The sequence below is a fragment of the Leptinotarsa decemlineata genome, unplaced genomic scaffold, assembly GCF_025532065.1.
Source record: "Leptinotarsa decemlineata unplaced genomic scaffold, Ldec_3_MD MMD2_P_RNA_scaffold_14, whole genome shotgun sequence".
Classification (NCBI taxonomy): domain Eukaryota; kingdom Metazoa; phylum Arthropoda; class Insecta; order Coleoptera; family Chrysomelidae; genus Leptinotarsa; species Leptinotarsa decemlineata.
The window spans coordinates 5565888-5637976 of NW_027412528.1; the positions used below are offsets into that span (position 1 = coordinate 5565888).

Here is a 72089-nt window from a genome sequence, read left to right on the forward strand (position 1 = left end):
GATAAAAAGGTAAAGTTGCCTTAGGTTCATCATTTTCACTACAAACTTGAATGTACATGTTGTACATTCGGTTAACGTTCAGACTCTGATCCAGGTAAAGGCGCTTGGTGGTTGCACGACAGTAATGAGACGGCATGACAGGAAAACTTTCGATGTGTGCTTTTACATTTTGAACAATGTCTGGTGGAGTTTGCTTCTTGATGTGTCTTCCTCTCTTATCTTCTTGGTTAGTATTTTCGGTGGTTCGCTTTTTCATCGCTATGTCTACAACACCTTTTTTAATGCCCAAGGTATTGAGGAACATTGTCTTGCACACTTTAACTTTTTTTCCCTGGCTGGGAAGATAAAATGTGACAGTAAAATTCCGTTTTGAATTATCGGCTGTTTTGCGCTTTTTAGTCAATTTTTCAGTATTGGCATGAATAAAATCCCTCTGCCTGCTATATTCACCTAATGCATAATAGGCTGAAAAAATCCTATTTCGCTCCTCTTCCGAAATTTTTGAGTTGCATTGGCTCCTGCAATTTTGGCACGGGGGTTTCATTTGGATCGCAGGTATAACTTTCTTCCGTGAAGAGACATACGATTCGCCCCTAGCCCTCTTTTCCTTGCTTAAAGTCCTTGCCCATTTGCTTGGATATCTAAACCGTTTTCGTGGTTCCACCGTCGGCTCTGGAAACACCTCCATTCCGTCGAGACGTCCAGTGCTGTTCTTCTTTTTTCGGATCCGATGTGTATGGATGTAGTCAGTGTCACTTTCAGAGGTTTCGTCTGCAGACATTTCCTCTGGGCAAAATTCGGAGTGTTCTGATGAGAACAAAGGCTCTTCATCAACTTCCTCATCTGTATCATAATTGAAGTTAAGAGTGTCGAGTTTCTCACCTGGTCTCCTAGTGTTGGTTTCAGCAGAATGACTGGGCCCAGGGATGGAATCGCTGTTGTAGGATGTACAATTTAAATTCCCCACTTCTTCTGGTTGTGCCGCTAGTAACGAGAAATATAAAATTAGAATAGTTGATTGTAAGCCACTCCATAAGTAAAGTGTTTGATGAATGGTTACTCACAAGTCTCTCCAGTAAAGTCATTTGCTCTGTGAGCTTCAGGTATAGCGTGATGTCGAGAGGATGGACTACATGGTCTAGCTTCTGATTTCAATCTGCAGTCGTTACCTACATCAATATAAATGAATGTAAATTATGAAATTATGATATATTTTCCTAATGTAATTTTAAACCGGTACGGGGACCCTTGCAAAAGTTACATGAATATACTATCGAACAGAACTATTAGAAACATTAGAAAAAAAAAAATGTTAAATTCTTGCATGACGAAAACTCGAATGAAAAAATGTATAGAACGTAAATTGAAGGAAAAAAAAATTAAACTGTGAATCGAATCCGATTTGAAATCAAATATAAAACAAAATACTTAGAGGTACTTCAACCCGGCACCTGCCTCACGCATTTTCTGATATAACTAAGCGAGCGGTGATCAGATATCAACCAAAGTCAAAAGGTCTCAACTGAAAATCAAACTTTTCTAAGGTGTGGGAAGAAAACAAAAGTTTCAATTACATTATTGAATTGTAACAACATTACAATTAAATTTTAATACGGCGTCCTTGATTGCTTTCCGTGCTTACTGTGCCGCCAAAGATCACATCAAAGGAATTGCCGCCATTAACCCGGTAGAATTCATTGCTCGGCATAACCTACTGGCCGCGCTGTATGACTATTCCGATAATTTTAATGTCGGCATTCTATTTCATTGCTCTGTAAGTTCTAGTTTAAAAATACTTTTTGATATTGACAAAAGGAGTTGGTATCCTCAATTACCTAAGTAAGTTATTTAGCCGGTAACGGTATTTTAATGAATTGATTAATAAAATTATACTTACTAATGTTGATGTCGCATAATTGCAATATACGTCTTGTTCTTGAATACATCTTGGAGTTTTAGAAGAATAAAGCACTCAATATCACACACTGTTTACATCCAACCTTACCAAGACAACTAGAGCCACCTGTTGATTTTAAACATGAAGCCCCAGACTTGTAGTGCTACAACTAGACATGTTGAGTTGCCTAATTGTTGCTTCAATCTTGCAGTTCTGCTAAGTTGAACAACTAGATAAGTGAACTTATCTAGTTGTAGATTGAACTTTTTTTCTGATCATCAACTTATCTAGTTTTGAAAACTCTAAATAACTCCTGTAAAATGTCTACAACAGATATCTAGTTGTAGTATGGTGTGGGCCTCACCTAATGGAATTTATATGTGCACTTATCCAGATTTCGCCAAATTTGTAGTTACCTAGTTGTAGTTCTCACCCCACGATATAATATTTGAACTCCAGTAAGATTTTATTCGTGGAAACTTCACCAAGCCCATCCAGATGATAACACCAAAAATTTTTTCCATTTCTGCAGAGCTAACAGGTATCCATTTTTTTCTATGACTTCGTTTATTCGAAGAATTAGAATCGGCACTAACAACTTGTTCTACATAAAGGTTTGTCTGATCAAACATAAACTGTTTTATAACGGGTGATTTTTTAAGAGCTTGAGAACTTTAAAAAAAAAAAACGCATAAAATTTGCAAAATCTTATCGGTTCTTTATTTGAAACGTTAGATTGGTCCATGACATTTACTTTTTGAAGATAATTTCATTTAAATGTTGACCGCGGCTGCGTCTTAGGTGGTCCATTCGGAAAGTCCAATTTTGGGCAACTTTTTCGAGCATTTCGGCCGGAATAGCCCGAATTTCTTCGGAAATGTTGTCTTCCAAAGCTGGAATAGTTGCTGGCTCATTTCTGTAGACTTTATACTTGACGTAGCCCCACAAAAAATAGTCTAAAGGCGTCAAATCGCATGATCTTGGTGGCCAACTTACCGGTCCATTTCTTGAGATGAATTGTTCTCCGAAGTTTTCCCTCAAAATGGCCATAGAATCGCGAGCTGTGTGGCATGTAGCGCCATCTTGTTGAAACCACATGTCAACCAAGTTCAGTTCTTCCATTTTTGGCAACAAAAAGTTTGTTAGCATCGAACGATAGCGATCGCCATTCACCGTAACGTTGCGTCCAACAGCATCTTTGAAAAAATACGGTCCAATGATTCCACCAGCGTACAAACCACACCAAACAGTGCATTTTTCGGGATGCATGGGCAGTTCTTGAACGGCTTCTGGTTGCTCTTCACTCCAAATGCGGCAATTTTGCTTATTTACGTAGCCATTCAACCAGAAATGAGCCTCATCGCTGAACAAAATTTGTCGATAAAAAAGCGGATTTTCTGCCAACTTTTCTAGGGCCCATTCACTGAAAATTCGACGTTGTGGCAGATCATTCGGCTTCAGTTCTTGCAGGAGCTGTATTTTATACGGTTTTACACCAAGATCTTTGCGTAAAATCTTCCATGTGGTCGAATAACACAAACCCAATTGCTGCGAACGGCGACGAATCGACATTTCACGGTCTTCAGCAACACTCTCAGAAACAGACGCAATATTCTCTTCTGTACGGACTGTACGCATTCGTGTGGTTGGTTTAATGTCCAATAAAGTAAACTGAGTGCGAAACTTGGTCACAATCGCTTTAATTGTTTGCTCACTTGGTCGATTATGTAGACCATAAATCGGGCGGAAAGCGCGAAACACATTTCGAACCGAACACTGATTTTGGTAATAAAATTCAATGATTTGCAAGCGTTGCTCGTTAGTAAGTCTATTCATGATGAAATGTCAAAGCATACTGAGCATCTTTCTCTTTGCACCATGTCTGAAATCCCGCGTGATCTGTCAAATACTAATGCATGAAAATCCTAACCTCAAAAAAATCACCCATTATCATCTGTGATGAAAATCTTGAAACAGTCATATGGATTTTTATTGATGTATTCCTCATAATAAATTGGTTTCATTCCAACATCCTGCACTGTGAAATCAAATTTTTTGAGCGATGAGCCATCAACATCCCTCCATTTTATTTCATTCAAATATATGATGTCATCAACTTCAGGGATTTGAAACTCATCAATGACACGTTGGATTGTTTGGTCTATTGTGTCGATTTCATTATCTGAATTTTGCTGACCTGACCCTGTTGCTTCTGTTTCGTCAGACTACAATGAATGATTATTTATTATTTGAAACATAGACAATTTACTATAAGCTCACCACTACGAACGCCGTCGGTGCATCCCATTTCGCTTAGCACGTTTTACAGGAACTGGAGCTTCTTCATCAGAAGATTCTTCTCCACCCTGTTGCTTCTGTTTCGTCAGACTACAATGAATGATTATTTATTATTTGAAACATAGACAATTTACTATAAGCTCACCACTACGAACGCCGTCGGTGCATCCCATTTCGCTTAGCACGTTTTACAGGAACTGGAGCTTCTTCATCAGAAGATTCTTCTCCAGTATCAGAGCTAGGTTTATACTCGTCTGATAAGTATCACCAAACTCACTTGTATCATCCTCATCAGACAAAAGCTCGTCCCATAACTTTTCCATATACCGTTGGTTTTTCTCGTAATCACCCATATTCAACAAATGATGCTACTCTTCACTCGAGTTGCTTTAACTGATCTTTACATCGGTTCTCGTCAGAAAAAAAATCGTCACGTTGTGCGTAGCAGCAATACGTGACTTTTCTAGCAAATCAGACGACCACAACGCCTACTACATCATGCGGCATTACATTGATACCATGCCGGCTCAATAATGCAATTTAGGGTCTCTTCTCACGGGTCGGTACAGCAGCGGTCTGGTAACGACGCAATTTACCTTTCTCATGAAGCTGCATACATTTGTCAGTTGTAAAGCATGTCGTCGTCTAGTGAGGAAGAGGATATTGTTTTATATGTGTATTTTAAAAGGTTACAAAAGCAAAAAAGAAAAAAATATTGGGTACACCCATACATTGAACGGAATAGGAACTGTAGGCTATTTGTCGCCGCTCAAGAATTAAGTATGAATGATGCAAAATTTCGGTCAATGTACAGAATGGCAAAAACTTCATTTCAAGAACTTGAGCAACTTCTTGGTCCAACTATTACCCGACAAAACACGAATATGAGAGAGTGTGTAAGCGCTGGAGAAAGGATTTTAATAACGTTACGGTAAGTGCACATAGAGAAAAGAAAACATTAGTCATTATTTGTATTAAAAGTCTTGAAATATGAATAAACAGTTTGTGCTACATCTGCTTCTGTCTCTGGTGATGTCGGCAGTATAGTGTACTGAGTGTCGGAAAACTGACTTGATGGATCAGGAGAAACTAAATGAGTTAGTACTGACTGAATCGTGGATGACCTTTGTGATGGAACATGTGTATACTGATGAGATTGAGGATGATTGGACTTTACTGCATCAATGAGGATCATAATTCTCAGTTTTATATTTCTTTGCTGTTCCTCTGGCATACTTTCTAAATCGGGTAACAAGCTGAGTAGAAAGTGGTGCATATGACTGGTTTTTGGTTTACTGTCGGAATTTGCCCCATCTTGAACCTTTCTGGTTTTAGCTTTCAAATAATCCACAAATGTTTTCTCGCCTTCTGTCACCTGACGTTTTCGATAACGACAGGTTTGGAAAGCAGTAGATGCTGGCGTCACTGGTAACTGGTGTACTGGTTTTTGTTGCTGGGTCATTACAGGTTCAGACTGATTTGTTTCATCTTCTGAATTATAGGACGCAGTTTGCGAATTTTCATTATGATTATTATTTAAAACTGAATCACTTGCTACATTTGCCGAACTATTATCTTCATTAGAAATCTCTGGAGGCGGTTCTGGAACATTCCCAGTGTTTTCAACGTTATTCACTGGTTTTACATAGGGCAATATAAACTGTAGGTAATCTTTAAGATAATAGGGTTTTTTTGATTTGGATCCACTTGCAGGAGCTTTCATACTTCGAAGAAACGAAGATCTTATATTTCTCCATTTTTCTTTACATTCTTGAACTGTAACAAAAAATGTCATATTCATATTTTTGTAGAAAAAAAAATATATATGATAATATCTCATTGTTTTTAATTATTTCAGTTATCTTGCCACAGGATGCAGCTATTCTTCTTTGTCCCTATATTTTGCAAGAGGACTTACTACTATATCTAATATAGTAAATGAAACAACATCAGTTATTTGGAATATACTTCATCATTCATATATGAAAATACCCTCCAATGAAAAGTGGAAAGAAATAGCGAATCGTTTTTACGAATTATGGAACTTACCAAACTGCCTAGGAGCAATTGACGGCAAGCACATACGAATTCAAAAACTTCCTAACACTGGATCAACTAATTACAACTACAAACAGTACCATTCAATTGTTCTACTCGCGGTTTGTGATGCAGATGGATTATTCAAAATGATAGAAACTGGGTATGCAGGCAGAAATAACGATGGGGGAATATTTCGTGCCTCAAGTTCAGCTCAGTGGTTAGAGAGAGGTGGACTACATCTACCAGTTCATACTTCTTTACCTCATGATGACAGCCAGGAAAAAGTGCCCTATTTTTTTGTGGGAGATAATGCGTTTCCTCTAAAACGATACTTAATGAGACCATACCCAGTACAAACACTAAACAATAAAAATCGTATATTCAATTACAGGCTGAGCAGGGCAAGAAAAACAATCGAATGTAGTTTTGGCATGATGACTCAAAAATTTCAGGTACTGCTCACACCTATTCGGAGTACAAAATTATCCACTATAAAAATATAATAAAATGTGTTTGTGTTTTACACAATTTCATTCGAAGTAAAGAGGGAATTCAGTATTCGATACCAACATACGAACCTCCGCAAAATATCATACTACAAAACTACAATTTCCAAGAAGAGATAATTCACTTAAATCCAGCATCATCTGTTGCGACTGTTCGTAATTACTTAGCGAATTACTTTATTAAGCCAAATGCTAGCATACCATGGCAATATAATTATTGTTTATAAAATTAATAAATCCTAATCTATTTCTACCTGATAGTTGTGTTTTTGTAGCGACTGCTCCCCATGCTTTATCAGTTACATCTTTACGGGAATATTCTGCTATTTTGTAGTTATAAAGACATTCATATTTTTCAATTTCTTGCACTACCTTCAATTCGTTCGCCATCACCAACAACGTAAACATGAACAGTAAAAACCGTTTACCGCCTAAAAATGTGCCGATACGCAGTATGCAGAAAGCAAATCAAGCCTCAGTCGTGTTGTGTCGACCCGTGTGTAGTCCGCCATTTGAAAATATGAGTGCGACATTCAATCAGCATACAGAGCGTCTACCGCATGGCAGCTGTACCGATGTCGTACCGACCCGTGAAAAAGCCGCCTTAGACGGCATGAGATCAACGTGATGCCGCATATTAAATTCTTAAAAAAATCAATGATATTAAGAACTCATACTATGTATGAATATAGTAAGTCACATTTGAATGAAACTAACCCTACACTACTATTCATATAGATTGGGCATATCAACCATAAGTACAATTGTTGATGAAGTTTGTACTGTTATCTGGAAACAACTGAAAAACGAGTTTATGGGAATGCCATCTGAAGAAAAATGGGATGAGGTGTCTATGGAGTTTGAAATACGTGCCAATTTTCCCAATTGCGTTGGAGCCGTTGATGGGTAAAAATAATCAAGCAAATAAAAAGTGGGTCGCTGTGTTTCAATTACAAACACTTTTTTTCTATTCTTTTGTTGGCAATTTGTGATGCAAACTATTGTTTTACTTTTATTGATGTTGGGGCATATGGCAAATTTTCGGATTCGACAGTATTCAAAAGTGGATCTTTCATGAAAAAATCTAACCATAATTCTTTAAATATTCCTAGTGAAAAATCATTACCCGGTTCTGACGACACTAAATTGCCATACATTATAGTAGGTGATGAAGCCTGTCCGTTAATAAAACAATTATTACGTCCATATGTAAGAAAGAATCTTAATTATAAAAAAAAGATATTCAATTATGGATTAACCCGTGCTAGAAGGTATATCGAATGCTCATTTGGAATACTTCACAGGCAACTAAAGGTTAAAGTTTCTCTTGCGGTGAAAATAGTAAAGGCTTGTTGTATTTTACACAATCTGGTTCGATTAAGAGACGGTTTTAAATTTAAAGATACTGTCCCTGATGCTGATCTCTTCGCTTCCGAAATACTCTGTATTTCGGACAGCCCTTCTACGTTTAACGACCGCCGGCGATTCCTCTCTGAAGAGTCCCACGTTGCACTCGAAACGTCCTACGTCTCGAGTGGCTGCTCCTGCACGAACTCTTTGATGAGGTTGACAATAGTCTTGTTTGTTCAGCATTCGTAAGTGGTACAGGATGACTGTACACCCTGCACATGTTTACTCTTGGTGTTTCCACATAAGTGGCTAACACCTCTCGTTGTCTAAAAATATTTAAATTTTCAGACAGAATTGTCCTTGGAGGGATTCCCATCTGTCATCTCTCCCTTCGCAACCGATCTCGGTATAGCGGTTTTCTTTGCGGCTTTCATCATAGCGCGGAGCCCTAACTGGGGCGCGCTCTGGGTTTCCAAAGTTTTTCCCTTATTGGAAAACTTCTCGGGTAACATCTCCTGATGTTCTCTGGCGAAAGTTTCGTTGTCCATCTTCCTTGTGTTTGGGGTATTTAATGCCCTAAAACGGTTTAGTACAACTTGACTGCACGATATTTTATCGCGGTTTGAGGACTGAGTCCTTTGAGAAATTTCGCTTTCACTAACTTACACGTCTTGCAGTGGAGCCGAAAGTGCCAAGGTTTTGTCGCTCTGCGACCACGGAAAAGGTACTAGTGTCCTCGTTGACAGAAGGGTTTCGGATAGCATGAGACATCCTCGGACTAGATGTCTCAGCTGGAGTTCTGGGAATACTGTGTCCTGTGAACACAGATTCCATTGGGATTCCTCGCTGTTCTGTAGAAGTCGCACAAGGTCGACTAAAATTGTCTGAATTAGGATTGAGTTGGTCGAAGCGTTTGACCACGCGATTTTGCACTGTCGTATCCTTTGCAAGTTGCGCTCGCGCTTGTCTGGTCCTAGTCTGCATTTTCGTATTGAAAAGTCCCTACAATGACTCTGACTTGGAGATAGGCAGAGGGGAGGATTCACGGAAAGCTAAGACTTGAGTTCACTCTTGGATCGCGAAATTAATTCCTTAACCAAGACCTACAGAGTGAACTGAGCTAATAGTAAAGGATCACGGAACCTAACTGTTGAACCGCACCCTAGGATGAGGGCCGTCCGCAGGAAGTGTGGATAAAAGTAGTTGTTTACAGCTGATTCTTGGCCTCCCCCCACCACTATGACGTATTAATTGCTTTTTTTATTGGTTGTTGTTTGGTGAAGTCAAGGTGATGTGACCTTGAAGGGTGTGGTGTATGGATCGTTCAGAATTTTTTTCCCGGTTCTAATCCTCCCCCCACCAATATGATGTGTTATTTGCTTTTTTTGTTGTGCAGTGAAGTCAAGGCGTTGTGACCTTGAAGTGTCTGGTGCATGGATCGTTCAGATTTTTTTTTTCATATGAGATTTTGTGTGTTTATGTGTGTGTGTGTGTGTGTAGGAGAATGCACGGTACAGGGTTTCATCATGTGCTTGTTTGTCTATGTACAAACATACGTCTGCATACTTCGAAGATCCTCCAAGTAATAAATGCTCCATCGGTGTTAGGGCACCAAGTTAGTAGTGGAGTGACGTCACAGCAATAACCGTTCAACGGCTAGAGAGCGACATGTTCACTCCACGACGTGTGGCAGAGTAATGCGTATTCATCGGTCTGCCCTCACCTCTCCCGAAGCGATGAAGGTTGTGATGTAACGCATTGCTCTAGCCCCGCTATCGATGGTGACACAACGGCAGCCGAGGACCGTCTGCCTAGCGTCTACCCTCTCCGAGACCGCAACGACCATTGCTTGCTCGTACCGGCAACTGTTATCGCATCAAGTTGGGAGATGGGCTTGGCTGTGACGTCAGGCATCTCTAGTGGATAGCAACTAGCAATGTGAATCTTTCACGGTTTCATGGTGGGGGTGACTCACACTGTTTAATATAAAAGAAATGCCTGGCACACTATGAAATCAGTAGACGAATATATCTGCAGCAGTTAGCAATTGGTAGAGTGTTATTCAGTTCGTAATAGAAGGAAGACGGTGAGTGTATTTGTCTGTTGGAAATTGTTTATATTTTCATATATATATTCATCATGTCCGTTTCAAAAGTAGACTTGAATAAAATTAATAATTTGATTGTACAGGAGGTTGAAATACTAGAGCAAAAGGCCTTATCATCATTGCCAATTGATGAAGTGTACATAATTAAAAATATGTCAACTTATTCTACACGATTTGGTAAATCAATTTTATTAACTTTGCAAGATGTGAGCAATGATAAATTATTTAAAACATGGCTACCAAAACGTATTTCGTTGCAATTCAGTGATGACGATATATCTTGTATCAACTCATCAGGTGGTAAATATACGATGATGTATTTAGGACACAGCCAACAAAGTTTTGCTGGCATGAAAACGTGATCTCTAGTCAAATTCAATATGATTGAATAATAGTAATAATTTATAGTGAATTTCTTTAGGTCATAGCTTACAAAGTTTTTTTGGTGTGAAAACGATAACTCTAGTCAAATTCAATATGATTGAATAATAATAGTAATTATAATGAATTTCTTATTGTTTTATTAATATTCATATATTAGATGATAATTATATGGAAATATAAACATTACTAACTTAGTTGAATACACTCACTTTGTAACTACAAGTAAAATGGGAATGTGAGTATTATATCACTGAAAAATTGGAGGTTGCTTATTGTTTTTTTTATTCGATTTCAGTTCCACCATTTAAAGATGTGGATGCAGTACGCAAGTCAAGATTGGGTCGATATTGTAGATCTCAAATCATCGGTTCAACATTTGTCGTCTAAATTGAAGGTGTTGGGTGATGGAGCCGAACATGCAAGCGTTTATGATATGAGTGTATGCTATGATGAAAAACAAATCGAATTATGCCTTCGTGATGCTGAGAACTATTGGAGTGGTGCAGAAGTTTGCAACAAATTTTTGGATAATGAATTGGAATTGTGGCAACTTTGTGAGGTTATGATTGAACTGAACCTAAGAAGATTCCTGTATAGCCTCCAACCATACTTGCCAGAATGGATTATTCATCACTTTGAATTGAATGATGAAATAAAAAACTTTGTATTATTTTCATGTTTTATTTATTTAAATCTGATGAAATACAATAGAAAATGATTACAAAACAATAAATATGATATAAAATACAATACATGATATAAGTCAGTTACAAATAAAAAAAAAGATCATAAAACAGTACATGATAGAGTGAAAAAAAAGTGTCAATATCTGCTATGAACTGAACCATCCAATGCATTGTATGTTAAAACTGTATCATGCAAAATTAATGCATATACTTTAGTGTTGTCTGGAAACTTGGTCTTCCTCGTCTCAAACTCAATCTTTATATCAATAGTTGATGATTTTGTTGCATTCGGTTAATGGGAACAATCGATGACGAATAGTGGATTCTCTCTAAATTGTCTAATGTCCATCAGAGGTTCACTCATATCTTTATCATAATAACTTCGCTGGAAACTCTCAAAAGCATAATAAGCAGGAGCATCAAGTTTTTTATCGAAATTCAAATTCCAACACTCATATGGATAAACTTCAGAATTCAAGTATACTCGAATACTATTGATATCAGCAGTTGTAAATTTTGTAATATCCTGTGTTCTATCTTCAGATGTGGTAGTACTTTGGAATGCGATGATGACAAAACGAGGAGTTTCCAACGCTTTAGTTGTTTTGATGGCCCATATGTCTGAAGAAGTCCCAAGTAATGATGGTAGTTCATAGAGGTCCCACATACGATACGCCACCTTGATTTTGGCATTCAGACTGCTTTTGTTTATTCTATTCAAAAGTTTGAGCTTGTGTTTATCATCTGGTACAATATGTCTTATTTTCCATTCGATTTTATTTATTTCCAAATCAGCATCAACCTCACCTATATATGAGTTTTTGAATGATCGAGCGATAATCAAAATCATTTCCTGTTTGGCATTCAAGATACTTTTGTTGTAATCTTCAGCAAAACCCATCAAATATTTCAGTGGTAGTTTTCCACTAAAAACATGACTGTTTGTATCCAAGATATCTTGCTTCAATTGTGAAAGTCCCCAACCAGATGTCAATAATGTGTTAGCATGAGATTGTCCAAATGATATCATGGTTTTCATTGTAGATGTTATCCCAGGTTTTCTAACAACAGCCACTTGTTCACCACCCATTTCATAACGAATTTCGTCAAAGAGAAATGCAATTGCATTATTCGAGAGATAGCATGTTTTCGCTACATCTTTGGGGGTGAATTTACCTTCTATGTAAATGAAGCTCTCGGCAATATCTAGTATAACATCTTGATTATTGATTGCAATTCTGATTTCTTCCGAATTCCTGAATAGCGGTGATCCATAGGGCTTATATGTGTGCTCATGTAAACTTATGAGAGAATGATCGAGCACTGGTTCATTGAATATATTCAACTTTTCATTGTTTGTTTCGAGCACCATTGTTATTTTCTCACTTTCAATCCAATCGATTTCAAAAATTTAAGATCACTCACAGACAGAGCGTTATGTGCTAACTGTTTAGCATACACTTGTGGAATGAGCTTCTTTTTATGCACACCTTTCTTTTTGATAGTGCAACTCGTTTGGGATTGTTCAATGCGATTTTGTCTATTATAAATGAAACCCATAACAACAGTTATTCGATTTTCTTCAATTCCAAAATAATGAAAATCTCTTCTTCACTTCCAAAATCGATAAGGTTATTTTTTTCATCCAAAATACGCACTGTAATGTTGTGAATCAATTGACGACCTTCTGGACTGACAGGCATATATATAATACTGTGTGGTTCTTTAGTGAGATTGTAGCCAGGTCCAACATCAATATCGAATGAGAAAAGAATGTGGGATTCTTCACCATTTATATATGAACCAGATATTATATTGCAATCTAAGCGGATAAGTCTCACAGTTGTAATGTTTATTGGTAATGATGATTCATGTATCTGATTTGGTGGAAATATTTCATGAGCGAACTCCATCATTTCTGCTATTGAATTTGGATGTGTCAGATCAATTTCATATTTGGATCGCATTTCACATTTGAATGTATTATTATTGGCGTGTAGATAGAAAATATCATCTGCAACGACATCATTTGGTTTTTTATCATGAAACAATCTGAACATGATATGTTTCTGTATGACGGCATTGATCTCTTCTATTTCATAAGCACCACATGGAATTTCAATTGTCAACTTTTGCGGTATCGATGAGTTGTCATTACTAAGTTATTAGCTTCAGTTATATTATTGATTGTATTGCACCCATAGAATCCCAAAAGTCCTAATCCATAACGACTGTTCCTATCCAATTCAATTGGTGGAAAAAAATCCGCACTCAAGACACTTGTCCCGACAGCTTGTAGCTCGAACTTTCGTGACATGACTGATGAATATTTTGAAACACATTTCAATTTATTATTGTACACAGCAACAGCACATTTGAGACAATTTACACTTTTTGGAAGGTGTTGTATTGTAATAAGTATCATTTTTATTGATACCAATATTCACATCCTCTATATTACAAATACAACACATAGATTTCCGAGGTATAGGACCGTCATTAACATCCGATTCTGAATTTTGATCGTGGTGGTGGTGCTCATAACAATATCTATGTTTCATTATATCGATGTCATCTTGCAGATGCTTAGGCAACTTTTCCCAAACATATGCAATCTCATGTGCAACACATGCAAGTATCACTTCCTTAGGCATATTTGCAAGCATCACTTTATCCATTTTTTTCAAGGTACCATATTTTGAAAACATTCTAAGTGAAAACCCCATTCCCTTGATAGCCTCCCGATCCAGTTTTGGTGTTGAATCCATTTTTATTTGGAAAATTATTTAGAGAGAAACTGCAAGCACAAGTGACCACAGAGAACTGTATTAAATTTCTGTTGTCGATCATAGTTATATTTGATTTTTACATTCGAACATTTTCGAAAGAATCGAGTCAATTCCAATGGTGGGGGTAGATCTCCAAAACTATCGAAATATGTGACTTCTTTCCCACATTTTTTATATGCCACCCAATGTGTTCCTGGTCCACTTATTCCATCTAAATTAACAATAGCTGTCTCGTTTTGTTTTGGACCTGAAGATGGTAATCTATCACGCATAGAAACACCACGAAAATGTGGAATTTTCATTTTTTGTGCATAATAACTGAGATCGAGATCAGTAAGAGGCCTCTGAGGTAGGGGTTCAATTAGTTTTTTGTTTTGTTTGTGGCTTTGTATGGTTTTAAATATAGTCCTAAACCTTTACGGTATGGTTTGAGATATATTCCACTTCCGCGTTTGCCTAATGCTACAGCCTCCATGGTTTTATTGTGACGATTGGCTTCCATTAAAGCCGCTCTGCTGGCTTTTGCCGAATTCACGGCCTTGGTAATACCAGCAGCGGCTCCCGCCAAACTTCCTAGTGCGGATAGTCCAGCAAAAATTGGTATCAATGGTAAAAGTCCACCGATCTTGGGAACAGGAATTATGCGTGGTGTGCGGATTTTCTTCTTTCCACCGGCAGCTTAAAGGTATTTACGTGCCGCCTGCAATGCCACAGTGATAGCTTTTTTGCTATTATTCGTCACAAATTGATTCCCACCAGCTTTCTTCAATACATTTCGCACTTTATGGACTATCCCAGCACCAAATGCAACTTTTTTAATTTTATTTTTCTTCGTTTGTTTCCTCTTACATTTTTTCTTATTGGTACTACAACCCATGCCCATATGTCTTTTCGCTTTCATAATGTTGGTGACAAGTAATGCAGCTGCTCTTTCCCCAATACTCGCGTCCTTCGATTTAACCCTATCCCAAGCGCTGTATTCAAGTTCTTTGTCGGCTAAATGTCTTGCTGCAAGATCGGATGGATGCTTAGAATATTGAATATCGTGTTTTTTGCATTCAATATCTAATTTATTGATTCCAGGGTCGTTACGAGCTAAACGTTGTTTCAATTTTGTACCCGGTCCACAGTATTGATAACCTCCGGGTAGATGTAATTCGAAAGGAAGTTTGTTTATTAAATCATTAACAAAACCACAACCTCTTTTAATTTTACGATCACTTTCAATACGTCCGTATCGTTTGATGGTACACATTGAAATGAATAAGCTAATAACATTTATATAGTCTCCAACCACGGCACGATGCGCATTGTAAAACAGAAAGAAAAGTTTGCTGTAGATAATCTAGATGAGAAATTTGGGTGTGGATTGAATGGACAAAGGGTATTCAGACATGGTCCACTACTTCCATCATCAGTTCGAGGACTCATTATAGGACCTTCAAATTGTGGAAAGACGAATGCAATGATATCACTATTAACACATCCACAAGGACTGAGATTTAGAAATGTGTATCTCTATTCGAAATCACTCAATCAACCTAAATATCAGTACTTGCGAAGTGTTTTGGAACCTATAAAAGGATTAGGTTTTTATACATTCAGCAATAATGCAGAAATAGTGGAACCCTCCGACGCTAAGCCTAATTCTGTTTTCATTTTCGATGATGTGATATGTGAAAAGCAAGATATTATTAGATCATATTTCTGTATGGGACGTCATAAGGATGTTGATTGTTTTTATCTAGCACAGACATATTCACGGGTACCCAAACAGTTAGTGCGTGACAATACCAATTTCATTATAATGTTCAAACAAGATGAGACGAATTTACATCACATTTATTCAGATCATGTTTCACCCGATGTAACATTCAAACAATTCCAATTGATGTGTGTTAAATGCTGGGAGGACCAATATGGATTTCTAGTCATTGATAAGGATAGAAAAATAGATGAAGGTAGATATCGCAAAGGATTCGATAGTTTTATATACCCATGATCTTGTTTTTGGAACTTATTCGATCACTGAATATTGTAGAGGTCACTTCATCAGCGAATTAAGCTTTAATTCAAAAAGGGCATTATGAATACAAAAAAAGATCCTGAAAATAAAAACAATGAAATAAATTTGAAACGTCAACTAGTAGAGACAACAGAAGCTGTCAGGCAGAAATTCAACTCTATCAAGAATGATAATATTGAAAATCGTACGACACTTGAAAGATTGTATGAGCCCATAATGAAACCATTGAATGTTTTATCATCAAACGCTATTTCTAAATCACCAGTGTTATCACCAAATCATGGAATTGTTCAATCTACTTCAAATTATCCCATGAGTACTCCAATAGGAAGAAAACAATCTTTTGGTAGTGTATCATCTGTGAATAGTGACACGAGCACACTTCAAGACGATATGAGAACAACTCTATTCGAAACACCATCATCGTCCCACATCGATTCCTCGGATCCTGACATCTCACCTGTTATGAATGAAAGTGGTGAAGATGTTTTGATGAAACATTTGAATAATGTAAAATCTAGAAATCCAGCATATGATGGAACATTTGGCGTACGTATGGATCCTATTACACAAAAGCTGAAAATGGGAAGTCTAGTGGTGCATTTCAAAGATGGAAACATTTCATTTTGGGATGCTAATAAAGTGAAAAAATATGAATGCGCAGGTAGTCCAGAATTGTATGATATGATTTTTTTGAAGAATCCACAAGATGTTGATAATGAAGAAACTCGTCAAATATATTCCAAAATATTGAAAATAACGAATGCTCCATATAAACAATATCATCTGAAGAATGGTTTTAAAAATACAAATTCTAAAAAATTTCGTGAAGTTATCAAACCTCTATTAGACTCACGACAATATCCAATAAGAAGTAGAAGTAAAATTGGTGGAGCACTCAAACGAGTGAAAATGGAGAAAATATATAATTCTAAATCTGTGAATTATGTGTACTGGAATTCACCGAAAGAGTTAGTTGCTCGCCTACGACTATTGGTAGCTTCAAAGTCAGCTGGACATACCGGACATGATAATGAAATAATTTCAATAATTGAAGAATTACGTGAAGAAGGTATAATATATTAACATATTCACATGTAATGATCACTGTCACATCATCATTCAATGCAGTAACATTATCACCTTTTCTCTTTAATAATATTGAAATAGAATGACTAATGAAATAAGTGATGTCAAACGACAAGTTGTTAATGAATTATATAAACCTGCAAGACGTAATTTTCGTAGAAGAATAACCACCATCAAAGGTTTTGCAGATCTATGGCAAATAGATTTAGCTGAACTGCAACCTTATGCAAAAAGTAATGAAGGATACCGATATATACTTGTAGTGATAGATTGTTACTCCAAATATCTGTGGACTGTAGCAGTTAAAGATAAAACAGGTAGTACAGTAACTAATGCAATGAAACATGTACTGAAAGAAGCCAAATACTCCCCCAAACACATACAAAGCGATCAAGGGAAAGAATTTTTCAATAAAAGCTTCTCATCTCTCATGCGAGAATATCAATCATTATTCAACATTTAGCACAAAGAAGGCAGCTATAGCAGAAAGAGTGATTCGTACAATAAAGGCATGGCTCTACAAGGAATTTTCGATGAGAGGTCACCACAAATGGCTTGATATTCTTCCAATTATAACTAGTAGATATAATAATAAAGTTCATCGTACAATAGGTATGGCACCCATCAATGTTGATTCAACAACAAAATTAAAATTCAAGGGTATCAATGGAATTGGAGGAAGACATAGTAAACCCAAATTCCAATTAAATGATATTGTACGTATAAGTAAATACAAAAATATTTTTGAAAAGTCTTACACTGCGAATTTTACCACGGAGCTATTCAAGATTGTTAAAATTAATAAAACCATCCCAACGACTTATAATCTTGAAGATATGAATGAACAGCCGATTAGAGGATGTTTTTACGAAGAAGAGTTATTACGAACCGAGAATCCTGACGTATATCTGATTGAGAAGGTGTTGAAGAGAAGAAAAAATAAAGTATATGTAAAGTGGTTAGGCCTTCCTAGCGAACAAAATTCTTGGATTGATGAATCAAATATGGTTTAAATGTATATAATAGTGACTTTTATGAATAAAGTAATATTAAAGTTCATTATTGTTTTCATTTCAATTATAAGTATGTGAACTGAAAAATATTGCAGCGGTAAACATTGCCCCAGCCATTCGCAATGTTCTGTGTATACCAAACCAAATTAATTGTATACTCCATTCCCGCTTATATTTTTCAACTCACGATATTGAAAACACATTATCATTCCCAAAAACTAATCGCCGTCACTTTGAAATGCAGTATCCAACTCTTTTTGCCAATTATCTCTCACTGATAATGCTGTCTCATAAAGCTTAGTCGACTCCTCAAGCTCAGCCTGAGCTTGCATTCTCGAACGTTGATGGAATTGCTTATCTTTACCAATTTTTGAACGGAGTTCATCAGCATCTTTAGACATTCTAGCCAATTCAACCTTCGCTAATGCAATCTTGGCATCTAATGCTTCAAGAGTTTCATTATTAGCATTAATAGCTCGCTCACTCTTTTCAAGTTCAGCAATAGTCATCTGTGCCTTTACAAGACGGCATTTTGCTTTCCTTTTCATTTCCCCAAACCGATGGAGGGGACTGAAAGAAGATAGCGGTTCAGCTTTCAAATCACTCTTCATTTCTTTAGGAGTACCTTTTGGCTTCCTCTTCGATCTGTCACTTTTCGTTGCGGGTTTTTTCTGTCGCACAACACTTTTGGATTCTTTCTTTTCTTTAAAGTCAGTGACAATCGATGAAGATGCCTTAGTAACCTTCCTCTTGATTGTTCTAGATTTCTTATCAACATCAAGAGGAAGGGTAGATGAAGAGTGTTTGAGTGATGATAATTGCGAAACGATCGGATTTTCAATAATAATTTGCTCATTTGGTGCAAAGTTAACGAAGTCGTTAATATCAAAATCATTTATCGAATCTTGACTCGATAAATGTAATACTGGAATATTTTCAAAATCAGTCTGATCGATATCAACAAGTGGTGAACCATCTTCAGCAATCAATAGCGGCATAGAGCTCATGATTATTAAGGTCTGAGGAATGATATGTGATAGCAATAGAATGTGGATAGGAAAGGTGATGATGTTACTGAGACCTCACCATTTATGGAAGAAAATAAACTAGCGCATGCGCTCTTTCATCAACTGGCACATGCGCTCTCTCACTAAACTATTCACGCATGTAACAATCTTTGTCATTTAAGAGGAAAACTTTGTGTTGCATGCATGTATTTTTAAATGTTAGAAAATAATACAAATAAATTCAAAAAAAAAAAGATATATATATATATATATATATATATATATATATATATATTAATAATAGAGGACAATAACGATAATAAAAAATATAAAATGAAAAATGTTAATATGTCTCTGTGGATGTGGAACGTTCTTTGACTCTATTCCTCAATAGTTGTTGCTCGTGCGTCAAACACCAACATTGAAAAAAATGGATTCTCCTATTGGGGTAGAGTTGACCAACCTTCTCACACAGATCCCAAGTACTTCTACATGCATTGCATACATGATTCCAACAATTCATGGAATATGTATCACAACGCAAACAACGTTGCAGTGGAGTTGAAACGGCAGCACAGGTACCACAAATATTTCTACAGATACCTATATTGTTAAATATTATAGGTTCGGAACACTTCAGACACTGTAACTGTTGTTGACGATAATCCGATTTTGTTCGCTTCGGTGGATGAGAAGGAGGCGATAGTTGAATCCGCAACACGCAATCACTACACATACCAGTACATGGATTGATTGAATCCTTAGGTCTACTTATTTGACAAAAGTAGCACACAATAGCCCCTGCAATCATCATTGGGTAGACACACACTTTTGGTTTTTCATTCCACTCTTTTGGAAACGGCATTTTACTAATTCGATTAGAAATATTAAGAGATGACTTACAGAAACTCTGAATGCTCTCTCCTATACCTACGATCTCTATTTATACAAATCAACATCATGTGGAAGTATAGTGGGATAACTTCTCCTACTATTCCACTCTAAACGAGTCAAGTGGGAGTCGCATCACCTCCTATATAAGTTGACTTGCAAACCTAGAGTTCATTCATTCACTCTCTATAACTGTGAGCAAACAACAACAAGATGAATTCTGCAAAAATAAATGCTGCATTAAATAGAATATCTGCTGTTGATGAAAACAATTGGATAGACGAATCAGATGATGAGGATGTCAATGTTCCGCTAGAGGAAGTAATAGTTGAAGCAGAAGATGTTGGAGTCGATGAAGATGAGATAGACGAAGTTGAAAACGAGGCCAACCAAAGCGACGAAGATGATGACGTGATGGAGTTTGAGAGGGTCATGGATGAAGAAGGAGATGATGAAGGGATAGAAGCTGACACAACTGAAGGTGATGGTGCTATGAGGATCGGTATGCGAACACTCAATGTCAGTGAGACACTGGAAGATCCCTTGGATTTGTATTGTGCAATGGATGCATACGTATTGATCAGCACAATAGATGGAGAGAACAAAAAACTATGTTGGTGCTGCTTTCGGTTTTATTCGCATAGAAACAATAATGGAGGGTGGTATGCCCATGTCAACACCCACAACACTGTCTCAATTATGGAAATGGGACAGAATTGGTGTGAAGCTTGCGAGAGGCCACTAACAAACTTCACCCGAGTATCTACATGTATTATATGTAATAATGTCCAACCTGTGGCACAATAACCGTGGACCTACTGGTCAAAAAAAAAACAACAGCCCTTTTCAGGGCTACATTATTCACACAAACAGTAGTTAGATGTATTAGTATTCATAGATTATGTGAAAAATGAATACTTTGACTAATAAAAGTCTAAGTTGGAAATTTGTTAGTCTTTGAATATCTATACATTATATGACAAATAAATTACTATTTGTTAGTCTTTGAATATCTATACATTATATGACAAATAAATTACTACTTTGACTGAAAAGTCGAAATTTGGAATTTGATAGTCATTGAATATCTATGCATATGATGAGTACTACTTTAAATGAAAGTTGAAGTTGGCATTTTGTCAATCATTGTATGCATATAATGATGAATACTTTCACATACATATATTTCGTTTGAGATTATAATGTTAACATAATGTTAACAATGGTATGAATCTGTTTCTGTTTGAAAGTATAATGGTAGCTCTGAAAAGAGCTATTTTTTTATTGTTTCAGTCTTTAATTGTAGCCCTGAAAGGGGCTGTTATTTTTTTATTAATCCATGCAATGATATGGACTAACGCTCCTCATCATCAGAAACAATAATTATGGTATCGTCATCTGAATCAGATGATATACTAATGATATCATCCTCATAGTCATCTGAATCAGATGATATACTCATGATGTCGTCGTCGTCATAATCATCTGAATCAGATGATATACTAATCACATCATCCGCATTATTATCGTCAACAGCATCTATGTCGTCCTGAATACCTTGTTCCACTCGTTCTGCGAAATCATCAGGAAGATCATAGATTCGCTGCAGAAATTGAGCGAAGGTTGTACTCAAATGATCAGATGTTGAATCTATTTCATGTACTTGGATGGGTCCTGTACTCGACATTGTGGAAGAAAGATATAGAACTGGGATTGTTGCTATATTTATATTGGAAGAAATGAAATGGAGGGGGTGAAATGTAGAACAGTGTTTGAGATTCGAAAACATCAAGAATGAAACTCTGAGCGATTATTAGGAGGAATTCTTAGTGATTATTATGGAAAAAAAACTAATAAGAGGGGGAGGAAGGGAGGAAGACACTGCCCCAGCCTCGCAGTGCCTCGTGTACACCAACCAAAAAGTGTGTACTCCGTGGAAGGAAAGGAAATAATGGACGAGTAGATGATTATATGTCATCATCGGAATTGAGGACATCATCATCGATCAGGATTGGGGATGGCGGAGGACTATCCTCGATGAGGATAGGGGATGGTGGAGGACGTCTAACGTCAAACTCGTCATCAGCATCATCGCCAGAGTCGTCGTCGTCATCATCGTCGTCTTCGCTGCTCATTGGGACAATGTCATCATAAGCAGGGTCCCACCATCCGTCAGGATCTGGATATTCCGAATCGTCCAAGTGTCCTTCGTCACTGCCAGTGACATGTTGAAATTGCATCCTGATGTCGTGATCCCGGTATTCATATGGCGGACTGTGGGGTTCCGTGGTAGAAGAGACTAGCCGTACCTGGCTGTTATCCCAGTAATTGAAGTTGTACCCCTGATCCGGGCAGCTATAGGGTTCGGAGGTTGAATCGGGTTCCATCTCGATGCTAGCTGATCAACTGAATGTTTCATCAGATGATTTCTACTTTTATACTTTCGAGAGGGAGTGGGAGAGGAGTGGGACATTGAGTAGGGGTAAATTGCAGTGTGACATAAGACATATTCAATGAGTAGGGGTAAATTGCAAAGTGACATAAGACATATTCAATGAAAGAGATACTTGAATGGATAAAATACAAATGAAATATACTTGTCGATTTCACTATGAAACATGTCTATTTTTTTATTTTTTAAATTTTCTTCACATGAAATTATTTACAAGTGATTAGAGAACACAAAAATTGATGTGAGGTATTTGTCTAGAAGAACTTAGAATTGAAATAAAAAAATAATAATAATAATAAGAGGAAGTGAAGAAAAATGCTCCAACCATCGCATTGTTCAATGTGTACCAAACCAAAAAACAGTGTACACCCTTTATTTCACTTCCTTTTCCTTTATTCAATATAAACTTAACAAATATAAACTTAAAACTACCATAATTAAATATTCCTAACTAACCTAAAACTAATCTTATATTTACACTTTATCTACAAAAAGAGTGTCCATAACTGTCACTACTTTTTTGTACAGCTCTATCGAAGAGGTCTCTGCTTTACACCTTTCCTGCAGAGATGCATAATTCCGATCTATTTCGGCCATTTCCTTTTGGATTTCCCTCCGTCGGTTATCCATTTCAGCCATTTGTCGCTTCATGGTAACCAACGCGGCCTCGTTAGATCGGGAAGCTCGTTCTGCCTCCTTACATCTCTGCAGAAAAACACTCAACTTTTCACTAACCTCTTCGATAGGCTGTGGCACCAACACCTCAGGATCCGCCGGTGTCGCTGGCAGCGGTGGTAGTCGCACCACCAACGGGGACAATATCACCAACTCCGGGGAAGGAATCCTCGGAGTTTCCACTGCTGCTGGTGTGGAGGCCCTCTTACGAGAGGTCGAAAAACTACCTGCATAAGGATTAGTCCTATTGCAAGTAGCTCGGTACTTTGAAATAGGACCAACCCTTGCTGCAGGTCGTTGGCAAACCTTCTTCACAGCCCTGACTTCCTCCTCCTCCTCGAATAAGTCAGGGCTAGAAGATCTGCACCTAACTCGCGAACGCGAAGTGGTTGCCTGGTCACCCGTCACCGCTCTCGAAGATGCTGCCTCCTCCTGGTCAGCGGACACCGGCAGAATAGACGCCACAGCATTATTCACCTCCTGTGTATTGGTTGCCATTCTGAAAAAGAAGAAATAATACAAAATTAGTTGATATAAAAAAATAACATTCTTAATTTACTTACTCAAATGTCAAGTTAGTCGTTGGAAGCTACTGCCTTGAAGTGGAGTGGACTGCTCTCGATGAGATGACTTCTCGAACTGAATGTTGTAGAGTGCTCTCCGGAGGGTATCGACTTCGATGCGTGAATGGTGGGAAAATGGTGGGAGCGCACATGCGCGTTGAGGGTAGGGGTGTACATGCGCAAATGTTGGGAGTCGGGGGCGGGACTTCGGGGAGGGGTGGGGCTTCGGAAAGGAGGCGGGGCTTCGGGAAGGGGCGGGGTATCCGAAAAGTTGGTGGCGACGGGGGGGCCCTAATGGGCCACGCCCACTGCCTGAGCTCCGCCCAGGTGGGTGGGGCCTGTGGCCCCAGGTAGGCGGGACATCTGGAGAGATATCTGCGCCCGCTTCGCGCGCGCGTTCCTAACATAATATGCAACCGAACACCTAACCTAACGTATGTATTAACGTAACCTAACCTAGTACGCTAACCTACCGTAAGTACTAATCTTACCTAACCTACAGTAACTATTAACCTAACCTAACCTAACCTAACCTAACGAGGGAATACTAACCTAACACCTAACCTAACGTAAGTATGCAGCTAACCTAACGTAACTATTAACCTAACCTAACGAGAGAATACATTCACCATGTTGGTTCCATTAATACATCATCAGTTGGTTTTGGTTTTGGTTGTATTATTCTATGATTTGGATTAATGTTCAGTCCTGGATATCCCAGTCCACCTGATGATGAAGGCCTGACTTTATAGTTTCTCTCAAACTTCTTTATGGTTTTTCTCCAATACTTCAACTCTCTGTTCCAGTACATCATACTTTTTCATTGTAGTCCCTGTTATGTTTGACATAGCATCAAATTTTTTATTTGTAGACGCTGTTATGTCAGACATTTTTATGTCTACATCACTTGTTAGTTTGTCAAATTTACGAGTGAAAGTTATCCGAGCCTCTGCAATTTTATCGTCAAATGCTTGCCGGGCGTCCCGAGCAATATTGCCTATTGTGGATTGTATTGCAGCTTGTAGGGCTAGAAGTATAACTTCCTTTGCTCCATTAATTTCCCCCTCAAGATATGATACAGTTACACAATCACTCTTGTCAATTGGTTCACTTGTATTTTTCAATATTTTCCTTTGCATGTCATAATGACCATCTTTTGTTAATTTCAAACCATTCCCAGGAGGACCTCGAATGACATTACCACCCCATTTTCTTTTTCTACTAAACTTATCGATTGTTTTAGACATTGTGCACTCTATGATGATTCTCTTCAAACTGATATTTCTGTCATTTACATTATACTATATATTGCAGTAATTGATTAGGGAAATAGAAATAATACAAATAAAATTTTAATCATTTTATATTCATTACAGTAATACATATACATACATACATAATACATTAATATCACATTACTTCTATCATATATTATTAATTATAAATGGCTACATAAATATCAATATTGAATTTTCCGGTTTTGAAGATATTGAATGATATTTCAATCATTGATCTCGGCAGATAATAAATTAATCAATTGATCCAATAGAGTCTCCTGAGATTGTGATTGTTGAATAATATTACTTATCCAACGAATGTTCTCATTTGGATCGTTTTCATAAAATTCAATATCATTATGACCCCAAGGAAGAGTGTGGGTAGTATTCGGAATGATAAATCGTTTATCGTCGTGATATGATAATGCAACTTTATTTTTCAATTCAGTATACATATCATGTAACACGCTTCTAAATGAATTCATCTTTCTGAATATCATACCATCTTGTTCGACGATTTTTTGATAATCTTCGCATGTCAATTCATTCTTTATTACAGATCGTTTAACCCCTTTGGCTTTCTTAAATTCACCATCAACAGATTTCACATAATATGCTTTAGCACCTGTACCATAAAAACTCATGATTGGATCATTTGGAAATTCATCTTTGAAGTTACCCAAGACTGAACTTGTTACTGGAATATTGAATTGGTTAACTATACTGTAATTGGATGTATCAAATCTACTTATGTTAGTTTTTATGAATTCATAAAAATTTTCTGTGTTTACTTTAAGAATGAGCGAGTCGGTATCTTTGTAAAGTAAAGAGACATTTTCATCAAAGTGTTGTTTGATGCATCCATAGAAAAAGTCATACATGACTGTTTTAGATAATTCTAATATGGAAAATCCCAAATATAATGGTTTATCGTAATGAACCTTCACTCTACCCAATTGAATGGCAACGAAATTATCAGTGAAAATTGAACAATTTTTGAAATTTGGTTTGGCTATGAGAGTGCTGGCACCTATATTTTTCTTTATATTTTCCCAATGTGTAACGAGTCTAACATCAATTCGATTATCTACATTCTCCATTGTCTTTCCATACACCGCATTATTCATTAGTTTATAGAAATCTTTAACAGATTTGTTGTTAGACCTATTACGCATTTCAGTATTAAGATCTATATAGGGTTTCATCCAGCATGATTGTTTGAATTTCAATACTCTATGTGTATTCATTACAATCAATCCATTTTTGACAGCTTGCTGTAGATTCCTATAATGAACAATATATTTTCTTTTATCATTCAAATTTGGAATTAATTTGGGAATTTTCGATTGTGTACGAGGTGGTATTATTTTTTCGACTAAAAATGGAAGGTCAGAATGTTTATCATGCAACTCTTGTGGATAATGAATGTCCACTTCAAATACATACCCATACGGACTATCAGTACTCACATCCATCACATCCAGATTAAGAATTTCATTTGGTGTCAACCATGTAAATTCACTTGTTGGTAGAGGTTGTGACATACTGTGACCGTATAGATTTGTTGCATCTAAATATGTAATGAATGTGGAAGGTTCCTTGGGATTATAATTGGGTAAAAATCTATTATTTGCTATATGTTTCCTCTCGCTACATTGACTAATTCCACCTCGTATACCTTTTTGAAAAAAGTGAATCATATCAATGTCAGTTAGTAATTCCAATTCAACATTAGTGAACTTCAACATGGCATCCCATGATAATCCAGGTGCAGTGTAATATTGTGCCGGATCTAAGTTATATATCTCTAAACTTGTGGTGCGGAAGTTTTCAAAAATATCACATAGTAGCAATACATCCGACTTCAAATACAAATCAGAGTATTCCCCCAAATTCCGGCACTCGAATAAATTCCAAACATTTCTAGCCCTATCATAATCAGTTTCCGATATATGTTCACAATTGAGTGTGTCATAAAACTGATTTTTTGTCGGAAGTAATGGATAATTCAATTTGTCAATGTCATTTTGGTATTTTGAAATTTAAATTACATTTCGAGTGAGCGGCATGTGATCTTTTCTTTCCTGTGACATGACAATGATCTCTTACTTTGACTTCACCATCAGTAAATGCTTTATTACATATACCACAAGTTCTGGCTGCAGCAAACTGTTCTTCTTCTTCGACAGTTTGTGTATCCATTGGTTTAGGGTTTCTGAGATGATTTTCATGTATCTCTTTCAAATCATCTTCAATGCTACTCACAAATTTCTGAGCTGCATCTACACCCCTATATGTAACAAATTTTGACAAATCATCATTATATGAACACTTTATCAAATAAGCAAATGAATATGGGGCATGTTTGAATGTTTTAATCGTGTATGAACTTCCAGGATTTGGCTCATTCACATGAATCGGTTTAAGCACTGATTCAAAATCAGCATACACTACAAATGGCATCCTCATTTGCCTCTCAAAGTTTTCAAACATTAGTTTATTTTCCGCAACCATTCTACCATATTTATTGATCTTTAAATTAGTAGTTGGTGTTGTGGTACTAATGTGATTACAATCATACATATTATGACGTAAAAGCAATCTCTCATCAGAAAAATATATCAAACATACGCCACAAAAATATTTTTTCTGTCTATGAGCTGATAGTTGATTAGAAACTAATCTTGAAAGATCTTTGATCCAACAATAGTGACCATTACCGGAGTCATCAGTTATAAACAACAAATTGACATGTCTCCGGAGTCTTCTCTGTGAGTATCGCAATGGACCAATCACTTCATACTTCATTTTACCCTTCTCAAATGTACTCTCTAAACCGTTAACATTAATTGAAATATCATTCCTATCTTCGAATATTTCAATACTCTTATTATTAACTTTAACCGGAAAATCCATACCTGTGACATCTAAAACAGTGGAAAAATGTGGATATGACGTAAGTTCGGACACTCGACTATCTGCAGGATATAATGCTGATGTTATAGCCCAAGCAAAACAATATTGATCTTCATTACGAACATTCACAACAGCTTTCTTCCATTGAATACATTGAGGCAGCTTCACATATGAACGTCCTTCCAGTGGACTGTATTTATTAATGTTGACCTCGAGAAACAATATTTTTTCACAAGTCCAACCTGAATTATAAAAAAAAATTACCATTCAATCTTATTGAAATTTTTAAAAAATAAATACCTGAGTCACGATCCTGGAACTCAGTCGTTTGAGCCACAATTACATCACGGAATCCATCAAAAACAGCATTCAAATCTGAAGATTGGTCCACTATTTTATTTTGGGAATTAAATGACTTCGTGTCCCTCGAATCATCAGTCTGAAGAATATAATTCCCAAAAACTTCCATATTCACCTTGATGCTTTTATGGATCCTGATGGCTGATTCCAGTAATTCAATGACCTCCTGCCTAATCTCATTGAAAAATGACATGTAGTCACTGGTTACAATCGAACTCTCCACCCTGTATGTAGCAATGCGGCAATTGAATGCATTCGTTATAATTTGAACACCGTCAGACAATTGAACACATGCATTATTTTTATGACTCATGGTTCTTCGGTGAGAATTCACTTGGGTCATAGGAATTGTCACATTACAACAATTGCACGTATACATAGGTGTTGCATTATCCACTCTCACCCGTTTCACTGCAGGCCCTCCTTGGCAACTCTGGAGCTGATGCCGACGAAGATTATCACTACGAGTGAAAGATTTACCACAGTCACAGGAATACATTTTATATAATAGTTCTCACTAACTCACTTGATGTAAACTGACATAGCCAACACTCGTACGCTTCTTAAATACACTCTGATAGGACCCGTCAAGACGTCATAGCCAACCCCACTTCTCAACTACATGCGCCAAGATTACCTCCCAACTGAATGCGATAACAGATGTCGATATACGAGCAAGCAGTGGTCGTTGCGGTCTCGGAGAGGGTAGACGTTAGGCAGACGGTCCTCGGCTGCCGTGGTGTCACCATCGATAGCGGGGCTAGAGCAATGCGTTACATCACAACCTTCATCGCTTCGGGAGAGGTGAGGGCAGACCGATGAATACGCATTACTCTGCCACACGTCGTGGAGTGAACATGTCGCTCTCTAGCCGTTGAACGGTTATTGCTGTGACGTCACTCCACTACTAACTTGGTGCCCTAACACCGATGGAGCATTTATTACTTGGAGGATCTTCGAAGTATGCAGACGTATGTTTGTACATAGACAAACAAGCACATGATGAAACCCTGTACCGTGCATTCTCCTACACACACACACACATAAACACACAAAATCTCATATGAAAAAAAAATCTGAACGATCCATGCACCAGACACTTCAAGGTCACAACGCCTTGACTTCACTGCACAACAAAAAAAGCAAATAACACATCATATTGGTGGGGGGAGGATTAGAACCGGGAAAAAAATTCTGAACGATCCATACACCACACCCTTCAAGGTCACATCACCTTGACTTCACCAAACAACAACCAATAAAAAAAGCAATTAATACGTCATAGTGGTGGGGGGAGGCCGAGAATCAGCTGTAAACAACTACTGATAAAAGGTATCGTAGTCCTGGAAGGTCCCAACGGTAACGTTGAGTCGACAGCCCAGAGGCTAATCTAATGATGGCTTGATTCCCCCGCTTTAATCTTGTTATACCAGGCCAGTTATCACCGCTAGGTTAGCCTTAGTACCTGAGAGTGGGCAACTTTAGTGGAGACCTACTCTTCCTTTGTAGGATTTTGGCAAGACAGGAACCTGCATAGAGTAAGGTATGGTTAAGCAATAACAAAAATCGAATTCCAAAAACCAATCCTCAAAGCTCCTGAAAATCTCTAATGGGTCCTGAAAAGAACCAGAGATTTACCATCCAAGAAATCCTCGAAGTCCAGAACTAAGTCCTATTGACTTTCCTCGAACGCCGGATCTAAGTCCAATTGACTTTCCTCGAATATTAAACGAATTCTTTAGTTCTAATAAGAACTATAAAACCAACGAATTCCTTCAGTTCTAAAGAGAATCCAAATATCTATCTAACGTGCTCTCTATCTGAAAAGTATCTCAACGAAGAATGCAAAACCCTGCATATTTATACATTCGTGGACGAGCTCCAATCGGCCATTCTTATCGCTCAAAAAATCACATCCATTTCGGTCGACCAGAAAATCGATAATCACGCCATTTCTTCCAGCCAATCAGAAGCCGGCTAGCCGGTGGTGTGATTTTGCCCTGGGGCGAAACCGTTGCAAACGGTTTTTCCCAGAAAAATTTCAACTTCACATTCGGATAGTATTCAACGATCCGAATCGAAAATTCTAATGAAATTTTTCGATATCTCTATTCCTTCTGGCTGAAAAATGCATTTGAAAGTACAAAGATTATGCTTTAGTCGCAGCTGGTGGCGGAATTCCTCCGATGATTATAATTAAAAATCGGGCAAAAATCTACATAAACTCTGAACCAGTCACGCTATAGATATCGTTCTGGTATCAATCGAAAGCTAGTTAAAAGTTCTATCGATATCTCTTAGAAGAAAACATTATTTCCCTATCTGAGTGAAAACGGCATTTCCCTGAAACTGACCGGTTTCGCTATATAAAATAAACAAATGCTAATAATCTTGCAAAAGATTTTCTAACACTTAGGAGATGATATTTCAATGCTAAGTTTCCATACTAAGCTGAAAATATCAAAACAATTTTTTCCGATTTTCCTCAGAGTGGGCGGAGCTTGCTTGCACTGAGGCTCGGGAAACAAAGCAAACAATTTTGTTTCACGACAATACATTAACAGTGAACGGATTTCTGAATACTGCACAACCAGTATTATCTCAAAATCCTGTTATTAGCAATACAGTTAGAGACGTGTTTGCAAATTATTTCATAGGTGATGGAAAGGTTTCTTGGCAAGATAGTAAAATACATTAAATCTGAGCATATATTTTCAAGCCCCATTTTGGCAAAAAAAACTATGATTTACATTGTAAGATGTCACAAAAAAAGTTGCAAAAACTATTACGAAAAACGCACCAGAAATTGTTATCGCACCAAAAGAAGTCGTTAAATCGATCAATTGATTGCCGCCGTCGCCTCAGCCACCACTGCAGCTGTCTCCTCCATGAGCCGCCGGTGACGCTCTCTCTCGGCCATTTTGAACGCTTTTTTTACCGAACGACTCTTCCTGATCGGCGGCATCCTGATTATATTCTTTTGCTACAGTTTTGGGGTGTAGGTGGTATAATTATCCGTGTCCCACGATTCTTCCATTTCTAAGGAAAATTGGTTTAAGAAAAAAAATAGTATAATATTGGGGAACAACTGAAGGGTCTACTCCAATAATGATGAATATCCTTTTTTCTTTGTTTCGAGATAATTGGATTTTAAATCTGTTTAAATCTGTTCTTCCGTTAATCAGCTGCCGCCCCCATACGAACGACAACTCTCAGAAGTTGAAGTGCGAGCTAAGGACTAACGAGGTCTTACCTTTTAACGTGTGATTCCTAATAATAATTTTATATATGATGTAAAAAAACTACGATCTTAAGATGAGAAAATATTTTTCATTGTAGTTAAAGAAAATATTTCATAACATTATTTCTTTGGCAAATAATCATTATTTGGGTATTATAAACTAATTGAAATGTAGATAATGTGAAATAAGCCTTCAAAAATCAGGACTATAATGATCACTGTCCACACCTCGTCCACAGTCAATAATGATAGTTGTCCAAATGACTGGTTTAATGAATCAACTCTGATTCTTTATTCTTTTATTTTCGCAGCATAGGGAAGTTCATCGTAATAACGTCTCGTTTCAGGCCTACAGAACTTTTTCAGGGATTGCAAGTCGTTGTATTTCACTGTTGTTATAGGCAGCTTGTCTTTGTAAGCTAAACCAGGTAATTTAAATTCTCCCACATTAATACCTGCCTTAATAGCTCCACCAGACGCTGGTGTGTTAATCACACTTGATTCCCATGGACTATTATTAAAATTTCTGTGAAATATGAGCCTTGGATGTTCTTTCTGGACTTTGAATTCACGTACAGGTATTATGGGAAAGGTACAAGTTTTTTGGTAAAACGGTTTCAGAAATACAGTCCAGCCCTTGAATGCATCTTGTGAACATTCGATGACATCAAAAGGTTTCGGTCTTTGTTGAGCTCCTCGTACGTGTTCAGTCCATTCTTCAGGAAGTTCAATCCTAGCCTTTTGATTTATGAAGCACATGTTTCGGTCACATTCCATATAGGAGTGACCTCTTATCAGGAATATAACTGTGACAGATTCCAAGCGATTGCACGAGTGAACCATGTAGTGTGTAACATTTTAAAAATGGTGTAATTTTTATTTTGACCGCCACATGAGTCACAGAAAATTGTAAGTCTTGCCCTGTGCATCCATTTCATGAATTATGAAATTGAAGAGATGAGAGGCCACAGCATCCGATCCTTTTTTCCAATACTCATCGTACGCGAAGAAATAAGATGAGAAATCAGCAAGAACATGAACATTAAACATAAAATAACTAAGCTGCCTTTAATTATAATCGTCGTTTGTCGTTATGTTCGGTACAGGAAGATTCTTTGAAAAATCCATTGTCGTCGCAATAGGGAATATGCAGGCAATTTTTTTATTTTTTTTATTCAATATTCACTTCATTTTGATATAGAAAAAAAATGAACTTAGCTATAAGAGTAGTAATTATTTTTTCATAAAATCTTAAAAATACTGGTTTAATTTGACAAGTTCAAACGCTCCTATTTCTGGCGCGCTTGAGGCGTGACGTCATAGGGCACGTCCTGTCAGTTTATTGTTTGCATTGAGAGTTAGTTTGACAGTTAACAAGGTGTTTTAGTTTAAATATCGCGTAATAATCATGGAAGAAGAAAAAAAAGTTATTTTATAGATATTGCATGGTACCAATGTGTCCGAACACTATAAAAAGTACTCCAGATAAAATTTTTTTGCTGTTCCAAGAGATCCAAACATGCTGTAAACAATGCTGTAAGGATATGCGAAGGGATAATGTATCTCCAATATCGCGTCAACATTGTTGTAGAGATCATTTTAATGTAAGTATATTATATTTGGACATATAACATCGTGTAGTTCTGTAGGTTACAGAACTTTCTATAACTTCATAACCTTATTTACGCATGTCATAACATCTAGAATATTCTTCATCTAAGCTCTGCATAGACTTGAAAAAAACTATTTTCTATGTAACTATATGTAAAGCTATTTATTTTTTCTACTTAGGTATCTGATCGGGATGGGTTTAAACTGCCCTTTCTCGAATACGGGGAGTAATAATCAACTTCGATACTAGTGGACTGGATTCCTTGTATATTGCTGGTTTTTTGAATAAATTGACGCTGAATCAGTTCGTTAAGTAAATATATTTACAATCCTTAGCAGCTACCATCTAACAAAATCGTAGGACATACAGGTAACATTGGGCGCTGGCAATTTGCTTCTCATAAGATAGTCTGCGTTTAATTTACAAAACGTTTCCTTCTTCAAGACACACTATGCACAATGTACCACTAATGTATGCAAATTTACCTTTTTTTTACTTATTAACTTGGAAAAATACAAACGCCGAAATTATTTGAGCGTCGTAGATAAAATTGAAAAACGAAGAGATTAACTCTTAGTAAGAGAAAAAAAAATGCCAGTTAGGTATGTATCACTACCTCGGAGGACAACCGCGGAATGCATTGTGTCTCTCTCGGCTCTTTCTGGAAATTTTTAATCGCCACATGTCGACCGATAAGGGAGAGGGGTGATGTTTGTGGAATTCTGGGAATTCGTTTGAAGGAACCTAAAGGTTTACAGATGTTGGAGTTGGAAAACACCAAATGAATTGACCGAGCGCGGTCAGGGATGGCTCGAGAACAATTTAAGTTGGAACTAAATAATTAATAAAAGATCAGAAGAAGCTTGTTGGAAGCTGTGATTCCAACACATCTCAGAGATTTCAACAAGTTAAAGTGAGGAAATGACATTAAAACACAACCGCGAAATTAAACGAAAAAAAATTAACCTAATGACGCCAAGTAACTAACGCAGAGAACGCGTTACACTCGCTGAGTTGCACTTACCTTACTGATAGGCCTGACGAAGACACCTTCTTGGGAGCGGAGTTTCACGGCACGGACCCTTTGGTCAGAACCAAGAATGATTCTCACAATTCGGGCCAATGGCTACTTTAGTGGTGGGACATCATCTTCCTTTAGTAAAACTAACTCATTAATTTCTAAATTTTTGGAAGGAGACAGCCATTTTGGCCGATTTTTCAACCGGTTGAGGTATTCGACAGTCCATATTTTCCAAAAAAACTGTTGTATCTGGAAACACCTCTGCCTTGTGGCATTGAATGTTGACCTTGTAGCTCTCATTTGGGTTATGGTGGGGGGGGAGGAGTTGGGCTTTTATAAGGAGTGTGGTGTGAACGTTTCACTCATTTCAAATTCTCCTTATCGTACGGTAGATATTTCTATATACAAGATGTATTCGTGCGTTGATTGTAAAAAAAGTTTCACTCGTAGTGACAACCTACGTCGTCATCAGCGGGATTCCTGCACACCCGTAAATGGTGATAGACCTCCAACATCGAAGAGGCAACGGTTGCCACCCCCAGCACTTCCAACACTGCAAACATGCGTGTGCTGCAATTTGACTATTGCAAGCGATCAGATGAATGTACATCGGAGGACGTTGCAGCACAGAACAAATGCATGTAATCAATATGGGGAAGGTGTGAAAATTGTCAATACATCTTTCAAGTGTAGAATTGTGAGCTACCGAGTGGACAGTGAAAACCACCACATGGATTACCCAACATTCTTCAATGAAATTAAGCAGAAAGTAGTGAAACTACTCGAAGAAGTGTTGGATATCCATAAATGCATGAAAGTGAACATGGAAGTGTTTGGGCGGTACAGTCTGCAAACTAAGGATCTTTCAGACATCAAATCATTTAATAGTCCCAATGAAGTAATTGATCAATCGAATGATTTGGATGTGGTTTATAGCAGTTTTGCAGATGGTTTAACTGTTAAAGCAGCGGAATTTCAAGATCGGGATTCAGGTATGTGATCTTGTCAAAATGTTGATGATGATGGACTTATAGAGAAAACCCATATTTTCAGGTTGGACCATTGAGAAAATTTTGTACTTGGAGGTGAATATCAACAAATATAGCCCCTTCGGAGGGTCTTCTTACATCAAATTGCCAAGGTTCATCGAATTGAAGAAAAGTGTGGTGAATGTTCTTAATCAAGATCAGTGCTGCTTTGCGTGGGCTGTGACTTCAGCTTTATACCCTGCCAGTCAGAAACTTAATGAAATTTCATCATATCCCCACTTCTCAACCGTCTTGAATGTAGCAGGTATGGATTTTCCAGTTAAGTTGAAAGATATTCCTAAGTTTGAGGTTATGAACGATTGCTCTATCAATGTTTATGGGTTGGAAAATGTTTTTAAAAATGGTAGAATTGAATATGAAGTTGTGGGCCTGTTACACTATTCTAAACGTAGATTAAATAGTCATGTTAATCTGTTGATTATTACAGATGATTCTGGTAATAGTCATTATTGTTGGATTAAGGATTTATCGAGACTAGTATCATCACAAATATCTGCCCGTGGTCATAAAAAGTATTTTTGTGATGGTTGTTTATTGTACTTTGATAATGAACGAACTTTATTGCGACATCAGTTGAATGATTGTAATCACATATCGACAACGATACCATCCACAAATTTCAGGGTTGATGAATTTGGTAAAAGGGTACCTGAGAATATTTTGAAATTTGAAAATATCGAGAAACAGTTGCGGGTTCCATTCGTTGTATATGCTGATTTCGAATCTATTCTGAAACCAGTGCATACTAATGAGCCAAATCCTGCTAACTCTTATACAAATCGAACATATCTTCATGAACCATATGCTTTTTCTTACCTCATAAAGTGCTCTTTTGATGATTCTATAACTAAATTTGTACTATATAGAGGTGCTGATGCAGCTAAAGTGTTTGTGTCAAACTTGGAGGCTGATGTCACCAATATTTATCACAAATATTTGAAGAATGTCATTCCAATGAGTCCATTGACTGATGAGGAAGAGCATGATTTCAATATTGCCGCCACATGTATATGTGGGGAACCATTTGGTGATGGTGATATTAAGGTGTGTGACCACTGCCATCTAACAGGGAAAAAAGAAATGGAGCTGCACATAGTATTTGTAACCTCAATTTCAAATTGCCCAACTTTATACCCATAATTTTTCATAATCTCAGTGGGTATGACTGTCATTTGTTCATAAAAGAGTTATGCACAAACAAAACAAAAGTTGATGTCATTGCTCAAACTAAAGAAAAGTATGTTTCCTTCACGAAACATATAATTATGGAGAGAATAGTAGATCACAATGGAGTGATGAAAAATAAGTTTTTGAAATTAAGGTTCATCGATAGTTTTAAATTTATGGCTGCTTCCCTTCAAGAGTTAGGTGACAATTTAGATGAAAAACATTTTGTGGAAACAAGAAAATGTTTTCCGGAACAGGATAAATTCAAACTTATGAGGCAGAAAGGTGTTTTTCCGTACAGTTTTATCGATTCTTTAGATGAATTAAATTATTCTAGTATACCATCAAAGGTGGACTTTTATGATAAATTAAATGAAAAACATGTTTCTGATGAGGATTATGATAGAGTAAAGTAGGTATGGAACACATTCAATTGTCAAGATTTGGGTGAATATTCTGACATATACCTAAAATCTGATGTTCTACTGTTGTGCGATATTTTTGAAAATTTTCGAAATATGAGTTTAGATACATATAAATTGGATCCTGCTCACTATTTCACTTCTCCAGGTCTTTCTTGGGTTGCTATATTGAAGTATACGGGTGTCAACTTGGAATTATTAACTGATATCGATATGGTGCATTTTCTCCAAAACGGTATACGTGGTGGTGTAAGCCAGTGTTCGGAGAGAAAGCATATTGCAAACAATCAGTTTCTTCCAAATTATAATCCCGAAGAACCTTCATTCTTCATAGTGTATTTGGATGCAACAAATCTGTATGGTCATAGCATGTCTCAATCATTACCTTTCGGTGGGTTCACTTGGTTGACCGCCAGTGAAATATGTCAGTTGGATATCAACAGTATTCCAGATGATAGCCCCCAAGGATACATACTTGAAGTAGATGTGCATTACCCTGTCGAGTTACACGATCTACATTCGGATTTACCATTTTTGGTTGAAAGTATTATACCACCTGGTTCAAAGTCCAAAATACCCAAACTTATTCCTAATTTGAATGATAAAAAGAAATATATCGTTCATTATAGGAATTTGAAACAAGCGGTCCGTAATGGTTTGATGGTGATGAAAACTCATAGAATTCTCAGATTCAATCAGTCACCGTGGCTGAAAAAATATATTGATTTGAATACAAATTTGAGAAATAAGGCTACCAATAAGTTTGAGAAGGGTTACTTCAAATTGAATATAAATTCCATATTTGGCAAAACGATGGAAAATGCAAACAATAGAAGAGACATTCGAATTGTCACACATTGGGAATCCATAAGAAGAGGTATGGGTGCCAATGCTTTGATAGCTTGTCCCAATTTCAAAACATTATCCATATTTTCGGAAGACTTTGTCGTCATACATATGGATAAAGTTAAGGTTTGTTATAATAAACCATTGTATTTGGGGTTCAGTATATTGGATATGTCAAAAACAGTCATTTATGATTTTTTCTATGATGTCATCAAAAAACATTACGGACCACAAGCTTCTCTTCTCTATACCGATACGGATTCTTTGATACTGAAAATAATGACGGATAATTTTTATAATTTTATGATTGCAAATGTTGATAAATTTGACACTTCTAACTAATAAATAAAAGAATAAATTCAATGTGCCAGTTAGCAAATCGGTGATTGGAAATATGAAGGATGAACTTCCGAATGATCCCATCATCAGTTTCCATGGCACCGGTGCGAAAGCATATCATGTACAAAGTGTGTCTGATGAAATAAAGAAAGCAAAAGGTATTAAAAAATTCGTTATAAAAAATCAAATTTCAATTGAAGATTACATTAGGATTGTTGAAACAGGCGGTATAATATTTAGAAAGATGAATGTATTCAGGAGTGATTTACATGATATTTACACGTTGATGTGCAATAAAGTCGCGCTGTCACATAATGATGATAAGCGATTCATCATTCCTAATACCACCAAGACATTACCTTGGGGCCACAACGATATTGAATTCTATCAGACGAGTTCCGAACAAAATTTAAGAATTCTTTTGAATGTACTGAAAGATGAAAACAGTATAAGTGACAAGAAATTAAATCTACTTATTGCCTTATTGGAAGAGCAATCGAGTAATTGAATTTTTTCACCCATTATCTGGTTTGTTCAACAAATTGTAAAATTCATACCTGTCGAATATTTCAAACGAATTATCCTACCCCACTTCCACCCCCCCACTCCCATTCCCACCCGAAGTGGTAGGGAGCATACGGCTATAAAACATGAGGAGGAGGTCACAGTTCATCATTCGATTGCAGTCTTCCTTCGAAAGAAGCAGCCAACCCGAGATACCTGCCAGCCAACTTAGTTGAAGTTAAAAATTCAAAGCAGCTTGATGTAAGTACACACTTCCATATTATTTATATTATATTGTCTAATATTTTCATTTTCTCTTTCTAGAATCATGTCTTTTCTAAGGAATGCTCTATTGACCCCGAGTACCACTCTCAATGGAAGACAGTCGGAGGATGTAGAGCGGAGGAGGGTGGTGTTCCTACAAGACATCATGATACAACCACCAGCTGCACCACCAGCTGCAGCTCCCATTCCACCACCGGGGATGCCTTCCACCCAGGAAGTGGCGGCTTCCATTCCACCACCGTTGATGACTTCCACCCAGAAAGTGGCGGCTCCTGACTTGAAGTTCTTTTTCGAGGACTTCAAAACAACCCCCGAGGAGGAGGAGGACCCCCCACTGCCACCAACTTTGTCGACATTCAGGCGACCAACTTCTTCGTCAGCACCCCCATCGAAGATTTACTGAGTGTCTACAACCCGGACCTGGACGAGTCTCTGACGGATTTATCACATCTTCAAAGTTTCTTATCCCCATCGAATTATTATCGCCCATCGATTCAGGGGATGAGTTCGAGAAACCGGTCAAGAGGGCCAAGAAGGTGAAGAAGTCCGCACCTGTGAAGAAGTCCACACCTGTGAAGAAGTCCGCACCTGTGAAGGTATCCAAAGCCAAAGGTGGGAGGGTTGGTAAGTTGAGTGCTTTTCGCAAAAAGTGTGAAAAGAATTCACCTTACGTTGGTTGGCCTACAGCACCCCTTCCAGTGATGGAGGTGCAGAACTTGGTGGAAGTCGTCGCCCAGGTCCATCGGGATGCGTCGCCCCCTCCAGTCACCCCCAGGTACGTGTTGAGCATTCCGAACAAGAGGTTGCCCCGGAAAATGTCCTTCCACAGACTGTGGTAGAGGGTAATAAACTCAAAGAGTCTATATCCTATGCACAGTCTGTGAAAAAGAGATATTTGAAGGAAAAGGAGGTTGTGGATGGTTCTGATTCCAGAAAAAGGGCCTTGATGGCGGAAATTTCCACCATCGAGGCCCAGAAACTGGAATTAGAGAAGCGACTCTCTTTGCTTAGGGCGAAACTTCAAGAAGATTCGCAACAAGAAAAGAGTTTGGCTTACATCCAAAAATATGGACCTCTTGTTCAGGAATGGGATGCCATCTGCCAGGGGTTCCTTAATACCTGACCCCTTTTGTAAATATAATTTTGTTTAGTTTAAGTTAGATGTATGTTTAGAATAAAAAAATTGTAATTTTAGGAATATAATAATTCAAATTGTACAAATAATAAAAACTTCCATGTTAATTTTAAGGTTATTTAATAAAGTCTATAGGCGATCGCGAAACGACCGCTTCGCGGCCTGGGGCGCGTCAGCATGTCAACATACCAGGAAGCCACCACCGGACCCCAGGCAGAAGAACCTACAGCGCCACTCCCGGATCTTCAGTTGGAGGATTCCGATATGGAGGATTCAGATATGGAGGCCGATTCAACCACCACGCCTCATGACCCTTCCACATCTTCGGTCCAGGTACTGCATGTGACCAGTACCGAAGACCACTCCGAAGACTCGAGCAGCTCGGATGATGATGACGATCTCTGGGACGACGACGCATTCGCGGAGGAAATGGCGTTTTCTGAGGGTTCGGTGATGTGGCAGTACTTCCCCGACCCTATGACAGCGACGACGACTTGTAATCCTTTCCTTTTTTTTCCCTATTTTTTTCCCTATTTCACCCATCCTTTATCCTTTCCTTCCTCGGAGTACACATTTTGTTTGGTTGGTGTACACGAGACACTGCGTGGTTGGGGCAGTGTCTACCTCCCTCTCTCCTTTCCACCTTTGAAATAAATATTCTGAATTACAATACCAATTGCTCTTATTGACTACTCTGAATAAACACCCCTCGAATTTGAAATATTGTCTTATGAAAATTATATTTCCAAATTTCGACATGAATTCTGCAATTGTTCAGATAAGAGAGCTAGTATGTTATCAAACAGATTCAAATCCACTCGGACGCCCAAACAATCATTTTTCAATGTAATTTATTTTACAAAGATAAGATATTCAGAGAACTTACATATTCTATAACACATTTGTGCATACCTCATATGTATATGGATGTACATTTTAGAGGTATATCCATATATTACAAACTACTCTTCGTATGATTATGTGACACTCAAAATATTCTATTTATTTGACTGAGTGATCAATCTTATTATTAGATATCTACACTTTGTAGCTCTGAAAAAAGCTGTATTTTTGTTGACCCGAAAGTCCACGGTAACTGCTCCGCAGATGGGGTGTTGTTGCAATCTCATTATGAGATATCTACTCTTTGTTTAAATAATGTAGCCCTGAAAAGGGCTGTTTTTTTTGTTGACCCGAAGGTCCACGGTTACATCTCCAGAGGTGGGGTGTTGTTACATATGATACAGACCGCTATTCTCCTAAAGTTGGTCAAAGGCCTATCACATGCTTTACACCATGTTTGCCCCATCTCCATGAAGCGGGCGGTGTAATGAATGTCGACGTGCTCATAATACCCTCCATTGTTATTCCGCACAGAATAAAAGCGGAAGCAACACCAACACAACTTCTCTATTCCACCGTCAATCGTTTTGACCCTGACATGGCTATCCGTTACACAATACAAATCTAACGGATCATCCAATGTCTCAGTGATATTCAACCACTCAATATTGCCAATAACTACTCCGATGTCGTCAGTCTCGTGAGTCGAATCTGTTGCGATACCTTCATCTTCTTCTTCAACAAGACCTTCTTCATCATCATCAATATCTAAATCCCCAACACCTTGCTCAATTGCCTCATCGTCTTCGATATTTAAGCCACCTTCTGCACCTTGCTCATTCACCTCATACTGCATATCTCCACCATCATTTTCTTCGCCCACCCACTATCTGTCCAACGTCTTCAAACTCTTCCACCAGCTCATGGTTATTAATATCTCTCTGAGATAATAATGCTAACACAGCAGCTCTCTGTGCTGACATATTAATGTATTCTTGTGGTGATTCTTGATTCTTGACAGTGGTGGTGGTAGCTCCCTCCACTCTACCCCACTCTTCTGTATACCTGTTTATAACAGGGAAACATGGGGGCGTGAGAGTGTAGTTAAATTCATCGATTGAATATTTGTACATCTATCAGTGAATATGTCTTTCCCTAAAGAGGGGGATACAAAACCGACAATACGCGGCTTTCCAATCAAAATTGGCAAACATATAGTGTGTTACAACTGCCATGGGTATTGGCCTGAAACATATATCAACCCATGTACCGGCCTGTGTCGTAGATGTGTTGTGGCAAGGAATCCAGACCCACTTCGGAAGAGGATAAATGGTTCAACTCTAGAAGTAAGTGACTACCGCCAGCAGTGCAGAGAATGTTCGAAAGAGATTATGTGTAATAATATGGGCATTTCAAGGAATATATGCATACATTGTGTAGCGACTTGCGATACATTAGTCCAGCGATGTCTACACTGTAGTGAATATAGTGTGGATTGTTGGAACAATTTATGCAGTGCTTGTAGAAATGATTGGCAATTGTGTGAGAATGTCCACTTTCGTCGATGTCCACTTTTGAGGGTGCTGGTGTCTAACCCATGAAGAGCGGATAGAGAGACGGAGGATTCATGGAAATCTTATGCTAACATACACATCTTGAAGTGATTTCAATATGTTGAATTTATGAAAAATAAAATCAATAGTTTACATATTACTTGCATCATTTCTAAGGTTATTATTCTATTTAGTTTTTAATGAATAAAACAATTTTAATACACTATTTTTTATTTTTTATCTAATATTGAGTACAATCATGATAATGTCATTACACTAAAGAATTTTCATCGATCCATGAGTTGTGATCTTCAGAGAACCCCAGCCACTTTACATAGAGGCGATGTCCTTTTCTTTTTAAAACTCGCTCCACCAAATACGTATTGGGATCTTTCGTTTTATTCAACTCCAGCCCATAAAAACAGCCTTTGATTGGTTGCCCATTCACATCTTCTAATGCATAAGTTATAGGTTCTGTATTATTAACTTTCACAACTTTGAATATTTATCGAATGCATTTTTATACTTGCTGATTCGAACACTATCCCCAATTTTAAACGTACTTTTTTTACGTTTCACTTGTGGACTCTTAGATTCGGCATACATTGACAATTTAGTAGACTGTTTCACATCTGCAGGTTTCATACCAATCGTACGATAAACTTTGTTGTTATACTGACGAGTAATTCTAGGAAGAATGTTCAACCACTTGTAATGACCTTGAAGTGAAAACTCCTTATAAAGCCAACTCTTCAATGTTCTGATTACTCGTTCTGTAATTGCAGCTTTTTTTGTGCTGAATGTTGAGTAATGATTGATGTTGTGTTTCTTCATTAACGATGAGAATTTCGAATTATAGAACTCAGTACCATGATCAGATTGTAGATTTTTTGGAGTATATTTAGCATCTTTCAACACGCTTGCCACAGCTGCAGTAACTGAATCACCAGTTTTATTCTTCAACGGCCTTGACCATACAAACTTTGAATAACAGTTGATAACTATAAGGATGTACCTACATCCCTCATTTTCTTTAGAATATGGTTGCATTTCCATCAAATCCATCTGCCACAAGTCAGAAAAACCCTTTATTATTGTCTTCCGACGGGGGAAATTTCGACGCGCCGGCTTGTGTATTTCTTTCACAACCTGCCATTTTGCATTACTCATATTACTGCTCTAAGACTTCTTCAAGATGATAAAATTGAGGAATCACTTTTCTACTGTTCAGGTGCAAGTGTAACGATTGACTATTAAACTTCAATGACTCGCTCAGTAAAAGTATCAACCAACTTAGCTATTACGTCAGTTCGCTTTTCCACATTACTCAATTGATCAGCTAATGCAGAAGTGATGAGTGCATTTTTGTCAATGATTATTTGCACCTCATTATGTTTTGAATCAATATGTTTTCCGATGTTACGTAGCGTTGATGCAATGAATTCTTGGAAATACTTCAGGGTTGTCTCATTGACTTTTCTAATGTGATCGTCAACATATCCTTTAGTAACAGAATCTTTACTGTCTACAGGTTCACCAACATTTTGAAACCGCTTATTCTGAATATCATAATCACCATTTGGTATGAGAATGAATCCAACACCAGATCTTCCAACTATTGGTTTACTAACACCACCTCTTCTACGCCCAAATTTATCAATTGTGGTATGCATAGTTAGATCGTTTGTGATAGACTGAGCCAGTTTCACACATCATGTTCATGATATTGCGGTCAATAGACTAATCCTTCTTCACGTAATTCCTCAATTATGGCTAATATTTCATTATCATGTCCGGTATGTCCAGCCAGTCGTGAACTACAAAGTAGTCGAAGGCGATCAATCAATTCTTCGAGTTCATTCCAATAAACATAATCTGTATGCTTATTTCTGATATATTTTTTCTGGGTGGGTATTTTGATCATGCCAGCACCTTCTCTACTAGGGTTTCCGTTGGATAATAATGGTAGGATTATTTCTCTATATTTCTTCCAATTATTCGATAAAAGACCTTCTTTTCTCTCATTGTATTTATATGCAGCCTTTGTTAATTTGAGTATATCACCATATGTGGTCATATCGGAAGAGGGGATATTTCTCGATGGTACTTTCATGAATATCAAGTTATATAGTTTTGGAGTGCCCTGATAAGAGCCAATAGTTCAACCATTTTTCATAAACACAATTTTCTCATCGATAAATTCCACATCAGCTACTCCCATTTTTAAATTTCCCGTTTCAGTGTTCATGTGTACTCCAAAGACTGTATCGTAAGAGGGATTTCCTGATAGTAACTTTTTTATATGCTTTTGTACTTCATCACGATCATCGAATACATTAGGTGATTCTGAATCTAAAGTTGTCAATTGAGAGGTTTGAAGACCCTTCGAAGAAGCCCCTTCAAATTTCGGTTTCCACTCACTTTCAATTATAGTTTTGGCTGTTAATGGTGTAGCAGGCTTTGTTTTCTGCATCACTTGATTCATTTGAGAAGCTCCTTCAGTATTGGCAGATATTACTTTCAAAGGTGTTATTATTGTCTCATAGATCCTCTCGAGTGCTGATTGATCACCTAGACGACTACTTTTGATATAATTGAATTTCTTCCGAACGGCATCCGTTGCTTCAATTAACTTTCTTTTTAAACATATTTCATCATCATTTTTTCCCTCCATAATTCACTCCAAGAATTTGTATAATGAAGTGTTATCTCCACTATCTAGCGCTCAAGTGATTCAATTTTTCAAGAACGTCAAGGATATATGAAAGCATCGAATCATTTTCGATAACGTCCATTTACCACTTCTCGATCCTTATCAATTACTAAAAATCCATATTTATCTTCCCAACATCTCGCACACATATCTTGAAATTGCTTATATGTTACATCTGGTGATACATGGTCGGAAAAAATATGATTGAGATTCATATCATCTTGTTTGAACATTACGATAAAATTTGCATTATCTCGTATCAATTGTTTCGGAACTCGTGAATATGTTTGGGCTAAATAGAAACAATCCACATTTTTATGACGACCCATACTGAAATATGATCGTATAACATCCTGTTTCTCGCACATAACATCATCAAAAATGAATATCGAATCAGGTTTGGCGTCTGAAGGCTCTACTATTTCACCTGCATTATTGGCAAAAGTGTAAAAACCCAACCCTTCGATTGGAGATAATACTTCACGTAAATACTCGTATTTAGGTTGATAAAGAGACTTTGAATAAAGATAAACATTTGCGAATCGTAATCCTAGAGGATGCGTTAGCAAAGAAATCATAACATTTGTCTTGCCACAGTTAGAAGGTCCAATAATCAGGCCGCGAATAGAAAGTGGAAGTAAAGATCCGTGACGTTGTTTGACACCGCTTCCCGATCCACCACCCACTTTTTCATCGAAATTATCGATGGATAATTGCTGCTTCTGCTTCAATATGCGCATTGTATGACAGTTGGAGACTATATAAGCAGGGTTCCACATCGATTCCTTTATTTAAATAGGGGTTATGAGTCGATGCAGATCTACTGAATTGCATTCAAATAAAACTGGTAGAGGATTGATCAATTCCCTCATCAATAATCTACCATTTGAATTACACTTACCTGGCTATCAGTATTGCGGTCCGGGCACCAAATTGCAGAAAAGATTGTTGAGAGGTGATTCGGGTGTCAATCAGCTGGATTTTGCATGCAAAAAACACGATATTGCATATTCACAGAACCCCGATAATCTTGCAGCTAGACACATAGCGGATAAGGAGCTTGCAGAAAGTGCTTGGAATCGTGTCAAAGCAAAAGACGCTACTATTGGAGAAAAAGGAGCTGCTTGGCTAGTTACGAATATAATGAAAGGGAAACGCCGATTTGGTATGGGTTGTGACTCATCATCCAAGCAGTCACACATACCGAAGAAAAAGCGTTCTATTAAGAAAAAAAAAGTTGAAAAAATATTGAAAGCTTCTAAGGTGATAGCTTTTGGTTCTGGGATCGTTCAGAAAGTGCGTGATGTTCTACACAAAGCGGGTGGAAGTGAATTTGTTGTCAAAAATTCTAAAAGAGCAGCTGAAATTGCACTCAAAGCAGCACGCAAATGTATGAGGGCTGCAGGTGGGAAAAAGAAAATTCGCACACCGCGAATCATACCGATTCCTAAAATTGGTGGAATACTACCACTCATTCCAATTTTTGCTGGTTTATCAGCACTAGGTAGTTTAGCCGGTGCTACTGCTGGTATAACGAAAGCAGTTCAAGCAGCAAAAGCGAGTAGGGAGCAGTTGAGCGAGACAAATCGCCATAATAAACACATGGAGGCAATTGCTATAGGTAAACAAGGAAGTGGTATCTACTTGAAGCCTTACCGCAAAGGATTAGGAGTCTATTTGAAACCTCAAAATTCAAAAAACTCATAAATTTGCTACCTAAAAGAGCTCTCTCCAATATCGACCTCAACTATCACGCTAAGAAAATGACGATTCCATATTTTCGGGGGGTATATATGCGTGACGATTTGCCAAAATCAGGACCACTCCGATATGAATCTGCCATAGTAAATTTGGATAGTCGACATGGTCAAGGGACACATTGGGTAGCATATAGAAAAAGGGGAACTTCGATAAAATATTTTGATAGTTTTGGCGATTTACCCCCTCCCAAAGAACTGATTCACTATTTTTATATGGGTTCGAATCATATCAATACTATCACATATAACTATAAGCGTGAACAACGATTCAACACAGTATGGTGTGGCCATTTGTGTTTGAAGTTTCTTTAGAACAAGACATGGAGTTAACATCAGTACAGGATAGGGAGAGTATCAAGAGGATGAGTCATTCATTGATCGCATATTCCAGAGTACGCACTTTACAAAAAATGAGTAAAGAACAACTCGCTGATATGCCGAAAGAGGTGTTGATTGGGTGTGCATCACATGAAATTGCATCTGAATGGGATAAGTTACCACAAAACCTACAAAATGATATTGATGTCTTGAAGTATCAGTACTGTCAAGAGCATTACAATGATTCCAGCGGTAGCAGTAGTAATTCCGATATGAATGATGGTCCACCTACAAGAAAAATTTTTTGTTGTTATTGTAAAGTGAATGATGTGAATGTAGTCACACATAATGATATGGATAGACCACCGACAAAGCGACGATTGGTCCACAATTTCTGCTGTCAGCAATAAAAAGACATGAATCATCGAAAATTCGTCAGTCATGTTACGCACGTTTTCATTGTCGGGATACTCTAGCGAGTTGAGTGCCAACTTCTACCCACCCATCGAATTGAATACCAATAGTAATTATGGTCTGGGATTACATGGTTTCTACTCCTACAATTCCATATTCAATGTAGATGCTAAGAATAATGTTATCGGCTATTCGAAGACAATTATCTCACCCCCCACTATTATAAAAATTCCACCTGGGGCATATGAAATTGATGAAATTAATAAGGTGATTCAAAGATTCATGAAATCCAAAGAAGTGCAACTAGAAAATGGAATTGAAGAAAATATCGACGAAGTATTTCTCCTACGTGCAAACAACAACATTCTCAAATGTGAAATGCGATCGAAATATTACATTTATCTCAAACATGAAAACAGCATTGCTGAACTTCTAGGGTTCGATGACAATGTTTTCAATTGTGGTGAAATACATGAATCAACATTGCCCGTGAATATCAATAAGGTGAGGATTATTCGTGTGGATTGTAATGTCACAGCTGGAGCATATTCGAATGGCGATGAAATCCATAGCATCTTTGAATTTGATATTGATGTAGAGCCCGGTTACAAACTCACCAAGGAGCCACAAAATATTATTTATATGCCAATCCGACCTGGTGGTCGTCAGTACCTCGACAATATAACTTTTCGCGTATTGGATGATAATGGTAATCTGATCAATTTCAATGGTGAAAAAATAATAGTCAAATTGGAATTGATAAAGCTATAATAATCATCATTTCCCATATATTTATTCACAACATCGACGACAGCCATTAGTAACAATCAACGTTTCTCATACGTTGATTCAGAACATCGATGACTGTCATTAGTGTATCATAAAGAAAATGAGTAAAGGAAGCATCGATAAGTTTGGTCGCAGAAGTAAGGCAGTTTCAAATACTGTTTTGCGTGGGCAGCCTGGAGTTGGTTTCAAATTAACAACCGATGGAAACTTTGATATGGAAAATAAACGTTTGAAAAATATAGCAGAGCCTGAAGAGAGTACGGATTGTGTTAATCGAGGATATGTCGGTTTTTACATCTCAAAGATGAGAGGAGAATTAGATACTGATATTGACAAAATTAATTTGAAATTCGATGGAGTAGAAAAATATTCCGTATCAGTGAGGGAAGATCTCATTACGCTTGGACTGAAATTAGTAGAATTTGTGAAAAAGTATGAGCATATGGATAAGGATATCAAATCGCTGCAATCTGATTTGAAAAAACAACCCTCGATAAGAATTCAAACGATCGAGCAAAAACGATGGTGAGCGATGATCATCTGTGAAAAAAGTCAATATAAAGCTGAAGTTGATCAAATTGTTACTCAGTATTTGTTACTTCCTAACGCTGAGCAGGTGATATTCATTGATGAAACTATGAATTCTGCGATTATCGTTTCTAAAAATGGGGTTGTGCTTCAATAGTCAGCGATTGCCGCAGCGGCAGCAGTTGAGTCAGCATAATGTATTTGGTGGAGGCTATGATCATGTGCATTTAAAGAAGCGAAAATCCAGCAGTCGATTCATTCCACGTATATCTGCCAAACGGTCAAGATATAGAATAAGTGCTAGTAGCCTGAACTTTCTCAAATCTATTGGCTTGAAGGTGCGATATAACAAATAGTAATAACATGGCGACAATCACCACAAGTGATAAATTGGAAGTGTTCGAGGAGCCCATGTTCGATCATTCCCTCATCAGCCTTCATGAGCATACATATAAGCCGTATGGTTCACCATATTACAAAAATTCAGATGAAATACGAATTCCAATCAATTTTCAAGATCTCATACTCGATATTGCAGATAGTTACATTTATATCGAGGGGAAGTTCACACCATCTGATGCCACAAAGCGGCGCTACCTATCCAATAATGCTCTCGCCTTTCTCTTCGACGAAATTCGCTATGAAATGGGTGGTGAGCAAGTGGTTGTTGTTCGAAAACCCGGCATAACTACCACAATGAAAACGATGATATCATTCGGAAAAACGCATGCAAATTCGCTCCTACCGATAGGATGGGGACTCGATGTGAATAAACAAGATATATTCGATTCCGTTAGCAATATATTTAGTGGTAAATTACCCTTGAAGTATCTCATGGGTTTTGCTGAAGATTACAATAAGGGGATAATGAATGTGAAGCAGGAGCTCATTTTGATTATAGCTCGCTCATTCAAAAATTCATTCATTGGGGAAGTCGATGCAGATTTGGAAATCAATAAAATAGAATGGAGAATCAGGCACATTGTGCCGGAAGATCGACAGAAACTGAAACTATTGAATCGCATAAATAAAAATGGTAATAATGCTAAAGTGAAGGTGGCTTATCGTATGTGGGACCTTAATGAATTACCCACACTTCGTGATACATCCTCGGATATATGGGCGGTGAAGACAACCAGCAGCCTCGAAAGACCACGATATATCATCATCGGCTTTCAAAACACCGACCAATCCGAAGATATGTCAAAAGATGTAACGAAATTTACACATGTGAATATTAATAATATTCGACTATCCCTGAACTCTGAAGTATACCCATATGAGCGTTGGAATCTGGATTTCGACAAGAAGTTAGACTCATCAGCTTACTATGCATATGAAAACTTCCAACGTAGCTACTATGATAAAACTATGAGTGAACCGATGATGGATATTGGTAGCTTTCGCAACAACCCACTATTCATTATCGACTGCTCCCATCAACCCGAAGCTATGAAGTCATCCACTGTCGACATCAAAATAGAATTCGAAACACGCAAGGTGAAGTTTCCAGCAAACACCAAAGTATATGCACTCATCCTCCACGATGCTGTTCTATCATATAATGCTCTTAATGGCTCTGTTCAAACTGGATTGTAATAAGATTGACATGTAATATGCTATGAAATATTCGATATTGATGAATAATAAAACACTCAATAATTATGTTATATCTTTTATTCACCAAACAATTAGATACAAACAAATATGGATTGAAACATTATTTTATTCACAAACATATACAACAGATTTCAAATATTTACAACACCATCATTTATCGCTTCTTCTAGTTGCGGGTTGGGACTCTGTGGTTCCAATTGATATTTCTCTATGATATTTTGCGGTAGGTAGGTGCATATGTCTTGAAGAAAATGTTTCAAGTCTGCTTCAATTATTAACTCACAGAACTCATCCAAATTTCTACTCCCATATGAATATTTATGACACAATGCCACACCGAGTTCATACTTCTCACTAAGCTCCAAAAGTTTTCGCACCTCTTCAGCATCGTAACATACACTCAAATTATAATTTGATGAATGTAGAGCATCAAAACTCAGATCAGCCATCTCCCAAGCCATTTTCTTTATGGCGGAATCCAAATCCACTGCTTCCGGCCACTCTTGGGCTTAATATTGCATCCACATATTTATAGAATGGTGAGTTCTGAAAATATATAAATGGCATTCATTAGTTTGCAAATAGTATAAAAAAAATACTCACTTGAAATCTGACTATGTCTATGAAGTGACCAAGTTGATACATATTTTATATTAATCTACCATATTTTTACTATTTTCAAAAAAATTTTCATAATTTCAAAATGTTCAATCTAAAACATTGAATTTCATCAATGATCGGGTTTTAGCACCAGGATAATCCTGCGAACTTTGACCCATATAAGTGTGAATTTGGCTTTGGATGAATTCACTTCACGAATGAAGTCTTCTGTTAATTGCTCTGTGACACGTTTTGGAAGCCATGCTTTCCTCATCCAATAAAACTACTTGAATTGATTTACCATATCGTGTGGAATACATTGACATTTTTTCAATTTTATATTCTTTATCAATAACCAGAGCGTTTATAGGTTTCTGCTCTAAAGCTTCACTTTGTTGAATTATAGAAAAATTGATTTTTCAATGTCAAATTTCAAATTATCCATATTCATAAATATAGTGAAATTACGGTTAATTAAAATAAAATATATATTCACCTCAATGACGAAAACGCCCTCTCGGATGGGTTGATACTCGTTGTCTTCACTTTGGAATTCGACAAATACTTCTGTTTACCTATTTGGGTATTTTAGAGTGTCTTAACTGAATGTGGAAGCATGATATTCTGAACTTATATAGGAATTACCAACAAGGGAGGGGGCAACCTCGAACCCCACTGTTCAAGGTTATATTCTGTGCACGTCACGATTTCATTCAAGGTCAACATTCAATGCCACAGAGCAAGCTCAAGGTAGTCGAAGTGTCGAACGTCAAGGTCAAACCCCACACTCAAGGTCAAACACCGTATTCAAGCTCATACTGTGTGTACGACGTTCAAGGTTAGGTGACGTCATACGATATTCTGAACTTATATAGGAATTGCCAACAAGGGAGGGGACAACGCCGAACGCCCACTGTTCAAGGTTATATTCTGTACACGTCACGATTTCATTCAAGGTTATATTCTGTACACATCACGATTTCATTCAAGGTCAACATTCAATGCCATGGAGCAAGCTCAAGGTAGTCGAAGTGTCGAACGTCAAGGTCAAACCCCACACTCAAGGCCAAACACCGCATTCAAGCTCATACTACGTGTACGACGTTCAAGGTTAGGTGACGTCATTCAAGGTCGTGTGACGTCTCAAGGTCAAAAGGGGTGGGGGGAGGCGTTCAGTCGGCATTAGCACCCTACTCTGTGCCATGGAGCACATCGTCCACGTACGTCTGTTTTAATAATGCCCTTTTGGCTAACGGGAAACTTTTACAATTGAAAGCGAGCTCCTTCAGAACTCTAGTTGTTAAAAAAGAGGAGGAAGCGACTCCATAAGTCACTGTGGAAAGTTCAATGTATTTTAGCTCTTCTTGGGGGGAGATGTTCTGGAGATGTCTTTGCGATGGATTCATTTCAACCCGGCGGTACATTTTCTCAATGTCGCAGGTCAGGACATAATAATGCTGACGGAAACGGCAAAATACAGTGTGTCAATTTGAAAACTTCCCACCCTCAATATCTCCCTTCCAGTACATAATATGAAAAAATGGTCAGACAGGTCAACTTTATTTGCAAGGGGGACACTCTGAATGAATATTTTCAACCCTCGGGGTTCAACCCCCTAGGAGGGGTGGATGTTACCCTCAGAATTTCAAATGGAAAGGGGGGTCAAGTGGCACATCATTTTGAAGGGCATTCAATTCTCTTGCCAATGATACCTTTTTCATTAGTTTTTGATGAGCAGTTTTTGAACAATAACGTTCCAAACGAACGGTGATTAGAAGTGAATAAGAATAAATGATTAAAACTCGCCCGCACTAGATGTTTGGTATTCAGGTTGGTATTCAAAACAAATGATTGTAATGGACTATTGGAAAAGGTGAGCATCGTACTAGGTAGCATCGTTCCAACCCTTGAGTAATATTCGAATTCGTGGATGTGAGAGGAATGTAGAACTACTTAGTTAACGAAATACGCATCGAGTGCAAACAAAAAATACTAAATTGCAAAAAACAAATTTCAACCATCTTGTTACGCTTTATCTGATAATATGTTCAAAATGTTGTCCATTCTGCTCTAAACAGTAATACAGTCTGTTTTCGAACTCCTCTCGAACATTTTGGAAAACTTCACCACTAATTGACCGGCATGCTGCTGTAATTCGTCCTTTGAGGTCATCCATATCAGTGGGCTGTGTTTTATAAACGACAGATTTGAGATATCCCCAAAGAAAAAAATCTAATGGAGTCAAATCCGGTGATCTCGGTGGCCACTCAATTGATCCCCTTCTGCCAATCCATCTCTCCCGGAATCGCTCGTTCAACCATTGTCGGACGGGGCGAAAATAATGAGGTGGCGCACCGTCCTGTTGGAAATGTAACAAATCTTCCTGTAACAGTAAATTACCGTGTGCATCAATTTGAGTTTCGAGCTCGTGAGTTATAAGTGGATCGATAGGTGCTTGAAGCATATCTAGGTACAGATCACCATTCAAGTTTTCTTCAAAAAATAAAGGTCCGATAATGGCATTTCCAAGAATACCAGCCCAAACATTAACTTTTTGTAGGTGTTGTGTATGTCCTTCTCGAAAATTGTGAGGGTTTTCGTCACTCCAATAGCGACAATTTTGCCTATTAACATTGCCATTCAGGAAAAATGAACATTCATCACTGAAACAGATATTGAACAGAAGATTAGGTAAAGCATTGATTCGAAGAGTCATGATTTCACAGAATTCTATTCTTCTGTCATAATCATCCTCATGGAGCTCGTGGAGAATCTGCATTTTATATGGATGAAATTTGTGCATTTTCAGTGCTTTCCTTACAGTCTTGTGTGACATTCCCGTCTGTTCTGCTACTGATCGTAAGGAGCTAGTCGGCTCTGCAGCAAATGTTCCCAACACCTCAATTTGAGCATCCTCATTCAGTACTCTGGGGTTATTCCTTTTTTTATTCTTTACCGAACCAGTTTCGGAAAACTTTGTCACCAAATCAAGCACATACCGGTGACTTATATTAAGATTTGGATTTCTTTCATTAAAAAGAGATGCCGCCCTTCGTGCGCACTTGCCCACCTCTCCATAAATAAAAATTATTTCAATTCGGTCTTGGATAGTGTAAACCATTCTTACAATTTATACACTTTCTAAGGTATCGCTGATCAGCTCAACAAATGAAACTGAAATGATAGTACTACCAAATGGCTTGAATGCGATGAACACCTTTTTTGCTCAAAAAACGATACTTTTTATAGCAGAAGTAACAAAAAAGGGATAAGAGTTTTAAATCCGATAATAAACCCAAATGAAAGTCACCGAAATCAGATAACTAATTAATGTAAATTTTTTGAGGCTTGTCTAATTTTACCCCTGATGGAAAGTTGAAAAGCTGACCCGTCATCACAAGTTTTACTTATAAGAGAGTCAATAAATTGTATTTCTTTGCATACTAACTTGATAACCAGGCATTTTAGTATAGGCCAATTCTAATTACTTCTATTAGTTTAGAACTACATTTTCGGATACTGCTGATCGGAAAATAATAAATGAGGGCACCGTCGGCAAGCGAATTGAATGCCCTTCAAAATGATGTGCCACTTGACCCCCCTTTCCATTTGAAATTCTGAGGGTAACATCCACCCCTCCTAGGGGGTTGAACCCCGAGGGTTGAAAATATTCATTCAGAGTGTCCCCCTTGCAAATAAAGTTGACCTGTCTGACCATTTTTTCATATTATGTACTGGAAGGGAGATATTGAGGGTGGGAAGTTTTCAAATTGACACACTGTATATCATGCAAATCTAGATGTACTTGATAACCCTTGTGTAGAAGATCATTCAAGAAAATCTAGTAGAAGTTCGTCTTCGGCCAACCCTGTTCGCTCACCCCTCGTCAGTCAACCCCTTTTCGTTAAACCATGTACCCAGGCGTACGCCAATGTGTTTTATTCGATGACTTTGTCAGTGCACCAGCTGACCTTGAGACAACTTTGTTGCAGGTAATTAGGATATTTTCATTGCATTTCGTTGGAATACTTGTTGTTTGCCTGATAATAAATCAGATTAGCCGACCTTAAGGTCATATGTATGATTGAACATGAATATTGTGAAAAAGGGAATACGTAATTTATCAACGTTTATTAATTAGTAGGTATTCACAATGTATGGGTTATTTTCAAAAATTCATCTTTTTTAGATGACAATAAGTATACATAACAAATTTCTGGTAAAGCTAAATATTTTTTGAGATTAATATTTGCATATTTATAAAAATTTTCTACAGTTGTCCACCAGAAACCTCTGTAAGTTATGGATGGTTTATGGAATTGTTCAATGCAATGATGTCCGCACATTAATCGGCTTTTGAATGGAACAATGGGATGAAAGTTTTCGTGTGATCCAATAACGTATCCACACCTATACTTCTTTCCTTTGTCCTTACATGTTACCGTAGAATCTGAAAAAATGAAAGAATAATTATTACAAAAATGTTTTGAGGAATATTGTTTGTTTATATTACATAACGGTATTGATTTTTCAGAGTAGAAAGCTGGATATTCATTCAAAATAATCGTTTCTGGATGTAGTTCCATTAACCCTTCAATGGTCGCTAGAAGATTTGATTCATAAGTGATCGCTTGCGGTCAAAATGACCGCTGTGATTATTTGGTAATTCCATTAAACTTCAATAATGCAGTTTGATAAAAGGCTGTGGTTTATTTAAAACTAGTTTATTTCAATCAATATAAATGTGGAAAAAAGACAGAAAATACTTAAAATTGATACAACAGAAAAAATTTTGCGAAAAATTGTGTTACTATAAATAACATTTTTGTTTGCTTTGAATATTTTTCAAATTATCATACTACATTTACGCGACACTCTACACATAGACAAGTTGTATGTTCTCTACATATAAATTTACTACATTTGAAACAAGAAGTAGTGGTTTTACGATTTTTTTCCGATCGCAAAAACTGCATCTTCCTACTCTTTTGCTTTTTACTTCTTCCTGAATTTCGTCGGGCATGTTGCATATTTCTCTAATACGGTATTTCATATCTCTACTTTAATTCTGTACAGTTGCTCTGAACTTCAGATGATCTTCAATCAGTGAAAATGCCAACTTCTTCAAAAATTTTCTTCGTACCATTTTTTGTTTCTCTGGATTGTTGGCTATATAAATCAGTAAAGACCTAATTCCAGCGATATTTAGAATGGTATGAAAAATTACCATTAGCCATCTTCGCGTTTTTCTTGAAGTGTTATACGTCGAGCAAAGCTGATCTACCACATCTACTCCACATTTATATTTATTGTAATATGTTAAAAGCGCAGGTTTGAAGAACTCGCCAGTTGCGGGATCTATCTCATCGTCGTCGTGCAAACTTGATGCTAACAGCACCATTTTCTTTTTTTTTTGGGATATATGACACTAATGTACATGTGTCACTGAAAGCAAACATGCTAGAATTTATTGGACGAGATGGCTGGAGTAACTCAGGAGGTAATTCTCGTTTGTTTTTCCTTATTGTTCCAACAACCGTCAATGAGAAATCTTTTTTCAAAGTAGCGATGAGAGGAATACTGGTAAACCAATTATCTAATGTTACGTTGCGTCCAGAACCTCTTATTGGTTCACATAATCTTTTCACAACTTCTTTGCTTGAATTATCTATTGAGAATAGCCCATCGGGCTGTCGGCCCACATATACTTCCATATTTGAAGTATAGTACATTTTCGCATCGCACATTGCAAATATTTTAATCCCATATTTGGCGGGTTTGCTAGGAATGTACTGAATCCAAGAACAGTTGCCTAAGAACCCTGGGAGCATTTCGTCGATGGTGACAAATTCCGATAAATTATATCCAGATTTGCAATTATCTACAAATTTGTCAAAGAAAATGCGAATCGCAGCCAGCTTGTCCAGTTTTTGACGTTCTTCACGATCACTTTTGTCGTCAAACCTGACGCATCTTAACAAAATCTGAATCGAGCCAATGACATCGTTAGCTGGAAAATCTCTATACCTTCACCGTTTGTCAACCACAGGTCTTCAGCATTCAGATGTTTCGCTTTATAGGTGCCAGCTAAATATAATAGACCTATTAGGGCTCGAATCTCGAAAGGTTTAGCATCTCTTTCACGGGAATAAATTGCAGCTAACTCATTTTCAATATATTTATTGGTATTTTGAACAATTATATTAATCATAAAATCATTCAAAAAATACTTCCAAATATCAATAATATCTTTGAGATTCCTCGTTGATTGTTTTGGCCCCGATAATTGTTTTATAATATTGCCTTTTGATCTTCGAACTCGTTTATTTGTTTTTGAATGCTTACGCCACATCGTGCCATCCTTTCCTCGAAATACAGCATCGACTAAATCATTGTTGTCATCCGAATCTACTTCTTGTTCGGTGTCGGAGTTTTCATATCTCGTTTCGAAATGCTGCTGGTCCGCTTCTATAACTCCTTGGTCCGCATCTTCCTCAGAATCTAATAAAGATTCATCTTCGAACACCTCTTCCATGAGAGCTTGAAGGACCTGCTGCTCCTTTTCGTAAGAACACATCCTGAAACTGTATTAGGTTAGACTTACGTTTCTAACTATAGAACTAATTTTCAGAGTGAACAAAACAAATTTTGTGTAATAGTCGCGTGCGGTCGAAACGACCAATTTACGTTTTTTACCACTGTAGTGCTCTTTTGAAACTGTCGATACGTACTAACGCGGCTTCTATTGGAACAATAAGCTACTCGAGGCGACGGCGGCGTATCGCGATTTTTTTCAGATTTACGCAGAATTATTATATTGCGCGGTCTTTTTAACCACGGCGCGACCACTGAAGGGTTAATAAAAAGCTACCATTTTCCAAATTGTATGGTTTATTGATATAAATAACTTTTGAAGTTAGGATGTTGCAAATTTGTGAAAGTGGAAGAATAATGTACAAAAAGTACATATTTTTATCGTTGTGTACGTGTGTGTGTTTCTTTGACAGCAACTCGATTACTACTACAAGTAACAGTTGTATTAGGGATGTTTTATACCATATACGTCACCTGAAATCTGTTCAACTATACATTCTAAACATAATATATTCGGATAATTTGTTTGTCCTCCACATTTAGTACACTTATATTTCACTGGTACAGGCATAATGATGTGAATGATGCTATTGGTTACTTACGAATGACTCCACGATTGTCTGCATAACGTTTATCAATTCTCAGATGCTTCGGCGATTATAATTCAAAAACGGTTTTCTTTTTGCAATTTCTACAATACTGTCTTGTACTTCTTTTTGATACTTCCTTATTGTCTTTTGGAGTATTACACAGTTTGCAAAATAATACGTTTTTTATGGATTCTTTCGTTTTAAGGTTTATATTTTTTTCTTTTTTCTCTTTACAGAGTTGTAGTAAAGTTTTTTCCATATCTTCACATGCTTTCAATAAAGTGTCCTCGAATAAATCGCTAAAATCCATCTTTTGATTTTCACTGAAACAGAAAGTGTGTTGGAGGTCGAAAAATTAAATTCCTCATGTGTGGTTGTTGAATGAATAATTAACAGTTGAAGCGGTTATGATGGTTATGCTGTCAGTTGTTGTCTCCTCAACTGACTTCTTGAATCCCTCTCGTTCCTTATTCTTTGTCTATAGGACCCAGAATCCCGACGTTGATGACAGGGTGGACAAAAGTTATAGTCTGATGAAAAACTTTCATAAACTCTCAAACATCTCCTGTCATTACACCGATACTTTGAAGGACCATTGACTTGAGGGATTTCGTTTCCATTAGTGCTACTAATAATATTTTCCTGGATTGCTTTGTTCATATTGCTCTGTAAAATCACAAATCAATCGGAAAAAGAACTCAAGATAGAAACGTTTTTTCCATTGTGTTAAAATATAAGTTGTAAGTTAATTAATTGTAAAAATGAATATTACAAGTGTGGATTAAATTTTGAAACCCCAAGGCAATGTATCACTTGATAAATAATTTACAATTCGTTTGTCATCGAAAGGAGTTAATGCAACTTTTCTTTGATTTATTGTATATACCTCATGTTTTTTACTACGAATCAGATTTTCCGTTACTTCAAAATGTTCATTTCCGAATAGACAATCGTAGTAATTTTGAAAATTTATTGTTTTGAGAGAGGCTCTGGTGACACCTTCATCTTTTTTAATTATCAAATTTTCCCCGTCATTCTCTCCATGTTCTACTTTTATCGCATACATTTTCGACTTTAAGCCAATGAACTCTTTCATAATTCTTCCATTGTTTTCGTCTTTCATCAAACCTAAAACTTTTTTATTTACCAATGGAATTCCGAATTGGTTATCTACAGCATAGTCTGATGTACGAATGACTCTTACGAATGACTCCATGGTCGTCTGCATAACGTTTATCAATTCTCAGATGCTTCGGTGATTATAATTCAAAAACGGTTTTCTTTTTGCAATGTTTACAATACTGTCTTGTACTTCTTTTTGATACTTCCTTATTGTCTTTTGGAGTATTACACATTTTGCAAAATAATACGTTTTTTATGGATTCTTTCGTTTTTAGGTTTATATGTTCTTCATTTTTCTCTCACAGAGTTGTAGTAAAGTTTTTTTCCATATCTTCACATGCTTTTAATAAAGTGTCCTCGAATAAATCGCTAAAATCCATCTTTTGTTTTTCACTGAAACAGAAAGTGTGCAATGTTGGAGGTCGAAAAATTAAATTCCTCATGTGGTTGTTGAATGAATAATGAACTCAAACAGTTGAAGCGGTTATGATGGTGATGTTGTCAGTTGTTGCCTCCTCAACTGACTTCTCGAATCCCTCTCGTTCCTTAATCTTTGTCTATAGGACTCAGAATCCCGACGTTGATGACAGGGTGGGCAACAGTTATATTCTGATGAAAAACTTTCATAAACTTTCAAACATCTCCTGTCATTACACCGATACTTTGAAGGACCATTGACTTGAGGAAGTTCGTTTCCATTAGTGCTACTAATAATATTTTCTTGAATTGTTTTGTTCATATTGCTCTGTAAAATCACAAATCAATCGGAAAAAGAACTCAAGACAGAAACGTTTTTTCCATTGTGTTAAAAGATGAGTTGTAAGTTAATTAATTGTAAAAATGAATATTACAAGTGTGGATTAAATTTTGAAACCCCAAGGCAATGTATCACTTGATAAATAATTTACAATTCGTTTGTCATCGAAAGGAGTTATTGCAACTTTTCTTAGATTTATTGTATATACCTCATGTTTTTTACTACGAATCAGATTTTCCGTTACTTCAAAATGTTCATTTCCGAATAGGCAATCGTAGTAATTTTGGAAATTTATTGTTTTATCCTTTTTAATTATCAAGTTTTTCCCGTCATTCTCTCCATGTTCTACTTTTATCGCATACATTTTCGACTTTAAGCCATTGAACTCTTTCATAATTCTTCCATTGTTTTCGTCTTTCATTAAACCTAATACTTTTTTATTTACCAATGGAATTCCGAATTGGTTATCTACATCATAGTCTGATGTATCAAATTTATATATGTTCTCTTTGATATGTGTATAAATATCACTGGTGAAAAAGTGGTGAATCAATGAATCAGTATCTGTATACAACAATTTCGCATTTTTATTGAATTTAGGTTTGATATAATTATAATGAAAGTCATATAAAATAGTTTTTGAAATTTCCAAAACACTGAAACCTACATAAATGGATTTATTCAGTTTTATATTGACTCTTTTCATCTCAATGATTACCATATCATCATCAAAAATGGTCAAACTATGAAAATTCGGTTTTGATATGTAACTTTTTGCTCCGTATCTACCCTCCCACTTAGTACATAATTTAATATCTTTATATTTACGACAGTTTTCTATTGTTTTCCCAAAGACACTATTGTTCATTAGCTTATGAAAATTCATTCATTTTATTTTTTTTTTCATTCATTTTTCATTCATTTTAACTGTTTTGTCTTAACATCGTATTCAAATCAATATAAGTCTTTAACCATGGTATTTGTTTAAATTTCAAAATTTTATGAACTCTGTTGAGTTCTACAGGATAATCTAAGTCAACTTCTAATATGTAACCATATTCAGAATCATCAGGTGTATTAAATATACCTTTAGAATAGAAATCAGTATTACTTATCCACTTAAAATCATCTACAGGTAAATATTCCGATAATGCTGTACCATACAAGTTATTTACATCGTAGTACATGAGATATGATGAGGGATGATCAGGGTTATACTCGTTTTTCAAGTAAATATTATTAGCTTTACAATATCTATTGCTACATTGCTTATACCCCTTTCAATAAACATTAGCTTATCTACATCATCTAATAATTCCAAAGTAACCTTTGAAATTTTTAAACAACTTGCATAAGCCAGATCTGGTGCAGTGTAATATTTCAAACATTACAAATCGTATGTTTTCATACATACTTTTCGAAAGTTTTCAAAAACGTCAGCCAAAAGTAATACATCTGTTTTCAAATATAACTCCATATATTGTTGTAAATTTTGAATTTCAAAAGTATCCCATACTTTAACAGCGTGTGAATACTCATCTTCTGTTACACCACACTTTCTCAATTTATTGAAAAAGCATTCGATCGGTGGTAATTTGTCAATGTTCATTTTATCCCAACTATCGAAATAATCATATGGAAATATACCTTTCTTAGATAAAAGTTTAAATTCATGTTGATTTTTACAGAAACTTTTTGTGATTAACTTTTCTGAATGATTTAAATATGAACTCAATTTATCTAGACTACTTGCCATGAAACGAAAAGAGTCTAGGAATCGTTATGTTATACTTATGTTGTCAATTTGTTTACTAAATGATATATATTTTTCTTTATTTACTGGTAACGATCTAACAGCACCAGAAACCTCTTTCGCTAAAGCTCTAATAATGAAATGGCTATCGTAACCAGATAAATTATGAAAAACAACAGGTATCATATTATCATTCTGATAGTTGATGTTGCAAGGGGTGGAATGGGCTGCTCACGAAATTTTCCAGATATATGACAATGGTCCTTACCATTAAGGCCCAGAACAATTTTTTTCCAAAATTGGTTATTCTGATAACTTTTTCAGTTAAAGGAACGTCAGAAATGACTCAGAAAAATACTTTAAAAAATGCTATCTTTTTGGTTTTTGAGTTTTGAGGTGGGTCGTTAATGACCCCTTGGGACTTAGGACTGCAATAAATGTACACTTGAGATATAAGGTGGTTTATTAACTTTATATTATTTGAAATTAACTATGATACGTTTGAAAGCATTTATCATGTAGCGGAACTTCACAAGCATCACAAGACTTGTTGGTCTTATTTTTGCATACCACACATCGGAGTCTTCTTTGTCCAGTTAAGAATATGTGTCGTCCGCTTGCAATTTTTGGGTACTGAATGCTTGCCCTCTTCGGTCCTGGACATGTGCTTCGTTTTCCGTATTTCAGTAAGAGTGCTTGTGTAACTGTACGACGGAAAGTAAGTTTGTCTTCACTGTATCCATACTCACGCGCTAAAAGCCATGCATTTGTGACACATACACCGACATCCAAAAAATTAGCGGAATGTACCACTTTTTGCCTCTAAATGCAATTCTGTAATTTGAGACGTGATTATCCAGCTGATCCACTCCCCCCATGAAAGTATTATACTTATTTACAACGTAAGGATGTGAAATGTTGACTTTAGATCTTTCTTTTGCCGAATATCTTTTACATTTGGCCACTGGTTCTAACCCATACTCATTAGACAAAAGTGTGACAATATTGTTATCCTTCCAGCGAACACCAACCATATTATTATGGTTATCAAGTGCAGAATACATGGAGCCTCTATCAAGCTTCTTCATTGTGGCAGTTTCTATCAGTTTGCATTTGCCAGTTCTGTTTTCTCTAGTGGTACCTGTTGCTCCTATACCTTTTTGACCCAACAATGTGATAAGTTTTGCAGAAGTGAAAAAATTGTCAAAATAAAGGGAGAATTTTTGATCATCGTAATGTTTTTTCCGTATTTCTGCAAAATGAAATACTATTGATTCTCCCAGTCCCATACCTTTATCGATATCCGTGTTCTAATCTTTTCCTTGATACACTTGAAACTGTAAACAGTATCCGTACTTTAGTGCTGCAACCCATGCCTTATAATCCAAAATGGATAGGTTTACCTCTTATGTATTGTTTACATCCATGCCTTCCATAGTAAGGAATCATGGATTCATCAATGGATATGTTGCTTTCAACAGGTGCATATAGCAAAAAGTTATTATGTAGTGCATCAATAAGATACCTTACTTTGGCAAACTTATCGTTTTGAGGTAATTTATCGTTATCTGCTGCATGCAAATCAGAAGATATTTCAAAAAACGATGTATGCGCATAGACTTGGCCACCAGAGGATTATGAACATCTCCGTTTGTTTCCCAATACATTGTTCTTCGTGGTAATGGAGCACATTCACTCAAAAGGAGAATTCCTATGTAGGTGTACATATCGCCAACATCCAACTGAAATCCTGCTTTATTTCTTTACGCAGCATACAAGCATGAGAATCTTACTAAATTTTCAATAATTTCTGGGGTCAAAAATAGTTCAAAAAAATCTAAAGGATCACTCTCCCTGGAAACAGTTGGGGGCTGACAAAATTTAAAATCAGTATTTGTTTCATTTTTCTGGAAACCACCTGGTGCTTGCCGTTTGAGATCTGCAATGTTTGGCAATGTTTGTGAAAAATTGAAGTTTCCAATATTATGATTTTTAGAAGTAGAGGGTTGAATTGTCTCCTGAATTACTTCTGCGGCTTCTTTGCTTTCTTCTGGGGGGTCGGAATTGTCATAAAAGAACTCTGCTTCAGCATTTAGTTGTGCTGCACAAAGACGGTCCGGATCCCTACAGTCTTCGTCTCCTGAATCTTCGGCACTCTCATCACCATCATGGTAGTAGGTGGTAATATCACAATTCCGTCTGGAATCACATCATCTGCCTCTAAATTCTCTATCTGCTCTGAAAGCTCCAGCAGCTGTGAGTGGGCGCTTCCTTAAAAAATAACCAATAAAAATATTCAAGAACTTCTGAGCCCTAAGGGGTCGTTAACGACCCACTAAAAAAACACATGCAGTTTGGCAACCACGCAATCGAAGTTTGATTTCTTATAACCTTACTTGTGAGACATCTTTTATAATTGTACTAATTTACCAAAATAAGAAATGAAATACTAAAATACAAATTAAAATAAAATACCAGTTCCGATATGAAGTCATTGCACGCACAAGAAAAAAATACTATTTTCAACAATTTCTCTGAAGCCAGAAAATCACAAAATCCCTGAAACAAGCGTCCGGCATGCAAAAGGTAAACAATGCTAGTATGGAAATAAGTTTTGATCTTTTGTTTATGCAAAAGAAGGTAGGTTTGACAATACAAATCTGAAGTAGGTCGTTAATGACCTCAGGGTCCTTAATGGTCCTTATTTTTGAAGTCTGTGAAAGATAAAAATTTTTCTTTTTCAGATGGTAGAGTTATTTTGGTTTTATTCATTTTTCTACAGGTAAATATATGGTTGTTCAATACTTCCTGTGAATAGAAATGGTTGAGACATTTGGTACAATAAAACTTTTTGTGATTTATGTCACCACTTTGTCCACACAACAACCGCGACATGTCTTTTATTAGAGCAAAATGATAAATAGTTTTGAAATTATTCACATTTTCATCTAAGTCCATCAATTCCTCTTCATCACATGAATCAACATCATCGAAATCATGTTCGGTTTGAAGTATTAATAAATTAATTGTTGTTAAAAATTCAAGATTACTCAAACGGATAGGAACGATTTCCTTTTTTTCAATACCGAAAACGATTATTGACATATTATTCATTTTCTCAAATTTTGTTATATCTTTAATTTTAAGTGGAAATTCAATCCCTTCATATTTCAATATATTAGAAAAATGTGGATATGATGATTTTTTACAGACATTAGTTGCACATGGATGAAGAGCTGCCACAATAGACCAAAGAAAACAGTACGGATCATTATTTTGAATGTTAAGGACAGCCTTTTTATTTTGAATGAATTTAGGTACTTCAATATATGTGGAAATACCTACATTTATCGGTGTATAGTTATTAAGGTTCACCTTCAATTGTAAAATTTCATAAAGGCTCCAACCGCTGTCTTTTTCTTGAAATTCTTCAAGTTTTGTCAAAATATTATGTTTGATATGCTCATCGTAAAATAATTTCAAATCTGTATTCGAATCGAGAATTCTGTTTTTTGTTTGAAAATGTTTGATGTCAGTTTCACCGGTTTGAGGCTTCATGAAATTCGCTAAAAATATAACGTTAACTTTCAATAAAGTTTTTTTCAATTCTCTCCTAACTTTACATATAAAAGATCTGTATGCTTTATCGAAGAACTCCGTACGATCCTTAATTTTCAAATTAATGATTGCACCAGTCCTTACACGACTATTGAAACATGATTCTAAATCTTGCCAAATTAAATTTCTTTTTTTGTTTTTATCAACATTTTTATGAAAGTTGAATTTTTGTTTATAATATTTCAATAAAGCCAAATTCGATTCTAATTTGGAAAAATATTTTTTGTTCGAACATTCGTTGAATTTGATATATTTTTTCAAAAGTAAGATATTTTTGTTCAAAAATTTAATCCACTTACAATACTCAGCTTTACTTTTAATCAACTTACCAACTTTTTGAATTTTCAACACAATATTATCGCTAACTTTTTGTATTTCTGCACAGGTATTCATTGTTGTTTAGTAGCGTGAAAATGATAAAGTGAATAACGAACGATAATCAACACAGTTTTAATCTATTCTCACTTACCTTGCGAATGATGTCAAATTGCGATCAGTTCAATTCACAAACCTACTTTATAAGATTTATGCAGCACTTATTTGCTAATGAGTTGTTATTTCAAATGCGCGCTATTTCCATAATTTAGAGGTCATTTTTGATTATGTGAATCATGAACTTTAAACGTCTGTTTATGGCAATGAATTAATGGAAAAATTACATCACGTAATTGATACATGTTATATTCACTCTTTTGAATACGACTTTTTAAAAAACACTTTATTTTCAATTACAGACTTTCTTTGAATAACAACAAAAATATCGTTACAAAACTACAATGAAAAATGGAACAGAATCTAAGTTGATACTACACGAATTCTAAATTAGTTCTGACCAACTCTAAATAGTTACTGACAATGATTTGACCTCGCAGGGTCCATTTATAATGTGTAGACAGCGGTGTCAGCAGGAGACGATGGGAATAACAAAAGTATCACGTTCTGCTGACTCTGCTGACTCAAAGTCTTGGAAGTCGTTATCTTGGTAATCTGATACCGGTGAGATCGTCCTACTCACAATATAACAACTCCCCTTATCAAAGAAAAGTTGGTGCTTTGCAGCAACTTTTATTAAGAAAAGGTTTTTTCATTTAAACTCGTGGTTAGCTCGACATCTTCTTCAACAGGGTCTTCTAGACGGACGCTGGGTCTTCTTCTAGGAACGAATCTTGCCAGGGTTCTGGGTACTATCCTTGTTCTTGGTGGTCTCGGTGGGTTGTCATTGCTTGAAGAGGTGATTCCGATCGCAATTGACTTCTTGCGACGGCACTTGCAGAAAATATACAAAGTCACTAGTGCGATGATGAGAGCAATTGTAAAATACGTGAACCAAGAAATATGTTTGTTCACGAACGGTTCGTTGATGAGTTTGTCCAATTCATCTGAGTATTGGTTCAACTTGTGTTTGGCAATGTTGAGATCGTCGACATTTATTTTATTTAATTTCAGGGGTTTCAGCTCCGGGAGTTTTGATTTTTCCGGGAGGTGGTCACAGCATCGATATGGTATTTGGACTGCATGTTTGTTGTAAGTTACATTCTGGTATCTTTCAACAAAATATTTGGAATGAACTCTCGTGTTTCCAATGAAGGCGTTGCATTCAGGTTGAAGTTTCAGGAGGGTATTGGTTTCGATGATTTTTGTGATTACTTCTCTGCCAATACAGTTTATGGTGACTGGTAGAGAATCGGATATTGATATCAGCCACAGATTTTGAGAAATCACTTGAACGTTGTAGTCCTTTGCGTAGATCACTGTTGATTTACAATTTTCAGACAATTGTAGAGTTTGTTTGAGGAGCTGGGCTTCACAAATAGCGTTGCTGTCTATCGGGTATGGAAGCACTTCTGCACAAATTTTCAAGTCGGTTTTGATCACTTTACAATTATCTAAATTTTGAAAAGAAGTGTACAACATTGAATCGTCGTCTCGCGCAATAAATTTTTGAAATGTTAATAATATATGGTGAAGTCCTGTTCGAGCATCCAAGATTGGTCCAGGTATTGGGGGATATTTCCAATACTGACGTATAATGGTAAATTATTTTTGTTCAATGTTTGTGATATTTCTTGAAGTGAATAAAGTAAATCTCTTGATGTTATGATTGAACCATGAATTATTTTCAATCGAGCGAAAGTAATTGAATTGATAATATCGCCAATAAAAGTTTCAAGGAATAGGTAGCTTTCCATGAGTGATTCGCATATCTCCAGAGTTTTTATTTGAGCTTCGTAAAATGTCTGATATTTCCATTAATGATTTTTCGATTTCTTTTATATCTTGATTGAAAGTCTCTTCATCAACTTGTAGCTTTTGAATTGTTGAATTGAAGTTTTTGATCACCGAGGTGGTTACAGATATTTGATTTTTTAATAGATTTTCAATTTGATGTTCGTCTTGGCTTATTTTATTGATACAATCCGTGAAATATTCTCCATCGGATGCGTCAAGGTTTCCGGTTATTGCTTTCCAAAAAGTTCCTGCACCATTTATTAAACCACGTTTTGTTCTTTTTTCGAATTTTTCTGTGTCCGTGAAGATATCTTTAAACTTTACTTGTAGTGAGTCTGATATTTGGGTTAAAAGACTGGTATGTGTTTTTATTTGAGCTTTGAAAGCTAGTATTCTAGGCTCGTCTCTGTCAAGAAAATAAATGAGGTTTTCTAGGATTTTATCATTATTGTATAGAGCGTCTTTGATGGATGATAAATCTTTGTAGACCAAAAGGGTCCATTTTTCGTTCGTTATTTTGAGGGTTCCTTCTTGATGGAAGAAAACGCCGATTGAATTATTGATTGACTCTAAGTTGTATTGGGCACTGGCTGTTGATGACAGCAGGAGTGTCCTGAAAAAGATTATTATTCATGAAAAGGTTTCAAGCGGTCGAAATTTACTTTAGTTTTATTTCGCGTTTTCCAATTCACTAACATCGCGGAGTTGGGATAAATTTCTAATATTTCGAATGGTCCATTAAATTTATTTTCGAGTTTATTTGAAATTTGTGACTCTTTCACATAAACCTTGTCTCCTACTTTATATTTAGGGACGTTTTTCGGAAACTGTCCTATCAAATCTGATTTTGGACTTTTCTTTTTGTCTTTCGGTTTTTGCTCTGGCCAATTTATAGAAATACGTCATGCGGTTATTAAGATCTCTAACATATTTTGAAATTAGGTCTTTTTGGTTATAGAGCGTTTCTGGGGATCGACTAGCTGTATGTCCGAATATTAATTCGTACGGTGTGAAACCTGTTGTTTTGTTTCTCGTATTATTATAGCAAATAACTACATATGGTAAAACGCTCATGGGGTGTTCGTCGGGATTTTCGGCTTTATGGGCGCGAATCATTTCAGCAAATGTGGCGTGGAATTTTTCGATTGATCCGTTAGATTGTGGGTGATTTACACTCGAATATGTTAGTTTAATGTCGTACAAGAAGCATAAGTCTTTCATAAGTTGACTTGTGAATTCTCGACCGTAGTCGCAATGTATCCTAAGTGGTGTACCGTAGTGTTGGAATTAGAGAAGAAGGGTATTCACGACTGATTTCGAGGATTTGTCTTCTATGGCGTATGCTTGTGTGAATTTAGTCAGTTCGTCTCTTATTGTCAAAGCGTAGTATTTTGTGGGAATTTCGAAAATGTCTACATTGATACGTTCAAAAGGGGTTTTTGGTGTTTCAGTTATGACGAGGGGTGTACTAAGATTTTTTCGGCAAATTTTGACTTTTTGACAAATTTCGCATTTTTTCACGAAATTTTCGACGTCTTTAATGAGACCTTGCCAGTTGTATTTCTGTTTTACTCTTCTGATGGTTTCATTATTGCCACGGTGTAAATTTGTTTTTCCTGAATGGCATTGATCAATGATTATGGGAATTTGATCGGGATCAGGAGTTGTCGTTAAGTTTTGACAGACTTTTATTTTGATTTCCTTGTCAGCAAAAATGAATGAAAATATTTCTAGTATGGGTAGTTCTAGGTTGTTTTCGATTGAAAAAGTTCTTCTTAGATCGAATTCATTTTGGGATTTATAAATAATATAGAACATGTGTTCTATGACAGATTCAGGATCAAAAGGAAGGGGTATGATGTAGTATTTACGATCTTTTACTGATTTACTAGAAAGTATGTTGATTCTATCATTGTAAAACTCTGGATGTTCTTCGAAGAGGTCTTCGATGATTTCATAATGTAACGGTTCTAGTTTGTTTTGCCAAAAGAAACTAATAATGTTTTTATGATGTTTGTCAAGAAGTTGAGAATTATCGAACTCTATTTTGGAATAATCGATTAGAGATTTTGATTTATATAAATTAACAAATGTATTAAATTCTTCTTGAATGGTTTCTACGGGTATTTCGTTTTCAGGGGTGTCGTTTCCTTCGGGGTTATTTCTCTCTTCAGGGATGTTTTCGTTAGGGTTATTACTTATTTCGGGGTCTGCTTTTACTTCGGTTTCGTTCTCGTTAGATGCGTGTATGGAAATTTTGTGTTGGAAATTCGCGCATTCTTTGAAGTAGTTAACTTTGATTCTGGATAGTGCATCTGCATTTTTGTTGATTTTGCCGGGTTTATATTGTATCTGGTAATCATACTCTTCGAGTTTGAGTCGCCAGCGTGCCAGCCTACTACCAGGGTCTTTTATTGAAAAAAGCCAGGTGAGGGGTCTATGATCAGTAATTAGTCGGAATTTTCGTCCGAAAAGATATGGGCGAAAATGCTTTACTGCCCAAACGATGGCAAGAAGTTCTCTTTCTATTGTAGTTCTAGACGCATATGCTATTGGGAGATCTTTGCCAATGGGACCTTGTGATAAAATGGCACCAATTGCAAACGCACTGGCGTCAGTGGTGAGCAAAAATGGTTCCTCAAAATTAGGGTAAATGAGAATGGGGCTCGTTATGAGTGAATTTTTAAGTTGTCCAAGATAGGCGACTTCTTTTCTCAAGAATTCGCACTTATCCGGTTGGATTTTCAGGTTCGCTTTTCGAAGTCTTTTAAATACTTCGGTCAACCTTGCTATGTGCTCATGGATGATAGGAGAATATACGTTGATGTCATCCATGTATACGAGACATCTTTCGTTTTGTATACCTAGAAGAACATTATCCATAACTCTCTGGAACGTGCTTGGAGCATTCTTTAAGCCAAATGGCATACGAACAAATTCGTAGTGATCATTGTCTACGGAGAAAGCCGTTTTGGGAATATCTTTGGGTTCGATTTCAATTTGATGAAATCCGGAGGCGAGATCAAGCGTGGTGAAATATTCACATTTACCAAGCTGGTCTAGGAGGTCAGAGATGTTGGGTAATGGGTATTTGTCGTCAACCGTTAGCTCGTTGAGTTTTCGGTAATCGATGACAACTCTCCATTTCTGTTTACCGGAGGCATCCATCTTTTTGGGTACAACCCAAACTGGAGATGACCATGGGGATATTGATGGCTGAATAATGCCTTGATTTAGCATTTTTTATATTTGTGTTTTTACTTCCTCCTTGTGTACTTGTGGGTACCTGTAGGATTTCGTAAAGACGTGTCTAGCATCCTTGGTATCAATGGTATGCTTTATTTCGTTGGTAAAAGTGAGATTATCTCCTTCTAAATAGAAGATATCTTCGAATTGGAGGCATAAATCAGTTATTGATTGATGTTCCTCTTCGTTTAAATGTTCGGTTCTTAGTTGCGCTTTGATTTCTTGGATACGATCAATATGGGGTTGGTTTTGGGAAAACGATTCATTAATATTCAAAATTGTTTCATGTGTTGGAAGGGGTTCGAGTTTTATTTCAGAGAAATCAATTTGTTTTGGGATCGCGTTTGTATTTACGATAGTAGTGTAGAACATACCGTTTTCATCAATTTTGACTATGGCGTTGGGAATTCTTACTTTTTCTCTTTCTTCAGCTAGCAGTATAGCTTCAGTGTTCTTGAGGTTGCAATGTAATTTGAATATTTTCTCCATTCGGGGTTCTATTTGAATTCGGTTCGGTTTTTCAGCGAGTATATGGTCATTTATGTCTGAAACTTTGAACAAACGGACCGTTTTAAAGTTTGTTATGAGTTGTTTATTTTTCAGGTCAATTATACAATTGTAATGTTCGAGAAAGTCAGATCCGAGTAAACCGTCGAAGTCGATGTCTAAGTCGTAGATAAAGACTTTGTGTGGATCGTTTTGTGTGAAATTTATTAGAGTGGATTCATTCACGACAATTTTCTGATCAGTGATACCTTGTATAGTGACGTTTTCAGGAAATCTAAGGGGGTATTTTTCGCATGTTTTGGGTTTGAAAATGATATTCCTGCACCTGTATCGATGAGGATTTTAAAGGTATTGGAAGAGTCTTTGATGTAGTACAGATTCTTCGAATTCATAGAAAGCATAGGGCTTACATGAAAATTTGTTCCGGGAAGTTCGCGTTCGGGTTGAAGTCTTGTATATTCAGGGACTGAATTTGGGATTGGACTTCTGATATAGGGTCGATCGATTGGTTGTTCGCTGTCTGGGGTTGAATAGGTGGGTGGTTCGTATTCAGGAGTGAAAGAAAATCCTGGTATATTGAAGGATCTT

General features: G+C 36.7%; 2 protein-coding genes across 6 annotated transcripts; one reads left to right on the forward strand and one right to left on the reverse strand.

Moving 5' to 3' along the window:
- Positions 1–22935: 22935 nt before the first annotated feature.
- Positions 22936–23968, reverse strand: LOC141483069 (uncharacterized). The gene is made up of 2 exons (XM_074177272.1): positions 23774–23968; positions 22936–23709 (listed from the first exon to the last, which is right to left on the reverse strand). The coding sequence occupies exon 2, from the start codon at positions 23706–23708 to the stop codon at positions 23010–23012; it is 699 nt and encodes a 232-aa protein (XP_074033373.1). The 5' UTR covers position 23709; positions 23774–23968; the 3' UTR covers positions 22936–23009.
- A 5688-nt stretch (positions 23969–29656) lies between these two features.
- LOC141483038 (uncharacterized) lies at positions 29657–52556 on the forward strand. Of its 5 annotated transcripts, XR_012465868.1 has the most exons (3): positions 29657–35192; positions 35254–38788; positions 38852–40054. XR_012465868.1 is itself a non-coding variant. In XM_074177214.1 (2 exons), the coding sequence occupies exon 2, from the start codon at positions 49229–49231 to the stop codon at positions 50462–50464; it is 1236 nt and encodes a 411-aa protein (XP_074033315.1). In that variant the 5' UTR covers positions 29657–38788; positions 38852–49228; the 3' UTR covers positions 50465–52556. The 5 variants fall into 3 exon arrangements, 4 of the variants coding, with proteins under 4 accessions (XP_074033315.1, XP_074033321.1, XP_074033326.1 ...); XM_074177214.1 differs by having other exon boundaries at positions 29657–38788; positions 38852–52556; XM_074177227.1 differs by having other exon boundaries at positions 29657–38788.
- Positions 52557–72089: the final 19533 nt, after the last annotated feature.

What these genes read in the sequence shown, in the direction of transcription:
- LOC141483069 (XM_074177272.1), bottom strand. Translation starts at nt 23,708, where the DNA reads ATGGCAACCAATACACAGGAGGTGAATAATGCTGTGGCGTCTATTCTG.
- LOC141483038 (XM_074177214.1), top strand. Translation starts at nt 49,229, where the DNA reads ATGGCGACAATCACCACAAGTGATAAATTGGAAGTGTTCGAGGAGCCC.